This window comes from Polyergus mexicanus, unplaced genomic scaffold (assembly GCF_030449975.1).
Source record: "Polyergus mexicanus isolate NDT 795.1 unplaced genomic scaffold, iyPolMexi1.0 SCAF_19, whole genome shotgun sequence".
In the NCBI taxonomy this organism is placed as follows: Eukaryota; Metazoa; Arthropoda; class Insecta; order Hymenoptera; family Formicidae; genus Polyergus; species Polyergus mexicanus.
In genome coordinates, this window is record NW_027223339.1 from 3,833,082 (window position 1) to 3,905,170 (window position 72,089).

Sequence of the window (72,089 nt, forward strand, 5' to 3'; positions counted from 1 at the left end):
TTTCGACCTATGTTTACTAAAGCTTTTTACTTATTCTCAGTATGGTGTGTCCTATCTACCATGTAAATATAAAATGGTTTTTTTTAACACTCTGCATATACATACATAGGAGAAAGTAGGGTAAAATCGGGTAGACGGGTCAAACCGGGTCTGTTTCTTCGTGATAAATACTACTATCTTTAGCTAACTCGTGTTATTGATTGTAGATTGATGCCAACATTATTTTGAGATGAATCGTGCCCACGTGCACACGATATTTTTTTTTTGAGAGAAGTTCAAAATTTTCGGACCAAAAAAGATCGATATCGGGACAACAATTAAGTTATTATGGATTTTTTCTAGATAGAGCATCTGCTTCGGTAAATGCAACATTCTGTACATATTAGAGAATATATCTACACTAGTTTTGATCATCACTTTGTACACCTGAATATACAAACGCCGTATTTGTTACTTTCCTTGTATTGGGACAAAACCGGTTACTTACACATCTCATAACGAAAAGAGGAAAAACTGTTATCCTGACTTTGTCTCCCTACAAAAAGCAGTTGAAAACGAAAATTATCACTCAGAAAAAGAAATTACTAAAAAAAAAGAAATCACTAAAAAAAGAGAAAAAATCTTGTTATCCTTGGTAACCAAATTTTATTTTGCAGCAACTAGCCTCATTTTCTCATAGTTTAAGGTCCACTAAAGACTACTAATGCTCAGCAAAATTTTTATTCTCTGATTTTTTATAGAAAGACAAATCCAAAAAAGTACCCGGTTTTACCCTACTTTCCTCTATATGTATATATTTGCGTCTCTTTTTGGACTCTTTTTTAAATTTCAAAATTTAAAATTTTATTTATTTTTTAATTATAAACTTTAAATAAAGTACAAGAACATTATTACATTTGAATGTGTCTTATTGTCATTATCATATTTTAATATATCAAACATTTTTTAAACATTTTATTCTTATTATTGCATGTTTACTTTTTTTAAATTGTTTCCATATTGTATTGTATACACTATAAACACATGCGTATGAAAAACATTTAAAAAATCATATAAGTATAAACATACAAGATATATAAATTAATATATATTATAATAACAGCAATAAGCTCAAACTACTAACAATTAAATGGAAAAACTAGCAAATAAGAACTAAGGCGCAGGTATTTTGATGCGCAAACTTATCATTGTTAAATTTTTGTACTAAATGTGCATTTTGAAAATGTATCTTTTGGACCTTTGTCTTGTCATCTTCAGCATGGATAAAAATATATAGATTATATTGGAATTTTAAACTTGACATACACAACATTTGTTTTTGTAGTTAAATTTTAAATTGAAATAATCAGAAAGAGGAAGACTCATTAGAGCTCGCGTAGAATCTGTATAAAATAATGGACAACGTTTAAACGCCATCGCTACATGTATTATATATATTCATCAGTGGTAATACAGGGTAAAGATTAAGCTAACGCTCGTGAGCGAGTAGAACACAGTAAACTGAACAGTTCTATAACATTTTTTTCTATAACGCTTAATAAAAGAATTATTATTGAGTAAAGTCTGCCAATCAATGCCGATCTTTAGCCGCGCGTCTGGTAATATACGTGAGCGCTCCGTCGCTACGGCGTCGCAACTACCGGACGGGCGGTTCACCGACGTGCGTCTAAAAATTGGTGCTGATTGGTCAAACTTTACTTAATAATAACTCCTTTATTAAGCATTATAGAAAAAAATGGTACAGGACTTTTCTGTTCAGTTTACTGTGCTCTACTCGCTCACGTTGGCACAATCTTTACCGGACATCCTGTATAGTGATGACGTAAACATGATCAACCATTTTTTAAAAATACACATTTATTACAAAAATTTAACAATAATAAGTTCGCGCACCAATACTCGCGTTTTGGCTTTTATATTTGCCAGTTTTCCCACTTTATTAATATATTTATATATTATATTGTCACTATTGTGAAAGTAATATTTAATAAGTTTATTCCATATTTTCACATTTCATTATATTACTTTTCATTGAAAATACGATTTTTAATATATGTTTATATGCATTGCGAATGAAAATTACAACATATTTACATTGATTATAATACATAAATACATACGTATCATTTAAAAATGTGTGTGGATGTATGATATCATCGGTGACGTCATCCTTGGTGAAACAGCACGCAGCACTTCAGTCAATCGCTGACGGCCAGTGTATGACAACGTATCTTCTTCAGGTTAGTACATTGTGTTATTCCACATGGTGTACATCACTTTTTATATAATTTATAATAATTTCATATATGTATAAACATGCATTTTGGTTACTTGCTTATTTTGAGAGGGAGAGAGTGGGAGACAGGGAGGGGGAGAGAGAGAAAGAGAGAACCTTATTTTTTTAATATTTCGTAATATATCATTTCTTATATTAAAAATAATATTACAACTACTATTTGAAAATTATAATTTAATTTTTTATTATAACCGATAATTGCGCTATGCAAATGCTCCTGCAAATATATTGCAGCATTAATATCATAATAATATTTTTAAATGATCTTTATCCCAAGTGCAAGGTGACGTCAATAGACATTTTAATGACGTTTTATTAACGTTAGAAACGTCATTAAGACGTTATTAAAACGTCAATTGACGTCACCTTGCTACTTGGGATATTATCAAAGAAATTCAAAAAGCTTATTATTGCCGGTCATTATAATAATTTCTTTTTATAACTTTTGATTGTGAAGAAAAAAAACCACGTATAGTAATCAGATTTATTGAGATTATAATTAATATACGATATATTTAATATATTATTACCAATTAGATATTGCCGCGCGCATACTCTATCATTTTTATCTTATTCAATATTCCTCCTCCAATTCTACAAAATTATAATTAGTTTTTGCTTTTTTTATTATATATATAGTTTAAACTTAATTTCAGTATAACAAATTAAATATTTTAAGAAACATAAGAGAATTTATATAATGTAATAAGGTAAAAGTGTAAAAGTATAAATATACAATAATGAAATAAAAGGTTATATGTAAGCAAAAAATATTGTGTGCATACGTTATGATAAAATATTATCTACGGCGATTGTATAGAAGATAATTTGTGTAATCTTTGTGTAGGCGAGTGAACATTAAACGAGGAGTTAGGTGGTAGATACGATTCACTCTTAATCGAAATCGTTTTAATAAATTTTTTACTCACACCTTATACGTAATTTTCTCGTGTTTTGGATATTTAAAAATAACCTGTGACTACCAGTGACGCTTATTCACTCGTAGCGCTGCTTTCTCTGTCGATGTTTCGTTATATTTTCGCATTGCCAAACTTTCGTTGATTATCATTGATTTTAATATTTTTCAATAACGTAATCGCTATCTTTTATATGTATGTTGTATGTATTTATCTTTCTATCTCTGTTTTATTTTTATGAAATTGATAATTTTTTTTTTAAATGCACATGTAATTGAAACAATGTGCAAAGTGTTTTGTGTCTGATATAGTTCTTATCGCGAACATATCAATATTTTAATTTTTTGATCACAACAAATACTAATATGATACACATACACGAACATATTAATTAAAATCTTTTTCACAATAATTATAATATGGTAATAAAATCATATTTAATTAATTTTTTATTTCAATTAAGAAATTTTTAGCTATAACATCAATATAGTTATGCATAGAAAATTTAATACAACTCATAAGATCATTAATGCTGATTTTATCCTATATTTAAGGGGGCATACCCGTTTGAAACCTTGAAAAATGAATACATATTTTTAGATTTTTTTGCAGCGCAACGACTTGATGAAAATTTTTAATTTTTTTACAATATTAATACAATATTATTAACTACTTAAATAAAAATTTTCAAACTAATTTTTTTTTTTTTTTTTTTTTTTTGGAAGTTAGGCGAATATTTGCAACGATTTGTTTTCATGCACGATGTGGATTTTTTTTCAACAAAAACTTGGATTTTTGATTTTAGATATGATCTACGAACGTTTTCATGCACACTGTGCAGCCACTTAAAATTTGAAAGAGCTCCGTAAATATCCTAATAACCTAAAAAAAAAATTTTTTTTAAGTTAAAAATTTTTGTTTAAGTAATTATTAATTTTGTTTAAGTAATATCGTATTAACATCGTAAAAAAAAAATTTTTTTAGATCATGCTGCAAAAAACATCTAGAAAATGTACTCATTTTTTAATATTTCAAACGGATATGCCCTCTTAATCAATTCAATAAAATAAGGGTAAAATGTTACATCGATAAAATTTAATGAAAAGAAATTGACAAAAAAGTACAGAGGATTAAAGTATCTTCTCTAGTTAGTCTCATCACTTTTCCAATGAGAGAAAGTAAATTCAAAGGTCTCTACGCACTATCGATCGCCGAACGAACTTACAGGGTGTGTCAAGATGTTCCAAAGCCATTAGAGGATATTTTATAATAGAATGCTGTTGTGTTTGATTACTGTTTATTTGTAATATTTGTGGATTTGAAAAAAAACACGCAATTAAATATTGCATAAACTATAAATGCTTATACAATAATAATATTTTTGAAAAAATTCCAATCTCTCTCTCAATAATTACTTATTGAGAGATTGGAATTCTTTCAAAAAATATATATATATTATCTATTTATTTTTAATAATATTATTTATGTTATCTATGATATTTATTTATCTTTTACACACATTAGATTTCGTATGGTTCATCAGAAGAAAAGCGATATACAGGGCGGTATATCAGTGCACCCGTACGAGCCATTTTTTAGGAAAACTACGCATTTTCGAGAAAATAATTATTTTCAAGAAAAACTATGTAATTATTTACAAATATATTTGTTTTACAATTATTTGTTTTTTTTTTACACTAATTGTTTTGTCTTATTATTCTGTACATAAAAGTATTATTTTATTTTTTATATCAAAATATGTCAGAATATGTCAAAATATGTCTAAAATATAAAATAACTCGAAAAATACTTAATGAAAAAATACTTTATTATAGTGTTTTGAAAAGCTCTCGAGATAAGCTATAAGAATATGCAATAAAAAATGGGGTTTCCATTTAAAAATTTTAAGGTAATCTTTACATGATCTTAACAATACTCTTTAAGATCGTACTAATATTGCTTCGTAACGCGTTACTTAAAACTTCACAACTTTTGTTTAAAACAGTTTTCTCGAAAATACGTAGTTTTCCTAAAAAATGGTACGGGTACTTTGATACACCCTGTATAAAACTTTCAAAATATAAATGTAGAATTTGGAAAGGAAAGTGAAAGAAGGGGGGATAAAGAAAGAGAGAGAGAGAGAGAGAGAGAAAAAGTGTGTGCATACGTGCGTGTGCGCACGCGCGTGCTGAATAAAATCTCGATAAATTACGATAAATGTATAATACAATATATAGAAAAATTATCTTTAATTTTTTCAGAACTGAAAAAATAAGACAACAATGTCTCATTCCGTGACAATTAGAACACAAACAGTGACAGCTAGTTCGTCAACGATTATCATCAACACTGGCTATTTAAAAAGTTGGAGCGGTATTTTAAAGTTTCTACAATTGGTATGCGCCCTTACTGTTACATTCATTTATTCACTTCAATTATTATTTTTATTATGATATCTTTATCAAGTAAAGTATCTATTAATACATTTTAATATAAAATATTTGCTTTAATTAATTAATAATAATTAATTTTTTCCAACAATACTACAACAGTATAATATAATTTTGAACACAAATAATTTCAGAGTTTAACAATTTTTGTTTTGTTAATGACTTTAACACACAGGGTGTTCAAGAATTCACGGACACGGAATGCACAGCGTGATTATCTGTGCCAAAAGAAGTAACTTTTTTCTCTGGCGAAATTGCGTTTGAACACTACTTTTTAAATGAAAGCAACTTTAAGCTAACGAATGAATGCTTCAATCAGGAGCGGCGCGCGCATGGCGCGTGTGACGCGTGAGCGTGTATGTATACTATTTCACTATTTCGCTACAGATTTTATACATAATATCTTAATATCGTTATTTTGAATACAACTTCCTTAATAAGAGAACATTTTCTAATTGATACCATCGAAGCAATGGCTGAAAGTATAATAAGTATAGATTATGTTCATGGTCATTTCCAGGGCCACAAACATTTTTAGAACATTGGAACAATAATCTTGGATCAAAATTATTCGTGTGTTATCTAATCTACTTATTTTACTTTCAGTTGCTTCTGTGATATCATTTAAAAAATGTTTTCTTATTAAGTAAGTTGTATTCACAAAATAGCGATATTTAAATATCATGCATAGCATATCCCAGTCAGCCAGGTCTGTTCTAACAGATATTGCCAAGTGCTTGCTACAAATTATTGTCAGCAAAAAGGCTACAAATTTGGTACAAGAGTTGTTATTACCGATTAAGCTGGCAGATTGCCGGCAAGAATCAAGCAAAGCTTGCTAACATAACTACACAGCAAATTGGCGGCAGAAACCGAGCAAAGCTTGCTGACATGACTGACATCAAATTGTCGGCAAAAACTGAGCAGGATCTAGAGTGCGCAATCTGATGGCAAATTGGCAGCAAAAACCGAACAAAATCTGCAGCTTATTACAAAGTATTATAAAATAGTTCAGTCGCTTATCGCTATGCGGCGCGTTATTCATTATCTATACCTGTATTCAAATTCTTGTCATGAGTGTATATAAAGCCTACAAAATGCTAATAATATTATAATATATATATTTCTATCAGTTCAATTTTTGACACAATTCTTATACAGGAAATTCAGATATTGAATTGATTTTTTGCAAATCGGACAGAAATTGTTCGATTTTCACTTATTCAAACAATTTCTGTCCAAAAAGATCTTTAATTTTATAAATTAAGTTATTTGAATTTACCTATATGTTTTAACATATTAATATATGATTTTATATAATGTCTAATTATCTAATGGTCATTTTATGACCAAAACTTATCATCATTTTATTACTTAGGGTTAAGGCTTTAAATCTATTTAAATATATATTTTTATATGAATGGCCAAAAGCTGCAGAATTTGTTCGGTTTTTGCTGACAATCTGCTATCAGATTGTCTTGCGCAGATCTTGCTCGATTTTTGCCATCAATTTGACGTCAAATCATGTCAAGCTTTGCTCGGTTTTTGCCGTCAATTTGCTGTCAGGTTATGTCAACAAGCTTTGTCACCAAAACACAAGCTTAATGCGGACACAGATGGCACTGGATTTGTTACCAAGTTTTGAGCGAATTTGATGCCAATTTGGCAACAATTTGTTATCAAATTGCTTACTGGGATGTTATAAAATCTTTAACGAAATAATAGAATAGCATCACGTACGCCGTGCTAGCGCCGCCTGATTAATACGTAACCTAGAGCGTTTATTCGTTAGCTTAAAATTGCTCTCATTTAAAAAGTAGTGTTCAGACGCAATTTCGCCAGAGAAAAATGTTGTTTCTTTTGGCACGGACAATCACGTTGTGCATTCCGTATGCGCGAATTCTCGGACACCTTGTACATATATAATTGATATTTCCATTTTTTACCAACAGGCGCTGGGCATAGTTTGCGTAGGGATTATTGGTAACGAATTTAATACTTATCCTCTTTGGACTACGGCAGAGTGTTTCTTTCTTGTCATAACGATTACTTTTATGATTAACACTTTCATCCTTCTTCTCAGTTGTTTGATGTCTCTTTCTACTGCATCTATTATATCTAAAACGATCTATGTAAGTATTTTTAAACACATACACATATATTATGTATATGAAAAAATGTTATCATTCAATATGTTCGCCTTGTATTATATTTACATGAAGAATTACCTCCATTTTGCTTGTACCATAATTTATGATATATCTTGTACATATATATGCGTTTATCTATCAAGAGACACGGTAGTGACTCGCGCCAAGTCACGCACAGCAACAGCAAGGCACTCCGGGTATTTATACGCGAATCGGTCCGAGCAGAACAGAAAATCACAATAATACCCAGACAGCACAAGGATGTCCTTAGGACGTCCAAAGGGCATCCAGGACATACATGTAGGATATCCTCAGGATATCCCATTGTAATCCTCAGATCTTCTCTGGATGTCCTGAGGAAGAGCAATAGCCGTATATTAATCTCTGGAGAATCCAGGGAGATCCTGTGGAACATCCTAAGGATTTTTATAGGATATGTTAGGGATATTTTTCGTATGTTTCAAGGAGCAAATTTTAAAATTTAAATATAAATTAAAATTATGTTTTGTTATTTACTGCCAATATTAAAAATCTAATATTAAAAATAGTTCACCGTTCTTTAATATTTGAGGCTTTTGTGCTGTACATGATTATTTTAGGTTTGGCTCCCGGGTTTGAGTTGTAATATTGTCTAAACAATCCAATATCTGAATTATGTTGGGATTGCATCAGAAATTGAACTGATAGAAAATAATTACATTTGTAATTTTTTGTCAGTTGCTCTTTGCAAGCTTTATAATTCTCATGACCAAATCTCAAATACGAGTTCGCGTGTCGCATAGCGGTAAACAAATGAACTAGCGGTTGAATACTATTGTTTGTAAAGTTTTTGGAATGTTGCGAACAGTAACATTTCTCATGAAATATTAAATAAATAATAATTTTGGATATATGAAAATGTGCGCATCAAATTCAATTATTAATATTAAACGAAATTAACGTTAACAATTAATTGCACATGTATATGTCCTCTGGAAATCCAAAAGACATCCAATATAATAGACAAGGCAGATATATCCTACAGACATCCAGGGGTTATCCAGTGGACATTTATAGGACATTAATACTTATTATAATACTTAAGATTTCTAAATTATATTAAATAGCCGACACAACTAAAAATAATTATGTATGCATAATTAATTTTTATAAATATATTTATAATAATATCTTAAAATATCCTACAAATGTCCTGAACCGTCCTGGACATATTCAGGATAATCCTGAGGATGTTTTGTGCTGTCTGGGTATCAAATGACATCAAGATGACATCAAAATGACATCAAAATGACATCGAAATGACATCATAATGACTTTTGATAGTCGTTATGATGTCATTTGGATATTATTGTGATTTTCTGTTCTGCTTGGGGGCTAGTTGAGATACCTTAGATTTATTGGACCTCCATAACGGTTGAACTGATCGTATTTTTAATAGGCTTAATCGATACCTTGGGTTTAAATTATATAATAAAAGTATCTTTATCTTTTTTCTACATGTATCGTGAACAGAGGTATATGAATGCAAAGTCTCAATATGAAATTTTCTTTTAAGAAACGTCCATGTCATCATTCACACAAGTCCCCAATGCGCATGCGTGAATCTTGTACGATTGGAGCGGCTCCAATGGAGCCTTCGACATAAGATAGCGTTAGCGGCACTTCGTGATGTTACTGCTCGTATACCTGTTTTTGATAGGTATACATTAAATTTGCAATGCAAGAGTGCAGTGTTATATGCATACGCTTTCATTTATAAAAAGTTAAAACTGCAAAATTCTTCGTGATATTTGCGGATAAGTTGGATCAGGTATAAAACACACACACACACATATTTGATAGTAAACATATATAGAATATAATATAAACATCCTATCATAAATGTAAGAATATTTTCTTATTTTATTTATAGAGACAAATAAAATATTGCAAAAGTAATTTATGCTATGTGTAAAAACAAAACAAAACATCGCATTACATATAAAAATATTCTATATTTATGATAAGAAAGAGATATATGTATTTTATAATATGTTTATTATAAGATATGTGTATGTTTGTATTCTATATCTGATTCAACTATCCAAGTATCACGAAGAATTTTGCAGCTTCACCTTTTTATAAATGAAAGAGTGCTACGCTATATAATATTGCACTTTGGAAAATTTAACTTATACCTGTCAAAAGCCACTATGGATAACTGCGAGCAGTTATTGATATAGAAATATAGACATACACATTAATTAATATAGACACACACATCAAGAACAATACATATTTGAGTGCATTTGTCAAAGGAGCGTCATATATAGTTTGTCATATAGTTATTTGTTATGCATCATATACAGTTACAGATAAGTATAAATAATATTGGTGAAATGCAGTCTGTAAGGTTAAATTTCTATTTATCTTTTTAAATAATTTATAAATATACATCTATCTTTTAGTGGAACTAGAAGAATTTTCCAAGCTGTTGATAAGATTTTGACAAAGCCTGTAGTAACATGTTTATGTAAACCAACATATTGTAATCAATTCTTGTTTCAATGCTAATGCATCGCTTGAAATAGATGAAGCATGTTTTAGTATCATTAATGAATATAATCTGTTACATACTATTTTTTCATCTGTCAGAATGCTATTTGGTATATATATTTGGCAAATAAATTTTAGTATTAAAACTGACATTATCGATAATTTTGTTGTGTTTAGCATCGAGACAAAGATTGGTTACAATATGTTAGTTTGCAATAGACATGTTGCCGCAGGCTTTGTCAAAATTTTATCAATAGCTTGAAAAATTTTTCTAGTTCCTTTTCTAGTTTCATTAAAAATAAATAATGTATTTATAAATCTATTATAAAAATTTATAAATTATTAAAAAAATAAATAGAAATAGAAATAAAATATAAATAGAAATGTAGAAGATTTATACACATTAATCTTACAGACTATGTTTTATTAACGTTACTTATATCTGTAGCTGCATATGATGCATGACAAATAACTATATAATGACAATCATTTGACAAATACATTTGAATACACTATATTCCTTTTTACATCTTTTGCTTTTGATATATAATCAGGAAACAAGACAGATTAGTCAGATAATTTATAGCATAGCACAAACATATAGTAATATATTTTAATTTTGATTATAGTAATTTTTTTTAAAAAGAACAAACATTTATCACTTTTATAAAAGTACTTGATTTCTTTAATCTATCTCGTAAATATATAGCATACACATCATTTTTACATTAATCGCTTATGCTATGTATACCTGACTAGCCTGTTTCGTAGATATGTAGAATACATACATTAAAACTTTTATTATAATTTATATGTTATAACTCATATTATAACTTTATATATAATCAGCAAGGTTTATTCTAATCTTAAATATTTTAAAAAAAAGAAACGTCTATTACATCTATCATTTTCATATCAATAAAATTAAGATCTTAAATATTTAAAAAAAAACATAACATCTATCACTTTTTAATTTATATATTTAAGTTACAATATAAGTTATTATAATATAAGTTATAATATAATATAAATTATATATAAGTTATAATGTATGTATTCTATATATTTACGAGACAGATTAGTTAGGTAATTTATAGTATAGCACAAGCGTATGTATATATTTATATATTATATGTATCAATCAAAGAAATGAAAACGTTATAATTCAGAAATATAATATATATATTCATTTAATCTGATTGCACGTAAACAGAAATAAGATAATATATAACACATAGTAAAAATGAATGATATAATTGCTAAAAAATTACCTTTTTTTAAAACAAGTGAGAAAAAGGCGCCAAGTATGCACTTGGGCATGCGCCCACAAGCGCCTTTCGCTATAAAAAAAACTTATATATTATAAAATAGTGTTATTTTAATACAAAAACACTGTCATATTTAAATTAAAAAACTGTTTTACAAAATAGTTGTTTTAATTTTCTACAAAAATAGTGATATAAAAATATTGCGCCAATTAATAAAAATTTATATTACAAAATTCATTTATTATTATTTCTAATATTAAAAATTGCAATGTGATCAAAATAGTGGAATATACTTAAATGAAAAAAATTTTTAATTTAACAAATTAATTTAAGTATAAAATAACTTTTTAAATAGAGAAAAACTTGGCGCTGCTAAATTCAAAATATAAATACCACGTTAATTAGATTAGCATATATTCAATTTAGCAGCGTCAAGTTTTTTTCTAATTAAAAAGTTATTTTATATTTAAATTAATTTTTTTAATCAAAAATTTTTTTCGCTTAAATATATTCCACTAGTTTGATCACACTACAGTTTTTAATATCAGAAATAATAATAAATGAATTTTGTAATATAAATTTTTATTAATTGACGCAATATTTTTATACCACTATTTTTGTAGAAAATTAAAACAACTATTTTGTCAAACAGTTTTTTAGTTTGAATATGACAGTGTTTTTGTATTAAAATGACACTATTTTATATAAGTTTTTTTTATAGCGAAAGGCGCTTGTGGGCGTACAATTGGCGCCTTTTTTTACATATACTTATGTTACATATACTTGTTCAATTTATAGATTATTTGTATATTACTCAATAGATGAGAAACAATTGTTAATGAGAAAAATTGCATTAAAATTTGTTTAAATAACACCAAAAATATGAAATTTAAGAAAACAGTCGTTTCGATTAAAATTTATTATGTAACATTATGTTTATTGACATCAAAGATTTAAAACTTTCAGGAACTCCTTTATCATTCCATTGCATTTGGATTATTATTTGCGGCCTCATTGACGTTATTGGTGCACGTCAATAATTATAGACGTTATAACTACGAATTGTTGTTAGGCGCATCTGTAAGTACAATATCATATTCATAAAAGACAGAATTCTTAATTAAATCGTTTTTCTTAAAAACGAAGCCTCGTATAAAAAAAATGTTATTCTACATTTTTGACTTATTTTTTCATATAGAATCATCTCCTTCCCGCTTGTACCACCAATTCCGAGACACTCTATATATACACCACTCAAGAAAAAAATAGGGAACACTTTTCACATCCTAAAAATTGGGCTATTTTCGAACGACTGAAACTCGACGAAAAATCAACGTAGACAAAAAATTAGATAAGCTATCTGAACCTTGAAGTTTCAATTTTAACGCCGTATCGGTGGTTTTAAAAAATTTTATTTATCTTCCTTGTTCTGTGCCTTAAAAAAGGACACAATATTTTGTTTCTTAAAATTATGTATTTTTGACACTCTGCAATTTGATAAACAAATTTTTCTCGAAAAATTCAATTTAAATTCCATAAACTACAATATTATGCCTACAAAATGCTTTTTTTTTTTAATTTTCCTACAATTCTTTTTTACCAAGTTACACGATTTTGAAACTAAACTCGTATTTTCCAAAAATAAAAAAATAAAAAAAATTTCTTAAACTATCAATATCATGTTACAGTTGAGAAAATTCAAGCTTCAAAATGTTTTTTCAATTTTTTATCTGCAATGATTTTTCGCCGAGTATCAACATTATTACTAAAAATGCAGATTTAATTTTGAAATAGTATAACTCGGTCAGAAAAAATCGTAGGAAAATTTTTAAAAAAGCATTTTGTAGACAAAATGTTATTATTTATGAAACTTGTGTTGAATTTTTCAAGATAAATTTTTTTAAACTATGAGTATAGGCTCTCAAAATCAATACTATTTAACAATTATATTATTTAACAATACTATTTAACTATTTAATAATACTATTTTACAAATAGCAATTTAAAGCCAGCGCTGATTTCGAGGCGCATACTTTATATTAGTTATAAATTAGACATATGTCATATTTTAAAAAACGAAACGAACGTTTTGATTCCTCTTTTGGACTATCTTCAGCGTAATATCCCAGTAAACACAAAGCAACAGTAACATAACATTAATGTTATAATTTCCCATTCAACAATGTAATTGTTACGTACAAGGCATGTTATATTGCAGTTACATTATTGAGTGGGAAATTATAATATTGATGTTAGATTACTTTTGCTTTGTGTTTACTGGGATAAATATCGAATTATCAATGTCGCAAATTGTTGCGAGTTATGTAGTGAGTTATATAAATATAAAATATAAATATAAATATGAATATAAATTATAAAAATCTATATAAGCTGAATGCGTTGTCGATAATTATGTCGCACAAAAATACATTAAGTTAGACAAATTAAAATCGGATAAAAATACTCAAGTTTACGCAGAATTTATAACGTGGGTCTATCCTTCGGTGGTCTGTCTATATTAGGATGGAAGATGAACATCTTACTCCACTCATGCCTCAACGAAACGCACTTCTTCCTCGGATGACAAACTAGGAAGTGTTTGTATAAGTGTATATATGAGTGTTGGTATCTAAACTTCCTGGAATTGAGGTTGGAGTGAGAGCCGATCACAGAAAAATCACATTGGAATAATTAATTTAAATACCTTAAGAATAGATAAGGTGTAAACTGAGTCGTGTGCTTTTTGAAACTTCAACTTGTCCGGAGTGTTCCCCTAAGAGGGAATATTATCCGACGAGGACACGAGAGCGACTGATGGATTTTCAAGACAGTTCCGAATATAACAAATAAGCAAAATGTATCTTTATTTCAAAATAAGATTGACTCTCAAAGTTTCAGTAATTTTTCGATAACGGTCGCATAAATATCAGGGCGGCAATATGTATCTGTTTACAAATTAAGACTATTTTTTTGTCTTTACATCATTTGTCATATACATCCCCAGTAAGCAATTTGATAACAAATTGTTGCCAAATTGGCATCAAATTCGCTCAAAACTTGGTAACAAATCCAGTGCCATCTGTGTCCGCATTAAGCTTGTGTTTTGGTGACAAAGCTTGTTGACATAACCTGACAGCAAATTGACGGCAAAAACCGAGCAAAGCTTGACATGATTTGACGTCAAATTGATGGCAAAAATCGAGCAAGATCTGCGCAAGACAATCTGATAGCAGATTGTAAGCCTTAACCCTAAGTAACAAAATGATGTTAAGTTTTGGTCATAAAATGACCATTAGATAATTAGATATTATATAAAATCATATATTAATATGTTAAAACATATAGGTAAATTCAAATAACTTAATTTATAAAATTAAAGATCTTTTTGGACAGAAATTGTTTGAATAAGTGAAAATCAAACAATTATCTGTTCGATTTGCAAAAAATCAATTCAATATCTGAATTTCCTGTATAAGAATTGTGTCAAAAATTGAACTGATAGAAATATATATATTATAATATTATTAGCATTTTGTAGGCTTTATATACACTCATGACAAGAATTTGAATACGGGTATAGATAATGAATAACGCGCCGCATAGCGATAAGCAACTGAACTATTTTATAACACTTTGTAATAAGCTGCAGATTTTGTTCGGTTTTTGCTGCCAATTTGCCACCAGATTGCGCACTCTAGATCCTGCTCAGTGTTTGCCGACAATCTGATGTCAGTCATATCAGCAAGTTTTGCTCGGTTTCTGCCTCCAATTTGTTGTGTAGTTATGTTAGCAAGCTTTGCTTGATTCTTGCCGGCAATCTGCCAGCTTAATCGGTAATAACAACTCTTGTACCAAATTTGTTGCCTTTTTGCTGACAATAATTTGTAGCAAGCACTTGGCAATATCTGTTAGAACAGACCTGGCTGACTGGGTCATTTCAGAAATTAAGTTTTTGGAAAAATGGTTCTCTATCAAGGATTTCACTTCTGTCCCACTTAAATTCGTGATCAAACTCTAGTCTGTGGTCAGTTATGACCGATTGATTTGCTGTGTTCCGAAATTCTTGTAGATACATGTCTGCGAGTCTGTCCTACATATGATGCATCACAGTCATTGCAATTAATTTTATATACTACATTATTGACTTGGGATTTAGGTATGTTATCTTTGTGAGCTTTAATGTGTTTTCGCAATTTATTAAGACTACAATAGGCCAATTTAACATTAAAGTCTTTGGTGATGTTAATAAATTTTTTAGAAACCGAAGGAATGTATGATAACGTAAAATACGATACCGTTTTTTCTTTATCTTCCCTATTATCACTATTTACTTCATTCATATTAAAAACTATAAATTTATTAAATAATGTTTTAAGTCGTTGATGAAAAATTTGAAATATAAAAGTTAATGGATATGAGTTGCCGAGTATAATTTTTATGATGAAATCGATATTTTTGAAATGGAAAGACGGGTGTGATAATAAAAAGACTCTATCTATGAGTCCGATTACCGTGCCTCTTTTTTGGCAGAGTGGATGCTGAGAAAAGAAATTAAGGTATCTTCCAGAGAACGAGGCTTTATGAAACCAATACCATGAATTATATTCATATTCATATTTATATTTTATATTTATAGAATTCGCTATTGTTGCGACTGTGATAATTCGATATTTATATTACACTGAAGATGGTTCAAAAGAGGGATCGAAATGTTCGTTTCGTCTTTTAAAATATGACAAATGTCTAATTTATAATTAATATAAAGTATGCGCCTCGAAACCAGCGCTGGCTCTAAATTGCTATTTGTATGTTAATTAGTATAAATTTTTTTATCGAGCTGTAAGGTGTCAAAAATATATAATTTTAAGGAACAAAACAATGTATTCCTTTTTAAAGCAGAGAGCACAGAAGATAAAAAAATTTTTTTAAACCACCGATAGGGCGTTATAGTGAAATTTCAAGCTTCAAAATGCTTTTTTATATTTTTGTCTACAATGATTTTCCATCGAGTTTCGGTTTCATCGAGAACGGTTTAAAAATAGTCAAATTTTTAGGATATGAAAAGTGTTCTCTATTTTTGTTTGGCGGTATATGTATATAGTATATACAGGGTGTCCCATTTTATTTTTGTCAGTCAAATATCTCGATATTACGTAGTTTTAGAAGAAAATATTTTAGACAGAAATTGTATGGTTTCAAGGAGGACATAAGATGGTAGCAATGATTTGACCTTGGATAGTTATTTGAAGATCACCTTCTTAAATGGAACTCTCCATTTTTTATTAGATATTCTTGTAGCTTATCTCGAGAAATTTTTGAAACATTATAATAAAGTATTTTTTCATTAAGTACTTTCTGAGTTATTTTATATTTTATTCTGACATATTTTGATATAAAAAATAAAATATCTCGTAAAAATATTTAGTTTTGGATAATCTTACCGTAACACTTTTATGTACAGAATAAGGAGACAAATCGTGTAAAAAAAAAAAATTGTTTTCAAGGAAAAGTATGTAATTATTTATAATGTATTTTTTCAAACAATTATTTGTTTTTTTTTACACCAATTGATTTGTCTCATTATTCTGTACATAAAAGTATTACGGTAAGATTATCGAAAACTAAATATTTTACGAGATATTTTATTTTTTATATCAAAATATGTCAGATTTAAATATAAAATAACAATAAATACTTAATGAAAAAATTTTTTATTATAGTGTTTTGAAACGCTCTCGAGATAAGCTACAAGAATATGCAATAGAAAATGGGGGATTCCATTTAAGAAATTGAAAGTGACCTTCACATGATCTTCAAATGACTATCCAAGGTCAAATCATTGCCATCATCTTATGTCCCTCTTGAAACCATACAACTCCTATCTAAAATATTTTCTTCTAAAATTATATGATATCGAGATATTTGATTGACAAAAATAAAATGGGATACCCTGTATATATATATATATATATATGTGCGTGCGTGTGTGTATAGTATGTATGTATGTATATATGTATGTATGTATGTATGTATATATGTATGTATGTATGTATGTATGTATATATGTATGTATGTATGTATGTGTGTACTCAGATAGCCAAGTCTGTTCGAACAGATTTTGCCAAACGTCTGCTACAAATTTTTGTCAGCAGAAAGATTCCAGATTGTATACAAAGTCTATTATATCAGATAATGATAGCAGAATGTCAGCAGAAATGTTACAAAACCTGCTGACATAATTTGACAGCAGATCAGTAGCAGAAACCGAGCAGGATTTGCATAGAATTATTATAGCAGATAGCCAGCAGAAACCAAGCAGGATCTGCTCAACGCAATTTGATGTCAAATTGATAGCAGAAATCGAGCAGGATCTGCGCGCGCGCAATCTGACGGCAGATTGGTAGCAGAAATCGAGCAGGATCTGCTAACATGACTTGACATCAGATTGTCGGCAGAATTCGTGCAAGATCTGCGCGCGCGCAATCTGATGGCAAATCGGCAGTAGAAATCAAACAGAATCTGCAGCTTTTAGCATTCATATAATTTATTGAAATAGTATAGTTTATTCGCTTACAGCTATGCGGCGCACTATTCATTTTCTATATCCGTATTCAAGTTCTTGTCACGAGCGTATATAATGCCTGCAAAATACGGCTAATAACATCGTAATTATTTCTATCAATTTAATTTCTGATACGACTCCCGGACCGGAAATTCAGATATTGAACTGATTTTTAGAAAATCAGACAGATAAATATCCGATTTTCACTTATTTGGAAAGAAATTATCCAAATAAGTGAAAATCGTTCGTTATTATATCTATTTAAGATATAAAATAGAAATTAACTTCCATATAAATAAAATATTTTAATTTTGATTTAATTTTATAAATTACTTATTCAAATTTTCATATATATATTACATTAATATATATTATTAATATTATAAATTTATGTTATTAATACAAACGTCAGAAAATGACATCCCGTGAATGTGACATATCAACTATTGACGTCATTTTTTAATCTTATGAGACCTAACTTTAGGATTAACTCTAATTGGTTATTTTGTGACCAAAATTTACTGTCATTTTGCTACTTGGACTCGAAACCCTTTAAATGTTTAAATCCATTTAAATGTACCATTTTATATAAATGTCTAGAAATTGCTCGATTTCTGCTGTCAATCTGCCGTCAGATTGAGCGCAGGCTCTGCGTGATTTCTGCTGCCAATCTGCTCACATTGCCTGTCAGCAGGCTTTGTCGACAAAACCTGAGCTTAATGTGGTCACAGATGGCTATGGTTTTGGCATGGAATTTTGATTAAATTTGCTACCAATCTGCGCGCATGTTGCTAGCATTTTGCTATCTGGATATGTATATGTATATATATATATATATATATATATATATATATATATATATATATCTATATATATATAGGTATTTAGTAAAGATGTGCCAACGCTCGTGAACGGATAGAGCATAGTAAACTGAATAGAAAAGTTAACCATTTTGCGATTTTCGTAATAATGATTGAAAAATTAATTAAAAAAGATCGACCAATTCGTGTGACTACAAGCATGCGGCGAAAAAGAATGACCCAAAGATATCCCAAAAGTTTGCAGTTGCTAAGCGCGCGAGAAAGTTTTGGAAGGAGATCTCTACAAATGGCAACAGTTACGTACGAGCGGTATATAATGATGAATTCTCGCGTCCTAGCAACGACACATCAATGTCCCTTTTTATTGCGCGCTTATACTATGTTCTACTCGCTCACGAGCGTTGGCACAATCTTTACCAGACACCCTGTATATACAGGGTGGATTATTTTAATCAATCCATTGGAATATTTAAGAGCCCTTAAGTTTAAGACAAAAATGTTTCAGATAAAAGTTGTTTTATGTTAAGAGAGTCATCTGATGGTGATTTTTATTTGACCTTGGATTAAAGTTCAGAGGGTTATTTCAAGGTCAATCTTATTTTTTTAAATGGAACTTTTTATATTTTATTGCATATTCTTATAGCCCTTCTTGAGATCTTTTCAAAACATTATAATAAAGTATTTTTTCATTAAGTATTTTTCGAGTTATTTAATATGTTTATATGTTAATCTGACATATTTTGATATAAAAATAAAATATCTCATAAAATATTTAGTTTTCGATAATCTTACCGTAATATCAAGCGACGCGGTAGCGTTGCGATGCCAAGTATATAAAAAAAAATTTCGGCTTGTCAACGGTTTGGCTATGTTGTCTATCTACAGGGGCCGCGACGCTACCAAATAGCTTATCCGGAGTTTTACGTCTAGTAAACTTTCGATTAAAATTCCTGAGGAACCAAGCCGTTAATCAAAAATCTAACGGTACTTTCTTATATAGTGTGGATGCAAGCTTTCAATTGCGACCAGTTTGAATAAGATACAGTCAATCCTGAGGAATGATAATCATGTACCAGAAATGTGACATTTTTCGTTCTTTATCATAATAATCATCATAAGTTTCAGACTTTCACGTACGTACGCTCGCACGCACACACGTAAAGCGATTTTGTCCCTCAAGGCGCGTTCGCAGCGCTCATGTACGATTATTCGCTTGAATATGCAAATACGCCTTGAGAGACAATGTGTATGTGCGTGTATACGTATATGATATGTATCAAGCAACGCCGTACGCGGTAGCATCAAGATATAATAAGGTTAAGGTTATATTTGAATCTGTTGCAGAAAATATATTTGGTGCTATCGAGTAAGTAGATTGAAATTTCGTATATATATATATATATATATATATATATATATATATATATCTGCTTAGCCAGACAGCCAACAATGTTAAAATCACGTTTTGCCAAAGCTTTGCGACAAAGTGTGTTTTAATTTTGACAACAAATGTCTAACAAACATTTCTCTTGTTTTGGTTTGTCAAAAAGTTTGAAGCAAATTGACGGCAAAATTTTTCATCTCACGATGCTATAAATAATAGAAAAAAGCTTGCCCGTAAATTTTACGCATAGAAGAACACATATGATGCTATTCATGGTGTAACACAAACTTTACGTTAGTTAGTAGCAAATCTTGTTATATATAATAGCGAATTTATGACAAGAATAGAGCAAACCTTATTGTACACAATATGATAACGAAAAGAATAGAGCAAACTATACTCTGGCACAACAAGACGAAAAATTCACGCAAATAACAGAGCAAACCTTGCCATGCACGGCATGACAGCAAATTTACAACTTTACTTTATTACAAACTTTACAAAAATATAGTATTTAGCCCATAGTTCGTTTGTTCATCGTTATGCGACGCGCTATATGCATCCATCTCGTATTTGATTTTTAATCATGAAAAGTATATAAAGCTTGCAAAAAGCAACTGGCAGAAGATCAAAACTATAATTATTTTTATCAGTTTAATTACTGATACAATCCTAACATAGAATTCAGATATTGGACTGATTATTTCTCTTAGATCGGGCAGATAAATGTCTGAAAAAGTTTAAATCATCCGTTTATTATTTACTTAAAATGTAAATATATATATATAAAATTCATATATTCATCATATTATGAATTCATTTTCAATTATTCATATATTATCATCACCTCATAATTATAATAAATGTCACCTAAGACTTTTGTCTGCGCGGTCGCATATTCTTAAAAGACGCGTCAGAAAACATGATGGATTGCTTCACAAAAAATATTCCTCTCTACGAGATTTATTGTTCTTCAGAGTTTGTCGCAGAGGTTCTGAATCATTCTATACAGAAAATTACTACAAATTTTCTATCATACCGTGCACGGCAAGGTTCGTCCTATTATTGCCACAAATTTGCTGTCATCCCGATGCACGGTAAGGTTTGCTCTATTCTTGGCACAAATTTGCTATCATGCCGTGCACAGCAAGGTTTGCTCTATTCTTGGCACAAATTTGCTGTCATCCCATGCACAGTAAGGTTTGCTCTATTATTTGCGTAAGATGTGCATCACACTATTGCGACAAACCTTGCCAGCAAAAGATAAGCTTTTTGCGGACACACCTTGTCACAATTTTGCTGTAAAGACATGTTCGGGTTTGCTGCAAACTTTGTGCAAAGTTTGCATCATTTTGCTTGTTGGGATATATATGTTTATTTATTGTTTTATAAGTATAGTTCTTGATTATATCTGAATATTATCTAAATTATAGCACTTATTTGCACGATAAAGCAAAATCAATCCTTTCGAGAAGATCGGTATACTTTTATAGCTGGGATTTCTTCAGCTGGAATTGCATACGGTCTTATACTGTATGCAATCCCAGCTGAAGAATTTTGCTAAACAGCGTAACATATTGTGTTATAAAGATTTGGTAATAACAGATAGTAAGTACAATTAATTAATAAGTAAATACTATGTATGAATACTTTGGTTTTCTTTGCATATGTATAACTAATATTATAATAGCATGTTGTACAATGTGAGATATTTATAAGTTTTTCTTTTTTTTTATAAAATAATGTAACATAGTTATATGTATGCAAAGAACCAAAGTATTCATACATAGTATTTACTTATTATTCTTAAAGTGGATTTGACTGCAACAAAATGTTATTCGCTTTGTCAGTATACATACATAATATGTATACTTTGATTTTCTTTGCATACGTATAACTATATTACATTATTTTATTGAAAAAAAAAAAAAACTTCTTTGGCATATGTTAATTAACAAAAAGCAATGAGATCACGTAAAAAAAACCTCACAAAGGTAAAAAAAAATACGCCAAGTATATAAAAAAATCCCAACTTGTACGCAAAAAAGGTTTAATATCTATCCATAAAAAATAATATCTAAAAAAATGTTTCCTTAAAAAATAATTTTCATACAAAATAAAAAATTAAAAAATGATTTTCCTCTAAAAAAAATAAAAATCTTTAAAAAATAAAAAATAAAAACTAAATATGAAATCAAGTTATTTAGCCCAGTACATAGAAGCAGTTCAGTTTATGAGAGTTTGTAATTTGAAATATTGTAGTATTTGTTTGATAAAATCAATCTTGCATTTATAGAAATATTATAGATTCTCTCGAGAAAATTAAAATGCATTTTATTTTTATCACATTACGCTATTATGTCCCCCCCAAATAAATATTATATATAATATATAAAATAGCCATTATATTGCGGTTTTTATTACAAATAGTATATTATAAAACTATTGTATTTAATCCTTACTGCAATAATGTCGATCACATCGATCATCAATTTCGAGTTTAAAAGTGCCCGTGCCAAACTGATCGACTTGTTTTGAAATTAATCATAAGCTTTACCAGATAGACCTAGAACGAAAAGGATTAAAATTAAAGTGACATACAAATACTTGGCGTGCCCGTGTCGCATTATAAGTCATATATTTTTATTAATATATTAAATGATTTCTGATAATCCTTTGTAAATTTTTATTTCAGATTGGGCACGCCAAGTATTTGTATGTCACTTTAATTTTAATCCTTTTCGTTCCAGGTCTATCTGGTAAAACTTATGATTAATTTCAAAACAAGTCGATCAGTTTGGCACGGGGCACTTTTAAACTCGAAATTGATAATCGATGTGATCGACATTATTGCAGTAAGGGTTAAGTAGTTTTATAATGTACTATTTGTAATAAAATCCGTAATATAATTGCTATTTTATATATTATATATAATATTTAATTTTGGGGGGAGGGGACATAACAGCGTAATTTTATAAAAATAAAATGCATTTTAATTTTTTCGAGAATCTATAATATTTCTACAAATGCAAAATTGATTTGATCAAACAAATATTATTTCAAATTACAAACTCTCATAAACTGAACTGCTTCTATGTACTTGGCTAGTTAACTTGATTTCATATTTAATTCTGATTTTTTATTTTTTAAAGATTTTTATCTTTTAGAGGAAAATCATTTTTTAGTTTTTTATTTTGTATGAAAATTATTTTTCAAGGAAAAATTTTTTTAAATGTTTTTTTTTACGGATAGATATTAAACTTTTTTTGCGTACAAGTTGAGATTTTTTTATATACGTGGCGTATTTTTTTTATCTTTGTGAGGTTTTTTTTAGGTTCTTATGTACAGAATAATGAGATAAATCAATGGAGTATAAAGAAAATAATTGTTTTTAAGTAAATATGTAATTGTTCATAATTTTTTTAAAGCCATTATTTGTTTTTTTATATCAATTTGTTTCTTGTCTTATTTGTAACATGTTTCATCAATTGTCTCATACTCACGCGAATTGGTCAATTTTTTAAAATTAATTTTTCAATAATTACGAAAATCGCAAAATGATAAAGGATTTTTCTTCTTGATTTCATCTACTCTACCTGCACACGATGGATGGTGCGATTGATCCCGGATATCCTGTATATAGATCTTATATACAGTATATGTATATCTATGAGCAGTAAGAATATTTATGTAGCGCAATATCTATCCTGATCGTTTAAAACACGATTTACGGTAACATATATGTAAATACATTGTCAAAAATGGATTTAATGCAACAAATATTGCACACATACTATAGCAGCTATAATATTTTATACCGCAAAGGAACGTATTTGTATGAGATATTTAAATATTTTAAATTATTTTACATGTTTTAAGAATAATAATATATATTAATATCTGATAATAAATTATTAAAATAAAGCTATATAATTAATGTTGTAACAACCGGAGGAAACATCGGAAGGTCTCAAGAAGGACTACAAGAACAGGCAATAAAATATACGAGGTTCCATTAAAAAAAAATTAAGTTGACCTTGAAATAACCCTCTGGATTTTGATTCAAAGTCAAATAAGGATCATTATTAGATGACCCCCTCAACACCAAATAATTTTTATCTAAAACATTTTCGTTTTAAACTTAAGGGCTCTGAAATATTCCAATGGATTGATTAAAATGGCCCACTCTGTATATATATATGTATGTATGTGCGTGTGCGTGTGTATGTACGCGCATGTGTGTATACAGGATGGGCCATTGGAATATTTCAGAGCCTTTAAATTTAAGACAAAAATATATATATATTCTATGAAAATAATTTATTGATTTTTATTTAGATTTGCGGTCTGGTAAATGCCGGTTTGTATCTCTTCAGCACGATTCTTGCCCTTCGTACTTATAGAGGGTTCTAAGCGATTCAATTATACAGCAACGATTTTTTTTACATGAAAAAATGACTCTTATCACATTCGGTTTTTACAAACCAAATTTATATATTGTATAAGAATTTTATTTACTTAAATTAATATATGCAGGGTTGGAACGTTACTCTATAAAAGTAACGCGTTACTGTTACCGTTATTTTTTGTAAAAAGTAACTCATTGCCGTTACTCGTTTCTGATTTTAAAAAGTAACGCATTACCATTACCGTTACTTGGAAAGTAACGATTCGTTATTTTTTCGTTATGTTTTTATTTTTTGTAATGCTAAAATAAGCTATTAGATTATAAAATTATTTAATAATCAATATTAAATGTAACAATCTATGTAACAATTAAAAACTCTAAATTAGTCTCTATATAGCAAGCGTTTTTTATATTAAACTTATTTAATGATTCTAAATAATTTTTTATGTTAATATCTTTACTTTTTAATACACTTATCTTTATAGGAATTTAAATTGTAATTTACAAATTTCAATTTTGTCGAAAATTTTTATCAAACATTGTTTTTAAATATTAATAAGAGAAATATTGATATTATTAAGAGTGTATTCCAATATTTACTGTCAATATTGTAAAATCTATAATTTTCGTTACTATAGATTTTCAGTACTGGCAGTGATTATCAGAATGGAGCCTATGATAGAAGGCTACAAAATATTTTTCAAAAAATACATCTATTGAATAGATATAAGATAATAAAGAACCAAAAAATAACGATAAAAGTAACAGCTAATTTGTTACCGTTACTGTAAAAATGTAACGACATTACCGTTATCGTTACACACAAAAAAAGTAACGATCGTTACCGAAAAAAATTAACTGTAACGGTAACGACATTACAAATAACGCGTTACTTCCCAACCCTGAATATATGCATATATATATACATATAAGCTGCGTATATAATGTAATAAATTTTGACTTTGTCTAATATGTTAAATATGGATAATGATAAAATGATGAAGAATATATCTCGGTTTTATATGTTTCATAAATTTTCGAGACAGTATTCTTATTCATTTCCATTTTTTTACGATAATCATTGGTAGATAAAATTACAAAACTATAATGTTCGCTAGAAATGTCATGTAATTATTTATTTTAATTTTAAGTATATAAGAGAATTTTTATACTTAGAAAATTATTTTTCTTTTTCTTATAATATAAATAGCGGGTTTGGTTTTCTTTTCTCATAATATAAATAGCGAAAAATATATGATTTCTTTTTACGTTATTTAAAATTTCAATTTGTCTGAATTTCTTATACTCGTATATGTTTTACATTGAAATGCGCATGTATATTACATTCTTGATTTATATAACTCACTTTATATATTACGACGTGTGATTATGATTTTTACGATTAATATCTTTATGGAATACATACTTAATGTAGATATATTTATTTTATGCGTGTATATAATATTTATGTTTGTTAAGTGAATATTCGAATATGTAAACATGTATGATTTAATTTTTACTAGGATTTAAACAGAGAATCGAACAAATTTAACGTGGTTAATAAATCATAAATTGATCAACCAATTATAGATTCAGTTTATAAATCATTGTGTTATTTTTATTTTTTCTCTGTATGTCATTGAAAACGTTCAAAGTGACAATACAAAATTTTTTCAATCCTCATAGATAATAAGTTTTCTAAATTACTAGTTCCAAATTGTACTAGTTTTTTCCTGTTAGTACATTCTATGTATAATGGAAAATAAAACATATTTTGAAATATAACGTTGCTATTTAATAAAGCATGCTCATTATTCTATACACCTATTAGAATATATTAGAATATTTTTAAAATTGTCCGTAAATATTTAAAATTATAATAAATAACTTTATAAATTCTATTTGTGTGTGTAGAATTCATAGACTCGCTTGAGAGAGTAAACTTGGGACTTATATTACCAATAATTTTATTCATCTGTATCAATGTCAATTTTAAACAATTACTATTCTTGCTTTTCTTCTTAGATCGAGTCCATTCCACAAATTTAAAAAAAAATTTAGTAATTGTACAATTTTTTCGGAGCATCTTAGTATTTTTCAGATTATAAATGATTGAAAAAGGGAAAGGCTTTTCATAAATTAAATTTTATGCCGCGATAAAATATTAACAAAATTATATTTTTATATATAATTAATTTTAGATAAAATTTACTTTAATAAAAATTTAATTTGAGGTTTATCGTTAATAAAAGGTATATGATAGGAATCTTTCTATGATGATTTAAATCTTTCTTGATATTTTTGCTAAAGAAAAATTAATTCTAAATTAGCTAGAAAATTTGCTATTAAAAGAATATAATTTTGAGATATTATGTACACACACACATTATTATCTCTTCTTGTATAGTGAAAATTATACTAAAATTTTCCATACTACGATTTATATTGCAATAGCTTATTTCAATTTGGATATCTAAAATACACTAAAATGTTAATTCTTTTCCTGAAATTTACAATAAAAGAATTATGAAAACAAAAATTATAAACATGTAAATATATGTAAAGTTTTACGAAATGAGATTATTTATGTTCACTCATGTTGTAAAATAGAAGCAATTAAATAAAATAAAATTATAAAATCTTCAGACGAGTATGAGAGATATTATTTTATTTTTTTGAATTCTTTATATTTTCTCTTGCTGTAGATGTCGAGTCAACTGACAAAACATTCTGAATTTGTAGCATGTGCCAGAAATAGACAGTAATTTCCCTTGTGTCGAATGCTATACGTGGGGTTGTTCGAATACGTTCAAACTGCGTAGATGCCTACATCCTCAGTCTCTTTAAAACTATCATCGCGGTCGTGTTCTCCGTGTTTTTCTAAAAATTTCTGTCAGGGAGAATACAAAATCTACAATTAAATTTTAAAAATATTTAAGTCTTTAAGTACATATATTATTTTAAAATTGTTTTTTAAAATAATATATATCGAAAACTTTTCATTAATCGGCTTTTTATATTTTTAAATTTTATTAATCTCAAGATTTAATTTTTTTAAATTGTCTTTGTATTTAATAAAAATATATGCTTTATTATGTATGAAATTTATTGTGTGTGAAATACGGTTTAATATTTATAATAAAAATTATTTAAAAAAATTATTTTATAAATAAAAGTAAACAATTTTAACATTCTAGTGATAAATATTTTTTTTAAAAAGAGGAAGGAAAAGAGAAAAAGGAGAGAAAGAGAGAAAACATATAAATACTGAAAATGAGTAAAAGAAAAAATGCCGATTTATATAAACAAAATGGTTTAATGAGCGTTGCGATTTAAATACAGAAACGAACATTAAAATAATTGTTCGCAATATAGAATTATCGATATAAATAATACTAGACTGGTTATCTCTCCTCTCAGGATGTCATCTTCTGGTACGTACGGCGCGGGTGGTGTCAGTTGCTGCTATTTCAGATGTTGCACGTGCATACATATAGAATTTTTTAAATCATTACCGGGAATTGTAAAAATTATGGAAGCGGTAAGTAATAATGGCACATAATTATCTAATAAACTATAGAAAATTTGAGAAAAAGAAATATATATGTAAAAAAAGATGTTAAATATATATATATATATACATTCATATATATGGTAAAATATATGTGGTAAAATTTGGTAAAAATTGATTATTTAGGTCAGTGCTCGGATTTAGTTGCACATTTCGGCCCGATTCCGTGGCTCACGTCTGTTGCCCCCCACTCATCGTTCGTGCGTTAGCGACGCCAGATACGCGTAACTAAGGAGCGCGACGCTTTGTCTCACGAGCGTTCATATGTAAGAATGCCCAAATATAATAAATAAGACAATATCTTTTTAAATGCACCGCGAAAATTATCAAAATTCTAAAAGTTTTCTTCAATATTTTATATTTCATTGATATAAAATATTGAAGAAAAACTTTTAATTATAGAGAAGTATTGTTTTATTATTATATTTGGACATTCTTATATACGGACGCTCCTGAGACAAAGCGTCGCGGTTCTTAGTTACGCATATCTGGCGAGCTGGCGACTCGTCGCTAACGTACAAGCGGTGAGTGGGGGGCAATAGGCGTGAGCCACGGAATTGGGCCGAAATGTGCAACTAAATCCGAGCACTGATTTAGGTATATTAATTACACAGACCGATAAAAAAAATTTTTGCCCAGTAACTCTAATCAGAATAGATTTCTTATAAATTTTTGGCTAATTTTAAGATGAAAAATCGCTAATTTCTCATCTTAAAATTCAAAATAACTTTAAAACCTGACATAATGGAGCAATTTGGACAGCGACTTATTTTTTGTGGCCAAAAATCTATAAGAAACACTTACTCTGATTAGATTACTTGACAAAGAAATTTTTTATTAAATCTGTGTTATTATTTGATAAGAATTGATTATTTATTTTAAATTATTTCATCTCTCTTTCAGATCACTCAATCAGAAAAAAATATCGGTCATCATAAAATTTCTCACTAACATTTATATTTAATATAAATACAAATATAAATATAATATATATATATATATATATATATATATATATATATATAATATTTATATATATATATGTATGTACAGGATATTTGATATTGACTCTATCACTTCATCTCATACCCAAGTAAAACAAGTAAAACTAAGGAGAAAAGTCCTTTACTATTTTGCGATTTTTATAATAATTATTGAGAAATTAATTAAAAAAGATCCAAATCTGACCGCGCGAGTAAAAGCGCGCAGCAGAAAGAGACAATCCGAAAGTATGCAGTCGCTAAGCGCGCGACGAAGTTTTGGAAGGAACGCTCTACAAATGACAACAATTACATACGAGATACGAACGATACATAACAATGGATTCTCATGTCCTAGCAACCATATATCAATAGGTTGTCCCTTTTTACTGCGCGTTTATACTCATACTAATTGATTAATTATACTCATATTAATTAATTTTTCAATAATTATTACGAAAATCGCAAAATGATACTTTAAGAACTTTTCTCCTCGATTTCATCTGATCTATCTATACACGAGAGGTGATACGGTCAATATCAGACATATACATATATGTATATTAATTTAATGTAATTTAATCATTTATTTTAATTGCAGATGATCAGTGGATTAATACAGAGCTTGCTCATCAATTATGGTCTGAAATATAGCTCAGCTATTGGTTCGGCTTTTGAAGGATCATTGACCGCAGCATCTGCCTGTTTTCTAACTTCCGCTTTGTTACTTGCTTGTTACATAATTTCTGAAAAGACCTACAGATTAATTCGATCATCATTGTTTGTATGTATATATATATATATATATATATATATATATATATATATATATATATATATATATTTATCTATTTCAAATATATACAGAGTGTTCGGTAACAATTGTGCCAACGCTCGTCAGCGGGTAGACCGCAGTAAACTGAACAGAAATGTTCTGTGTAATATTTTTTTCTGTATTGCTTAATAAAGGAGTTATTATTGAGTAAAGTCTGGTCAATCAGCGCCGACTTTTAGCCGGACGCATGTCGGTGAGCCTTCCGCCTGGTAGTGTGCGCCGCCGTAGCGACGGAGCACTCATGCACAGGCACGTGGCTAAAGGTCGGCGCTGATTGACAGACTTTACTCAATAATAACTTTTTTATTAAGCGTTATAGGAAAAAATGTTACAGGACTTTTCTATTTAGTTTACTATGTTCTACCCGCTCATAAGCGTTGGCACAATCTTTACCGGACACCCTGTATATAAGCGATATAACATTATAACAAAAAAAAAGTATTACACTTGCATTATTTTAAATATTTTAATCTCTTTATTTTCTTATGTATGTGCATATCGCTCATGTGTGGAGTAAACATTATAATAAATATAAATAATGAATTGATTTTATTAATCCTTTAATTTGCTAAAAATTATGTATATTATATATATTTTTTTAATTAAAATAGGAGATGATGTTCAACTCTTTAGCCTGCTTCCTGTATTTAAGCTCAGCATCCTACTTAGCATTTGCTACAAAATTATATCTAATGCCTGAGTATTATCTGAGACCCGGTTTCGACGTTTATCCTGCTATGACAGCTGCTTATGTAAGTTGATTATTGCATTAACATGAATCAGCAAATCATGAATTCAACACTTTCACTGATGTGAGTCATTATTTTTGTTTTCACACATTACCCAGACAGCACAACAATGTCCTTAGGACGTCCAAAGGGCATCCAGGACATACATGTAGGATATCCTCAGGATAACCCATTGTAATCCTCAGATCTCCTCTGGATGTCCTGAGGAAGAATAAATGATAGCCATATATTAACCTCTGGAGAATCCAGGGAGATCCTGTGGAACATCCTAAGGATTTTTATAGGATATGTTAGGGATATTTTTCGTATGTTTCAAGGAGCAAATTTTAAAATTTCAATATAAATTAAAATTATGTTTTGTTATTTACTGCCAATATTAAAAATCTAATATTAAAAATAGTTCACCGTTCTTTAATATTTGAGGCTTTCGTGCTGTACATGAATATTTTAGGTTTGGCTCCCGGGTTTGAGTTGTGTAATATTTTCTAAACAATCCAATATCTGAATTCCGTGGGATTGGGATTGCATCAGAAATTGAACTGATAGAAAATAATTACATTTGTAATTTCCTGTCAGTTGCTCTTTGCAAGCTTTATATAATTCTCATGACCAAATCTCAAATACGAGTTCGCGTGTCGCATAGCGGTAAACAAACGAACTAGCGGTTGAATACTATTGTTTGTAAAGTTTTTGGAATGTTGCGAATAGTAACATTTCTCATGAAATATTAAATAAATAATAATTTTGGATATATGAAAATGTGCGCATCAAATTCAAGTATTAATATTAAACGAAATTAACGTTAACAATTAATTGTACATGTATATGTCCTCTGGAAATCCAAAAGAGCAGATATATCCTACAGACATCCAGGGATTATCCAGTAGACATTTATAGGACATTAATACTTATTATAATACTTAAGATTTCTAAATTATATTAAATAGCCGACACAACTAAAAATAATTATGTATGCATATTAAATTTTTATAAATATATTTATAATAATATATCTTAAAACATCCTATAAATCTCCTGAACGGTCCTGGACATATTCAGGATGATCCTGAGGATGTTTTGTGCTGTCTGGGTATGAAACAAGAAAAATTATTATAATTTTTGTTAAATAATCCTAAATATCTAATGTAGCATATATCTGTGCTGACTAATAAAGCAAAACTTACATTAATAAAAAAGGATTATAATGTTGATTCTATGGAACAAAAACATTTGATCACACTTCGTAGTATTTTATTCGAAGGAATATTAAAAATAAACAATTTATATTGCAGATCTTAAGTGGTATTGTGGGAGTATTGCACGGAGCAGATGCATATTTATCTTTTATACATTACAAAATTGGAAGATAAATCATGGTAATATGCCAATAGTATAATTTTGTGAGGAAAAGTGGCAATTGTATAAATATTAGACAACCCTAGACAAATATTCAGATAAACACAAGTCTTGTCGAAGAATAATAGAATGAAATAAGAATCGAAAAGATTTTGATTTTTTATGATATAATATAATTATTCTTTTTAATGATTAATGTAAATGAATACATTTAGATTAAATTACATAAGAAAATTTTTTCTCATAGAGATATGTCTATTAATAATAATTATTTTTTAATCATATTAATAAAAAATATAAAGAACAAATATTCAGTATAGTATTCTTTTAGTTATATTTTCGTTACACAAGTCACACCCTCAAATAGTGCTGCACACGTTGAGAGATAAGAGTAAAAAGAAATAGGAACTCTATATATTTAGCAGACAAATTTAATATCTTTTATTTTTTATTATTGCAATCTTGGGCAAATTTAAGAAGGTATTGTTGCGTCCCTGCGAATCGTCTCTGTGGCGGTTATTCCAGAATCTATTGTACCCGTCTCCGGGAGAATATCCCTAAACATGTTACTAAGGGTTGTTGTTAAACAACGGCGGATATCTTGAGAGAGATCGGTCATCTTGAAGTCTCGCGTCGGTGGTCATTCCGAGCGGACGGATTGACGGATTACGAGACTATCTGTTCTGTGTGTGTTCTGTGTTCTTAGCTGTTATTAAAATTCCTCTTGTTCTTTTTAATAAGTGTTCTTTATTTACGTCGCGGTACGCGAATGCCGGTTGCGTTGCGCGTGTTCGAGTAATATCGATTTCGATCCGTGGACGCAATAATATTCTCATAATTTAGGAAATAATAGTTTATTTATAATTAATGAAAATTAATTGAGCATATTTTTCACACATGGTGAAACTGCCCAGTAAACGCACATACAGGGTATCCCGCAACGTGATGTCCGCACTGACACTGTGTATTCTTTGTGTCATTCTAAGGCCGGTATTCATAGTCAATTCTTATTTCAAGACCGTCTTAAATAATGTCTTAAGATACTAATATGGCTCTGTGGTTTAGGGCATCTTAAGATTGTGCTTAAGGCAGTCTTAAATATAAGAATTGACTATGAATACCGGCCTAAGTCAAACAGTCTTAATACATATATGCCCTAAAGTCGCTTGTTTCGAAGTTATAGCGAAAAAATGCAAAAATTGTTATTTCTCACACTAATGCGAGAAAAGCACCTTTATGACTTACCTTACCGCACTAGTAGTGTGGAAATAACAGGCATTACAAAAAATATTGTATGTATGGGATGTGCAGAAGACAACGAACTACATCGCGCATGAAGTTGCCGCATTCGCTTCAGCTCATAGGGCAACTTCATACTCGACATAATTCATTGTTTTCCACACTTGTCACACAAGATAATATCAATAAATTAACTGTCGTTTTAAGCGAAAACATCGCATAAACATAGCTTAGAAATTTCTCTTACCTATCAATCATGAATACATTTTCCAATGAAGAATATGCCGATATTCATTTTATTTATGGTTTCTGTAATGGTAACGCACGTGTAACAGTAACAGAATATCACCGACGGTTTCCTAATCGCAAAGTACCAGATCGAAGAGTTTTTAGCAATGTCCATCAAAGTATTAAATTTACTTTAAGACATATGTGTATTAAGACTTTTTGACTTAGAATGACAAAAAGAATACACAGTTTAAGTGTGGATATCACGTTGCGGGACACCCTGTATACAGGATACAACAGAGCGCCCGTATCAGCAGTTTTTTGAGGGAACAACGCATTTTCGTGAAAAAAATTTCATGCAAAAGTTGTAGAGCTCTAAGTGGCGCATTATATAATAATATTAGTATTATTAGTCCTCCACTTAAAACAAAGGGCTCAGCATCTGACTCTTTTAACCTGAACAATAATGACGTGCAATCAGCTAACGACGAAGATAGATTCGACCTTATTGCGTCTTCTCTTCCCCCTTTTTGCCTCGAGTCTAGCGATACCATGGAGACTAAAATCGAATTTGTTAATGATGTTGTATCTAATTTTCAGTCCGATTTTTCTGTTTTGACCGGGACTCCTTTGCTCAAAGAAACCTGTGATACCTTAAATATTAAGTCGATTAAATCTAACCAACGTAAGAAAATGGAAGGGAATTCGCCAGCTTCGGCGCATATAAGAATATTTCTCTTGCAGAGGCCAGGGAATGCATTCGAGAATGTTCCTCTAATGCGAATCTTAATCCTGCTTATAACTACAAAAAATTCCCGCCTTTGAATCACCCTTCTTCCCCTCTCTCACTTCTCTACCCCCTCCCTTCCTCATTTCTCCCTCTCCAGTTCCCTCGTCCCTCCTCCAGTATCATATTCGCGCGCCTTGCATCCCAATGCCTCCTCCTTTAAGGAAAAACTCCGAACTGTAACTCCCCCCCTAATCCCATCCTCATACCTCCCCAATCAAAAACCTCTTACCAACAGTGATTTTTCTCTTTCTCGCCCCCAAATAGAAATATTTCTCATCGTGTCACCACCTCAGCCCTTAATCACAATTCTCTTCTCATATCTCCCAACGGAAGATCCTCATTCTTCTTCTGGTACCGGAAAAGCCTATCAACAGCCTAATTCATATTCTCCTCGTTCCCCCAGTTCTCTAATCTTAACCTCAACTCCGATCTAAAACTCAATGACCAACTTTTTAATCTTATTAACATATTAATGGAAAAGTTTGGACCGGCTCTCAATCTGCTGGGCTTGTACGACGTCGTCTCTAAGTTCTTGAGCTCTCTCCTCCACTTATTGAGTTCTCGCGGTTATGATTCTGACTCTCCGCCCTTAAATGCCTAGTTCTTCGAGGGACAATCTTTCTCGACTCTTGCTATACTGCAGTGGAATTGCCATTCTTTGTCGAATAAGATCGATCCTGTATATACCTTGTTCCGGGAATATGATGTGCTGGCTTTGTCGGAGACTTTGCTGAAACCCGATATCTATGTAAGCCTATCCGACCTTGACGTGTTTCGGTTGGACTCGATGCTCTGGAACTGCGAGGTCTGTTGCTGGTCATTCCCAGGTCTATTCCGTATACCCTTGTGGATAACTGTATCCTACCCAGTGATGGAATGGAATGCATGGCAGTTACTATCTATTTCGAGAGCCTTGATCTTACCATAATATCTATACAGAGTGTCCCAGACTACCTGTACACCCCTTTTAAGATGAAAATAAATGGATTTTATCAAAAATCGCGAACATTTTTTAAGTAAATCGGGTATGCTCTATCGAATGATGACCTTGAACTTGACCTTGATGGTCAATTGAAGGTCAACTTTGATTTTAAAAATAGAACCCCCCTTTTTTATTGTATATTCTTAGCTTATTTCGAAAGCTTTTCAAAATACTATAATAAAGTATTTTTCATTAAGTACTTTTTGAATTATTTTATTTCTTAATCTGACATATTTTGATATAAAAAGTAAAATATCTCGTAAATACTTAGTTTTCGATAATCTTGCCGTAATATTTTCATGTACAGAATAATGAGACAAATCAATTAGTATAAAAAAAAACAAATAGTTGTTTAAAAAAATACATTGTAAATAATTATACTTTTTCTTAAAAACAATTATTTTTTTTACACTAATTGATTAGTCTCATTATTCTGTACATAAAAGTATTACGTTAAGATTATCAAAAATTAAATATTTTACAAGATATTTTATTTTTTATATCAAAATATATCAGATTAAGATAACTCAAAAAGTATTTAATGAAAAAATACTTTATTATAATGTTTTGAAAAGCTCTCGAGATAAGCTACAAGAATATGCAATAAAAAGGGGGTTTCCATTTAAAAAATCAAATTGATCATCAATTGACTCTCAAGGTCAAGTTCAAGGTCACCATTCGATAGAGCGTACCTGATTTACTTAAAAAATGTTCGCAACTTTTGATAAAAGTCATTTATTTTCATTTTAAAAAGGACGTGCGGGTGGTCTGGGACACCCTGTACATAGACATCCGCACAGGTCTCTCTCTGTCCAGGAATACGACTTCTTCTTCGCTTTCTGCGATTCTTTTCCTTATGTGATTCTCCTGGAACCTAACCTAACCTGGAGGATTTTAATGCCCATCATCAGGAGTGGGGTTGCGACAGATCAAACTAGGAAGGGTCTCTCTCTCCTTTCTTTGGCCTTGAATTTCTCCTTTTCCTGCATAAATAACGGTTCCTTGATCTTTCTGACCCACCCGAATCAGGCTAAATCGGCTATAGATCTCCTTCGGCTTTTGTATCTTCTTCCATCATTGATTTGTGGGAGTGAAGCATACTGGACGACACCCATTTTAGCGATCATTTCCCTATAAATAAGATTCAATCAAATCATTAAAAGGAGAAAATTTTTCTCTCACAGAATAAGATTATCAACAGCGTGAAAAGAGCAATTCGCCGAGAATCCGAGCAGTAGTTTGAACGCCTTCAAGGAATCCATCAGTGATCCTGGATTAAATGCAGTAAATAGATATGAGATTTTTACCCGCCATTTGAGGAGTTGCCTCCCTTGAAAAGAGAGGGGGAGTTCTTCCGAAGAGTCCTTCAATCCATTTCATTCTCACAAAAGAAGATCCACTTTACCAGTCCCCTGGTGGAATAATTTCTGCCAGGAGGCCGTTGATCTCAGACGAAGATTTCTTTCAGCTTTCAAGAGATTTCCCCCATACTCTAATTTTCTCGCTTTTGAAAAACAGGAAGCAATATCGAGGCGTACTTTAAGATCCGAGAAAAGAAAGGAATGGAGGAATTTTTGCAGGAACCTCACTCCCAAAACCCCCGTTACCTACATCTGGAGGATAATCAAGCGTTTCAAAAATCGGCATTTGGGCTCCCTTCCTAACTCTAACTGCCGCATCTGAGATGAAATACAACGCTCTGTCAACTCCCTGTGCCCTCCATCCTCTCTACATAAAACTTATTTCTCTCTCGGCGACTTCTCTCCCGATTACACCTGCAGGATGTTTGAGAGTCCCTTCTCCTTTGGAGAACTTCTATCAGTTATCCAAAACGCAAGTACGCGTTTTTCACCGGGTCTTGATCAGATAGACTACGCCATGATTTCCGCTCTTTCGGAGGAACCTACGGACCTTTCTTGACATTTACAATGAGCTTTTAGACAGTCTGTTCCCGACATTGTGGCATCACTCCCTTGTTTTTCTAATCGCTAAACCTACCCCAGAGAAATATCGCCCCATTTCTTTTACCTTTTGCCTACTGAAGGTCCTGGAAAAGTTGATCCTGACCCGCCTGGACTGGTGGGTGAAATCCTCGGGAGTCCTTCTCCCCACTCAATTCGGATTCCGCAGGAGATCTTGCTTGGATAATTTCGGCATCCTGTATACGGATGTATATAGTGATTTTGTCTCTCGACAATCCATTGCATGTTTATTTCTCGACATTCAGGGGGAGTTTGATAACGTTATTCCAGACATTCTTATAAAAGATCTTCAGAGTTTGGGACTCCCCCTCAAAATTTGTTAGTTTGTTTATCAATTGGTTAGTTGCAGAAATATACAGTTTGTTATCAACGGCGAGATTTTCCACCATCTCGTGTCATACAGGGATGTACCGCAGGGCTCTGAGCCCTCTCCTCTTTAATATACCTCTAAATGCAACCTATGTCTCTCCAGGGATTGCCGAGTAATCCAATTCGCGGACGACATAGTCTTTTAAACGAGATCGTCGGATCTCGGTTCCTCTCTTAGATCACTGGAGAGTTCGGCTGGCAGACTCTCGCAGTTCTTTAGTACCAGAGGCCTATCCATTTCTCCGGCCAAATCAGCCCTTATGGTTTTTAGTAAAAAAAAAAAAACTAATCTCCTAAACCTTTCAATTAATCTGAGCGGCAGAACTATAAATCCCATCCAATCGTACAAATTTCTTGGAGTCTATCTGAACTCCACTCTCAGCGGCAAAAAACATACCCATTATGGTATTTGACAAACAAATGCGAAAAGCTTTCAAATATATTGAAATCACTGAGGGGGATTTGGTGGGGAGTGGACCCCGAAATCCTTATTTGCGTCTTCAAGGCTCTTGTCAAGGGTTCAATCGAATGTGGCTCCTTTGTGTTCCTCTCTCACAACTCTGGTTTAGTGGAGCTTTTAAAGAGAACTCAGCATAGGGCCCTTTGCCATTGTGTGGGCTTGAGACGGACAACCCCAATCAACATAGACTATGCGGAAACGGGTATCAGTCCTATTCGACATCGCTTTATATTTCTTGCATCGAAATTTATTCTGAAATCCTTTGCACTAAGAGATAATGTTCTTATTGAGAAGTTTTATGATCTGCAGGCAGCTATATTCAATAACAATGGTCTAATTTCCACCGAAGTCATCAATCCGATTCTGTTTCGGTGCGCATCGAATTTAACGTATTGTTTCCACTGGAAGTAGAATAGAAGCGAGGAAGATTGATATTTCAGTAAAGCCAACTTAACTTTTGCATGTGAATGTAAATAAACATAATTCTTGACAAATTTCTCGTTTATTTTCCATTTTGATAATTAATACGAACAAACAGTAACTGTTACGAACATCGACGTATAGACTACATATCGATTATATATTGATGGTTACCAAATAATGAAAAATAAAGGTTGGCACCATCTACTTTCAAACGTTTCCACCGTCTAAATTTCGCTGCCACTTCGACAAAGCTTGTAGATCAAAATGGGACTGAAATGAATGCAGTCAGTCATATTTTCATCGACTTAAATTTGGTTCTACGTCGCACTAGGTGCGAATTAATGCTTCGGTGGAAACTAGACTAGTGATAGATATAACCTATTCAACAGATTTCTCCTATATCGAGCCTTTTACATGATAAAAAAATAAATACAAAATCGCTTCTTTCTCTAAAATCCCTTCATACCTCTTTTCTTCCTACGAGACCTTATCCTTTTCCCCTTCTTCTGAAATCACCCTTTAATCGGTGATGGAGCGTATCAGTCGTGCCTATCTCATTTGACTGAAGGCAGACATCTCATTTTCACGGACGCCTCCAAGAAAAAATCTAGCGATTACATCGGAATTGGGTTTTTTTCACCGACCCTTCAGACTCAAAATATGTTTAGAATTGATAATAATTCCTATCTTCTCAGGAGAATGTATTGCCATCATCTATGCGGTGGAATGCGTCCTTGAAAATCATGTCGAGAGAGTTACTATTTTTTTTGGATTCCCGCAGTGTAATCGACATCATTTCTTCTAGTAGAATTTATAGAGATTTCAATTATTTAATCCTCGTTCTTAAAAACAAGCTGAGGTCGGCCTCCCTCCAAGGAATTGACATCATCTTAGTATGGATCCCTACTCACGTGGGGATCATGGGAAACAAGACAGCAGACCTTCTTGCCAAGAGAGCTGTGAGGGAGGGTGAGCCATCGGAATATCTTCCTTCTCACACGGACTTTTACGCACTGGCTCGGGAAAGATATTGTTGCGTCCGCGGATCGAAATCGATATAACTCGAATCCGCGTGACACAACCGACACTCGCGTACTACAAGTAAATAATTAACACTCCTTTGAAAGAACGAAAGGAACTTTAATATAATAACACAGAACACTATTATACAAGGAACACAGAACAATAACGGTTATCGTAATCTCGAATACGTCCGCCCGGAATGGCATCTGTCGCGAGACTCTAAGATGGCCGATCTCTCTCCAGATGAATCCCGTTGTTTAACCACAACCCTTAGCAACGTTCTCCCGGAGACGGGTACAGCAGATTCAGGAATAACGGTCACTGACGAACCGCAGGGACGCAACACTACTCCCCCTCTTCAAGATTGTCGTCCCGACAATCAATGGTAGAAGGGCTCTTCTAAATTAAATGGGTTGATCGTTGTCCTCTTCTTCCAAGGCGTTGACTCCAGGGTGCCTTAATGACTTCCTGCTCTACCCTGAGCTGCTGCTACAAGAATATACAGGATACTGCCATCGAACTCGCTTGACAAGAATATCCAATGTCGATTCCAGGGTACAAAAACGGTTTCCTGCCCTACCCTGAGCTGCTGCTGCAGGTTACCGAGCACCGTCAAAATCCAGAACCCAATCGACTTCGATAAATCTTGAAATTGCAGTAGCTGTCCCCTGTTCTTCGCCTGATTTCCGGAAATATCCAATGCTGCCGCATCTCCGCATCTCAACATAAGGGAGCGAATCTTCGGACAAGAAGGGGGTAACACCTGTGGACCCACCGTCCTTCTAAGAGGACACCTCAAGTCCCTGTCTCGGCATTCGCCCTTCGTCCCACGGGAAAACCACGGTCAAAAACCGGGGAGAGACAGTCTTCAATGATGGTCTTTGAAGAACAAATTTCGAAAGAAGATTCTATAAAACATCTTCTTCAATTCTTTAAGAAAAAAAAAACAGAAAGAAAATTAACAAATATCAAGTAACATAAACCATAAATCGGGTTTCGGATGTGATTTAAATCTGCCTTTAATCGAGATTTTCAATATTAACGACACACTCCAATACCGCACGCGCCTTTCCTCTAAGACATGATACGAGAGCGACGCTTTTCGCAGCGTCACTCCACCTATTTGCTCGCGCGATTAACTCGAATTGTGAGAAGAACTCCCTTAGCGGAACAGTCCCGTCAAAAATATCCGGCTTTAATTTAAAACCTAATTCCGTATTAATATGAATTGAATTACGCGCGTCTCTCTCAAAATTAGGCGTAACATTAGGCATAAAATTTCTGTTAATAGAGCGACTTAGCTGGTTGTTATCATCCAGCAGACGAATCCTCTGCTCCATTCCACGTAACGCTTCGTCGCGTTGGCGCAGTTGTGCCTCAAATATAGCTCGCTGCTCATCGTGTTGGCGCAATTGCGTCTCAAAATCGGCTCGCTGCTGCAATCGCTCCTCGCGTAGCTCACGGATCTCATGCATCGCTGACTGAAGCGTAACTGTTTCCAATGATGGTCCCGATGTTGTAGCCGCCGTTGAAGTCAGACGACTCCTCTTTCTCGTCGTAACTCCTGCCGTCTGCGAATTTTCCTGTTCCATCTCCATTTTTATAGACGAAAAAACACACAATTCTCCAGAAAATCGTCCACTCCGTTGTATCCCGGACGAGCCCCCAAAATGTTGCGTCCGCGGATCGAAATCGATATAACTCGAATCCGCGTGACACAACCGACACTCGCGTACCGCAAGTAAATAATTAACACTCCTTTGAAAGAACGAAAGGAACTTTAATATAATAACACAGAACACTATTATACAAGGAACACAGAACAATAACGGTTATCGTAATCTCGAATACGTCCGCTCGGAATGGCATCCGTCGCGAGACTCTAAGATGGCCGATCTCTCTCCAGATGAATCCCGTTGTTTAACAACAACCCTTAGCAACGTTCTCCGGGAGTACAGCAGATTCAGGAATAACGGTCACAGACGACCCGCAGGGACGCAACAATATATATCAAAACTACAGGAGATTACCTGCTTGTTTTGGCGGGACAGAGGAGTTCTCAATACTTCAACCTGGTATCCGTCCATTTCACCTGATCCGTGGTTCTCTAAATTTGACCTCGACCGTTATGAGGTGGCAACTGTTGCCCGAATTCGCTCTGACCATTACAATCTGAATTTCAGCCTATACAGGTGCAACATCGTAGACTCTCCGGCCTGCGACTGTGGTGCCCCACAGCAAGAAATCAATCATGTTCTTTGGGTTTGCCTAGTCTCTCTGCTCATCGCGGCTCGCTCCTCTATTTCCTGGAACAATGCTTGGGGTTTCCCCCTTCCTACGACATTCGCGTTCCTAAAACATTCTTCCTATAAGGTCATCTCGTTAGTCTCTTCCTTTTTACGTGCAAACGACATTTCTGTGTAAATTGATTGTTTTGAGTTTCGCTCTTGCATGCATGCGCTGACTTTCTTGCTTTGAAACCTATATCGTGATGGCTCAATCTGGCAGCATGAACGGGGAATAAATCTGTTCTTTGCCATTAAATAGAAGAAGAAGAAGAAGAAGTATCCAGCGTCGTCGCTGATCATCCAGGTACAATCAAAAATAGAAGTACGTAAAATATTAATTATTTTCAAGCAGTATCTTCAAGTAGTAATATTTTACAGATATACGCAGATAGCCAAGTTTGCCAGATCACGTATTGCAAATTATGCATTACATATTATATCGGTAGAACTTCGGCAGCAGCCGCGCATGATTTGCCGTTTCAATTAGTGTCGGCAGAAATGCAGCAGAAAACAAGCAATCTTTGCATTATTTTATGCTACAAAATTTAAGCAGAAGTTCTTGGCATAGAAACAGTAGATTTAAGGCTCCTGAGTAGTTGCCGCGGCTATATTGGAATGATGACGTCAAAAGCGAGAAATGACACGCTGAGAATTCTTGCGTGCCATTTTTAAATAAAAAGATATTTTAAAGAAACAAGACTGCAAATCGCTTTAGTATACTCCGAAAACTAAGCTTTTCCTTTGATAATTAATAAATAACTGTAAAATGAGTGTCAAAGTAAGCCTAGTCATACGGGAAAACATGTAGTTTGACAGCTGTCGAAAGAAGTGGAAAATGTTCTTTTTACATAATACTTAACTTGCTAAGCTTAGTTTTCGGACAATTTTATAAGTTTCACAAATACGTTACACATCACAGCATTAGCATAAAATGAATAATTACGAAATGGCACGCAAAAATAATTTGGGCTGCCAAAACGTCACTTTTCACGCCTCATAGTTCATCGATTTGCAACGTGAGGCGCTGTATAAAAATTCTGACATATGGGTAACACGCTGGTAACTTGTAGCTAACATGTAACATATATATAGTATATATCTTTTATATATCTATTATAGAGTGTAGTACTCTATTAGAAAAATACTTGAGCAAAGGAAGGGCGCAATGCTCAGCCATGTCCAAAAACATTTGATTTAATATTTAAATAATATATTTTCTTATATACAGCTCCGTTAGATCGATTATCGAGAAGGCGACGTAGCTCAGGCATTAAAGTGGGTGACTACTACGCATCAGACCCGGGTTTAATTCTTGTCCCTGGCACTTTTTTCCTCATTCTTTTTTATACAATCTAACAACGAATATTTATTCATGTAAAATAAAGTTAATTAAATTAATTTTTTTTTTAATTTGCACTTTCGGAAGGCAATTTTCTTTTAATTGATTCACGAAACTGGGCATAATTTTTGTTAAACTTACAATCTTATTATTTTATACATTCTATCCGATATAAATAAAACGCCACTATTTGAACATAATTATAATTTAATACAAAATTACAACAAGTAATTACGACAAGTATATCATCCGAATAATTGTAACCGATCTGTAGAGAATGTTGATGTTAATGATAATAAGGATGAATAAGTTTTGACACATTTGTTTGTAATTTTGTATTAAATTATAACTATGTTCAAATAGTGGCGTTTTATTTGCTTCATTTTATATCGAGTAGAATGCATAAAATAATAAGGTTGTAAGTTTAACAAAAATTATGCCCAGTTTCGTGAATAAATTAAAAGAAAATTAAAAAAAATTTAATTTAATTAACTTTATTTTACACGAATAAATATTCGTTGTTAGATTGTATGAAAAAAGAATGAGAAAAAGAGTGGCAGGGACAAGAATTGAACCCGGGTTGGATGTGTGATAGTCACGCGCTTAATGCCCGAGCTACACCGCCTTTTCGCTAATTGATATAACGGAGCCAGATATATGGAAAGTCATATTGTTTAAATCATTTTCTTGGAAATGGCTGAGCATTGCGCTCTATCCCTTTGCTCAAGTGTTCTTCTAATAGAGTACTACACTATAAAAGCCTTTTTCAATTCGGTGATCCTAAAGTTGCGTCCTCTCCTGCTAGTCGCAGGAACGTGCACATCATAAATATAATAACACAATACTTTAGTAGTAGAGGTTCTCATTAAAATTTTCTATTCAATATTTTATTTTGTATTAATAACAAAAATAATTATTATTCTATTATTAATTACGTATATATACGTTTTATAACAATTCAAAATATTTATGTTTTATAGTTATCAAAGTATTGTGCTATCACATTTGTGATACGCACGTTCTTGAGACTAAGTGATGCGTGAGCTAAAAAATCCAACCAAAAGTTACATATAAATCCCAGTTCACTTATATCAGTGCTGCTGGGATTTACTTGCACATTTCGGCCCGATTCCGTGGCTCACGCCTATTGCCCCCCACTCACCACTCGTGCGTTAGCAACGAGTCGCCAGATATGCGTAACTAAGGACAGCGACGCTTCGTCTCAGGACCGTTTAATGTAAGAATGCCCAAATATAATAATAAGACAATACTTTTCTAAATACAGCGCGAAAATTCTTAGAATTAAAAGTATTGTCTTATTATTATATTTGGGCATTCTTATATACGGACGCTCCTGAGACAAAGCGTCGCGTTCCTTAATTACGCGTATCTGGCGACTCGTTGCTAACGCACGAGCGATGAGTGGGGGACAATAGGCGTGAGTCACGAAATCGGGCCAAAATGTGCAAGTAAATCCCAGCACTGACTTATATGATAAGTCGTTGAACAGGGTTCTTATTCCTACCGCAGCATCTTTATTCCTATATCGCCACCGTCAACTCGGAGTTTCACGGTGACTACTCAGGAGCCTTAAAGTATTACATGTTGGCACAATATGTCAACAGAAGCTAAATAAACTGAACATAACATGACACATCATGCTATATCGGCAGAATATCGTTAGAAATCAAATTCATCTGCAAACTTGGCGTAACGGCAGAAATGCTGCAAAAATTAAGTATGCGCTCCCATTTCAAAAAATAACAGCAAAAACACAGCATGGTCTGTTGTCATAAAATAATGACAGAATCACATCAATATTAAGATATGTTATTATATATCAAGTTATAGTTCTTTCGTTTACCGCTATATGACATATCTATCTCGTATTCAAGTTTTTGTTACAGGCAAATATAAAGACTGCAAAGCATGGTCAACAAGATTAAAAATATGTAATGGTTCCTGCACACAGGACGCGGCAAGCGTTGCTATACCATATTTCAAATATCTATTAATAATCTTGGCATTGTAAATAATGACAAGCAAAGAACCCCGTACTAATCATATGGAAAATCTGTCCCGGTCAAATCAATTGGGTTTTACATATGTTGTAGCTTATGACCTACTGAACAAAAGATTCACAAATAATGTCACCAACTAACAGATTTTGTAAAACCCTACTATGTTTGTTTCAAACATTTTTCAAAAAAATCAATACCTTCCGAGATTTGACTATTCGGCAGTCCGAATTTTTCATGTTTGACTGTTTATAACTCGATAACTGTCCATTATTGAGCTTTGTGCCCATTACATCTTTTGTTCAGTAGGTCATAAGCTACAACATATGTAAAAACCAATTGATTTGACTGGGACAGATTTTCCATATGATTAGTGCAAGGTTCTTTAAACTACAAAGCATGCTTAAAATAAAATATATTCAGGAAAAAAAGAAATAAATTTGTGAGCAAGACTAGTAAGTCTCAATAATTAGAATTCGGATGTTAACAAGTAAATCTGAATGGCACATATGAGATATGTTATTTGTGTTCATTGCAAGAGAACAAAATTCATACCAGAATCCATACACTAGACATAAAAATTAAGCAGTATAATAATTTTTGCATTAACAATTTTTCCACTTACAATTTCATATTATAAAGCAAAACTGGCTACGAGAAAAATTTTCTCATCCAGTAGTATATTATAATACATTGGAATAAAATATCCAGTAATAGTCTGTAGCACTCTAATACAGGTATGCTGTATTATAGTGCTATAAAATATAGCTATTTTTATGATATTTAACTTTCCGATGCAATATCAACAGATGATTCATCAACATCTGAATCATGAAAAACATTCGTTAGCATTAATATAAAATATAAAAGCACTTTATATTACAGTTACTATACTAACGATTAAGGAAATGGAACCATTGGATATTCTACTGAAAGTCCATTTAATAAAATCTTTTCATTTTAGACAAGTGTGTATTTATAAAATAGTATCACATGCAATAATAGTCAATATTTTCGATTATTTTAAATCTAATCTTTTAAATAGATGACGTAATTAATAAATTAGATTAAATTAGAATATAATAAATTGTAGTTGATGTGCTTTTTTCCAGCAAACTTATTATTTGTGATATTTTTTTCAGAAAGAAAAGCCTGACGATTCTGGAAAAACTAGAAAAACTAGAAAAATATTTCTATGATAAAACGTCATATAGGTGCCATCTCTTTTACTTTGTAAACAGCACAGTATGGCTGTGTTCGAGAAGCACGGTTTCAGCGCTATGAGCGTGCTCTGTCTTTGTTATTTATTGAAAGTTGAACAAGAACAGAGTACGCTCATAGTGCTAAAAGCCGTGCTCCCCGAACGCACCCTGTGTAACAATATTTAAGTACAAATTTCTCTCAAGCATTTATGATTTTTCAAAACGCTGTGTAACAAGAACTTCCAATACTTAATTAAATTACGCGAATCGCTATACGAATGTATTAAAAAACAATGTTTTATATTGCAAAATATTTAATTGGGAGAATTAGTTTTAGTTAGAATAGAAGCATTCTCTTCTCATTCAGTCTTTTAATGCTTTAGAAACATTTGTATGACACCATTATTGGTATGCTTTTTGATGGCAAGATGTTAACAGTATAGTTAGCACTCTAAAAATAGTACTTTCTTTATAATTAAAGTTTCGACATTGGTATGTATATTTCACTATTTTATATTATATATATTTCTCTCTCTCTCTCTCTCTCTCTCTCTCTCTCTCTCTCTCTCTAATATGTTTATAATTAGAATATAAATTATATAAATTAGTATATATATCATTGTGTTCATCATTACACATGAATCCTTTGATATTGTCATACATTTTGGAATTATAATAAAATATCTCTCAATAAGTATAATATAATTTGAAAAAATCATTCTTACTATAAATTATCATCAGTATCATTCCCTGTGAAGTCCTAGGAAATGGCGTAATGTAATAGGCAATTCTTTACTGCAGATTCCGTATTTACAAACAGCCTGCGCGGCTTGACACTGAAGACTAGTATAATTAAGAAGATTCACGTTATTTTGTGGATTAGAGGATATTAGTCGTAATGGTGTATCTCCTGCTCTATTTGGTGTATCTAAGTGTGCGCCATAATCCAACAACAATTTTATCAGCTGTTTTAAACAAATTCTTAATGTGAGCTGTAATATTTGACTTGTAAAACTATAGAAAATATATAAAGAAAAGTATACTTACAGCATTGTGAAAGTTATATGCATTGCTTGCTATATGTAAAGGGGTTGACCTTAATGTATTTCTAGCATCGATGTATGCTCCACAATCCAAGAGCAATTTAACAACATCCAAACGTGGAAAAATTGTCTGGAAATATTCATCAAAATATTGCATATGTATTTCATTTACTGTCTAATGACGCAGCCGACTTTTCGGCTAATAAAACATATTCGCGAAGTAATAGTTTTTACTATTACAATTGAGAATGAAGAACTCTTCAGGTATTAAATTTTAAAGATGCAAATAGAATTTTACTTTATTCTTCATTTAATTTTAAGAATTATCAAATTTTATTTTGAACATACTAGATAATTTTAAGTTTATATTGAATATAATAGAGAAGTTGCTTTTATACTTATTTATGAAAATAATTAATATTGAAAATAAAAAGATTTACAAAAAGATGATCTACTGTAAAGCTTTAACTCTTTTGATACACATGAGTAAAAGTTCATACTTACATGTATATCATCGGCAGAAGTAAAATAACTAGAGTTAATTGTATTTGAACTAGAAACACAAAGATGAAGAAGTGTGTCGTCTATATAAACAGATCTGGGATTTTGTTTCACTAAACCATGGACTAACTGGTGCATTAAAGTTTTCTGCTCATCAGATTTTGCTTTTTCTACTAAAAGATAAATAAGATGTGTCACACACTTCAGAATACGATCATAATTGTCTCTCTGTCTCTTATGCACAGGACGTTTCTATAATATAATGTTAATATAATTAACATATGTGTACAACAATCTATCTCAACAGCATATATTATTACTTATAAATTATATAATATGCACAAGTCATACATACTTCCAATAACTGTCTAGCTTCCGTCAGCTGGCTAGAGAGTAATTTAAATATCGCTACTACATCGCAAAATCTCGGTTCTTGTCTTTCTCGATTACGATCTATTACTTCCAATGTTTTTTCATTCAAATCCACCATAAGCCTTACAAGAGCTTGTGCAGTGAAACAGGTATCTGCATATAAAATCTAAAAGACCGATAGAATTTATTTTTCACATATAGATGGAAAAATTGTATACGCATATAACTGCGCATCCGACATTTTTATGTTTTACATACCGAATCCTTTTCAATTCTAATTTCTAACACTCGATGCCACAAATCTATACATTGTTGATATCTAAAAAGAAGAAATATTACATGCATGTGATTACATGGAATTAAATACGTTTCAGAAAGATTGGACGAATACCTTAAAGAGTCTGCATATGATGCACCTCTAAACATCAGTCGAAAGAGAGTATCTTTGTGATGTGGGCCTAATATCCTTTCACATATCAATAAACTTTGTATTCTTATTGCATCTAAATCGAGCGAAATGGCGTTTAACTCTTCCACGGTTGAAAATTCCACGGTGTTTCTGTAAGTCTCGCGTTTTGGTAACACAGGTCTCTTTGGCAAAGGCACTCCATCATTCGAGTTGACTATTCTGAGGACCATCGCGGCCCTCCAATATTGTAATGCCATATGTGTATCGCTATGATCATCGAAGAATGTGGATCCTATTAGCTCGTTTGCATCTGCCAATCTATCCGTGGAATATGATACGTTTTCCACTAAATCATGAATGCCATACATCGTAATTTTAATCAATATAAATCTGTATCTTTTATCATAGGAAAGAAACGCTAATTGTTACAATATTGCATTGAATCATTCTTACCTAAGTATTCGAATATCTGAATGGCTCCTTTAAGGCAGGCAGTCTGGAGGGCATCATCGTTATATCGAGATCTGATATGAGGGTCCGCATTATGTTCTAAGAGCAATTTGGTAGTTCGAAATCTGTGTTCCTGAATGGCATAATGTAAGGCAGTTTTGTTCTGAATATCCGTGGCATTCACATCCGCGCCATGTTCCAAAAGAAAAGTGCACAACTCCACACTTTGTATAGAATTTATCAAACATGTTCCGCCATTATAGTTTGCTTTTAGTATATCAGCGCCATTTTCCACTAAATACAAGACAATGTCTGAAAAATAAATATATGATTTACATTCAAAATCATTCTTGTTAATTCAGATAACCATCTATACACAAAATAATCACTAATTAAATGTAAAGATTAAAATAAATATTTTAGAGAAAGAAAGAGAAAAAGATGAAAATTGTGCAAATTGGAAACTTGCACATTGCTTTATCATTTTATTTCACTCACAAAGCTTAAGCTCTTTAAAGCAAGCAGGTTTTTCAATTTTGGCTACCTCATAGAGGAAGGTCTCTCAAAATTTGCGAAAGTTACAGTATGTACAAACATTTCTCAAAGAATTCAAAATTTTATAAAAAATGAACCCTTTCATTGATACTCACCAAATTCAATACCAACCTTTCTTTAATAATATCTTATTCATGTAAAAAAAAAGTTAACCTGATATCTTTAAAGTTGCAGTAGTTATAGAGGTTGTACAATGTACATTCCATACAAACATACATACATACATACATACGTATATACATACATACATACATACATACATACATACATACGTATATACATACATACATACATACATACACACATACATACATACATACATACACACATACATACATACATACATACATACATACATACACACATACATACATACATACATACATACATATAGACATTTTAAAAAAATATGATTTTTCGACGTTTTGGAACATTCTAAACACATTAGTATAGAAAACCGGAAAAAAAATTTTGTCATGAAAATAAAACTTCCTTTATAAGGAAGCAAAAGAAAAGGAGTCTTATTGTTAGTAATTAAGGATTAATGTAATATCGTACCGCGATACCGAAATAAATAAGGCACTTTCCGTGTAAATCATTTGGAATACATTATGTGTGTGATAGTAAAAACAAAGATCAACAAACGATTAGATTCGCTGAAAATTAGATGCGTGATCTATACATTTTTATAATGTTGAATGAAATAAATATTAGACATTAAGTCTCACATTTTGCTTAAATTTCTTACATTGTTTTTTGTGATCTTTCTCTATCTGTCATATATTATTTCATTCCAAATGCAAAAACGAGATCTATTAAACATTACAACTAAACATTATAAAAAATAAATGAAAATAAATTAAATCTTTGCATGCTTAGATTTGACCTAGATCTGCATATGATTATATTTTTATATCAATTTGACAAAAATACATTCATTCAATTCTGAAATATTCACTTATTTTTTACAATTTGATTGCAAATATTATATATATTACTGCACTGTTTTTATTTAATATTACCTTTTTTCATTATATGTCTTTCTGCTGTTACTATAACATATTATTTTATCTTTTTTAATATGATATGTAATCGGATTATTTACAAAAATATTTAATTCAAATATAATGATATAGAAAAATACATAATGCTTCTTAAAAGAAATATGACATATTACCTCTTTGTTTACTTTGTTATTTTTTACAATTTGATTGCAAATATTATATATATTACTGCACTGTTTTTATTTAATATTACCTTTTTTCATTATATGTCTTTCTGCTGTTACTATAACATATTATTTTATCTTTTTTAATATGATATGTAATCGGATTATTTACAAAAATATTTAATTCAAATAATGATATAGAAAAATACATAATGCTTCTTAAAAGAAATATGACATATTACCTCTTTGTTTACTTGCCCTATCAATTATATTTTGCATAATTGATATATAATTTGTTACCCATATGTGTCATGAAGCATGCAGATCTAACAGGAGTAGATCCAGAATCAGAGACTGCATTCACATCAGCTCCATGGGATATAAGGCATTTTATAACTTCCAAATTCCCAGATACCGCGGCGCACCATAATGGCGTGACACAGTGAACTGATCCATCATCAGGTACTTCATACTTTCCTCTTTGTTCGATGTCGGCGTCGCATTTTCTTAAAAGATATTCGACAATCTCCACATGTCCCCTCTTGCAGGCAATGAACAATGGAGCACAGCCATCTTTCATATGAGATACAATTATTTTTCGCTCTTCTCTTTTGTATTTCTCTAAACGATTTCTCATAGCATAGGTCAATTGCGCTCCTGGTGCCAGATATTTACATTCGTCCATAAGCTCGAAAAATAATCGATCCATGGAAAAATTCCAACGATCACTATTACTAAACCACATTGCCCACTTTCCGAAACGATTTAGACGTTATGATGTTTCTTCCGATTCATAAAGCTGAAAAAAAATTTCATTTCTAGAAATGTATTTATAAAAATTCTCTAAAATACACTGTGAGAAAGCAATCAGAACAATTGTGAGCAAACTGATAGAGAAATGTTTATTATAAAATAACAAAATACTAGATATCACAATGGATCACCAGTTGTAATATCCACTCCATGGATATCACAACTTGTGATCCATTGTGATATCCACTCCATGGATATCACAACTTCAGTCAAGCATTTGTTTCAATTCATGCTACTTATTTAAATAATAGATACATTTTTGCGTGTGATATTATGAAGGAAAAGATTACTGACATAAAATTCGAGAGCAAGTAACAAAGTATCCTACGTATGTATGTGAATGTATTTGATACATATACAATCCCTTATTTTTTCAAGATAGCATCTTGGGCGCGTTCCATTTAACGACCGCAATGCTCGCAAGTACCATCTGTCTTTGTTTAACTTTCGGTGAACAAGGATAAAATGATATCGTGAGCGTTGCGATCGTTAAGTGGAACGCGCCCCTTGATGCAAAATATACAGAAAAAATAAAGTCAACAGCCGCTCATCGATTTTTTTCGAGACATTTATATCCGTAAGATTTAAGAAAACATTTAAAAATAAAAAAAGCTTTGCTACACACTTGTAAATGTCCAGACGCTAACATATTTGTATATACATTAGTAATAATCTATGCATTCCTATTAGCGTGTATGTATATACATACACGTAGCAAATAAAATATAACCTTATTCAAAGCTATGGGTGTTTATGTTCTTCTTCTTTTTCTTGTGAATAGCACCGGGCCTGAGATACACAGGCCCACACAGCCAAGTCGATATAAATAGTGCTAATGTTGTAGAGATCAAGTTGTGAGTTGGTATCAGAAATTTTATTTAGATGCGAGTTACTGATAGAACGCTACAGAAGGAATTCCTCTTTAAAAGAGGAGAGTAGAATTCAAAAATAAGGTCCAAAGAACACACGCGTTACGTGAACACGCCCGTACTCGACCAAGGCCGCAACGGAAATATGGTGTGTTTACGTTTAGTAATCGGATTAATCGCAGTTATATCAACCGACTAGGAAAAAAGTTCCCTAGACTAATCGGATTTGTAAATGTGTCTATGGAGCGATTGGATTAGCTCATTAATAAAGGACTGTAGAAAAGCACGAAAATTTCACTCGTACCACAGAATTTTAAAAAGAAATAGAAAAGTAGGTATATGTATGTACTTTTTGTTACTCTCATAATAATTAACTTTCATTCTCCTTCAAATGTATATTGAGCGATAGATGTATTAATGTTTTATTGATATATTTTAGAAAAACAAATAGACTATAACCTCATTTCACTCTGTTTTAATATCTTTAACATATTAATTTTTTAAAATAATATTTTTTTCAGAGGTAATTGCAAATGGATACAAACGAGGAAAACATGTTTGAGCAGAAACAGTTCGGTATGTATATCGTAAAACAAAGTTTTTATTTTAGTTGTTCTAGCTAAACTGATTATATTAATAAACTTTGCTTTGAAATATATTCCATGTCTTTGAAATAAGAAAATGTTTACTTTGCAAAAATATCTTTCATATTATACGGAAGACATTAATGTAATTATTTTACTAAGTTTCTTATTTTTTCACAGAAAACTATATATAGTTTTCAGCAAAGTTTATTAATATAATTAGTTTAGCTAGAACAACTAAAATAAAAACTTTGTTTTACGATATAAGTACCGAACTGTTCCTGCTCAAACACGTTTTCCTCGTTTGTATCCATTTGTAATTACATCTGAAAAAAATATTTTTAAAAACTAATATGTTAAAGATACTAAAACAGAGTGAGGGAAAGTTATAGCCTATTTGTTTCTTTAAAATATATCAGTAAAACATTAATACATCTATCGCTCAATATACATTTAAAGGAGAATGAAAATTAATTATTATGAGAATAACAAAAAGTACATACATACCTACTTTTCTATTTCTTCTCAAAATTCTGCAATACGAGTAAAATTTTCACGCTTTCCTACAGTCCCTTATTAATGAGCTAATCCGATCGCTTCATAGACACGTTTACAAATCCGATTAGTCTAGGGAACTTTTTTCCTAGTCGGTTGACTGCAATTAATCCGATTGCAAATCCAATTACTAAACGTAAACACCCTATATGTCAAATCTATAGACATATAAAGTATAAACCGCACGTTCCCTATCTTTCCTTTGTTTAGGTAGCATGAAACTTAAGTCTGCCGGATACGGTTGCTGAATCACTTACTTGAAACTGTGATCTGTGATGGCTTCTTCTTCTTCTTCTTCTTTTTCTATTTTATAGCAAGGAACAGAGTATATTTCTGTTCATGCTGCCAGAGAGCCATCTCAACTTAGTTCACGAGGACAAGAACACAGCGCATTCGCGCCAAAGCAAGGTTCCAATTCGTCAAGTCAAATCGAAATGTTATTCAAGCGCAGGAAGAAAACAATAGGAGCGACAATTTTATAGGATGGAAATTTTAAAAGCTCAAAAATATCATAGGGGGGAGGAACCCCAAGACCCCGCTCGACGGCAGCGAGGAGTAAGCCACGTTGTGCGGAGAGCAGCGGACAGGACCAAAGGATGTGACCAATATCCTGTTGAGGAGCCCCACAATCGCATGCGGGAGAGTCCACAATGTTGCACCTAAAAAGATTATAATTTAGATTTTAATGATTAGAGTGGGTTCGTGCGACAGTAACCATCCCAACGCGATCAAAAGAATGACTGTAAAACCACGCATTAGGCGAAAATATACAGTCCAAAGTATTGGGAGCCTTTCCGACCTGCCTGGGAAGCAAGAAAGTCCCCTGAAGTCTTAATATATCTATCTCGAGCTAGCGAGTAGAAGTCCGTATGAGGAGGGAGATACTCCGAAGCAGGGTTGGGCAATTTAGCGCTGCGAATGGTTTCCTACGATTCCTACGTATAGAAACATATAATACATATAAAACGTATAAAACGTATTATACATGGCAAAACTGTAAAGGCCGTATTACACTACGGTTTGCGGGCTCGGTTGCGGTTGAGGTTACCGTTGATGTTTGCGGATTGACCAATCAGAGTAAAGCAGCTTGTCGGCTGATTGGTCAATCCGCAACTGTCAACCGTAACTCCAACCGCAAACCACAACCAACCTCCTTAGTGAAATACAACCTTAAAAAGCGGGATTCTGACCTAATAAAGTAGTAAACAAAGAAAATAATCGAATACGGACGTGTCTAAAATATTGTTATTTATTAAAAAGTATCAAAAATAATGTAAGTAAAGAAAGTAAATTAAATGTTATTGTCTATCCAAATAAATTGTTAGATATTGACAATTTCTTTCTATTTCTCTAGATTTAAAAATGAAAGCAGCCAAAACAGAACAAGCCAAACGTGGGGTTAAACGTTCCCATCCTAATTCATATGAATTATTTAATTCAATTGATTTGGCTTTAGCAAAATTTTTCTTTGGTTGCAACATATCTTTTAATGTTGTTGAATCTAATTTATTTAAGGACTTTATAAAACTCCTAAATCTAAATTACAAAGTTCCATCCAGAAAAAAGCTTTCAAATCAATTGTTAGACAAGATTCACAATGAAATAACATCTAAAACCGTGAGAGACCATGAAATAGTGGGTGTACTGTTGATCGATGGTTGGAAAAATTCTGCTGCCAACACCAAACTGATTGTCTGTATAATACATACAGTAATGGACAAGAGTATGTATCTCAATTCATGGGACTTAACTGGCATAAAGGAAACAGGAGATGTATTAACAGAAATTGTGGGTGAAGCAACGGAGATCGCTAAGAACAAATTCAAAATCCGTATTTATGCCGTCGTATCGGACAATGCTTCTGCAATGATACTGATGGGTAAATCAGTTAATTTATGGCATTTGACTTGTGCAAGCCATAGCGGTAATTTATTAGCAAAGTGCTTGGTCAACGCAAGATTTGCTGAATCTGTGAATCGTTGAGAAAATTCAAGCAGCCAGGTCCAGAAAAAAAAGTCATAAAAGGTGGAAGACAATAAATTGTTCTTGCGTGCGAAACTCGATGATGCAGCTACAAGGATGCATTTCGTTGTTGCTTACATAATTTATCGATAATGCGTCAAATAATAAAAGATCAGAAGATTACTATTAGGACTGAGTGTTCGGAAATATTGATAAGCAAGGACTTTGAAACAATACTTCAAGACTATATATTAATTTTTGATCCTGTGTGTGAACTTATTAATAAATACCAACGGTCCGATAGCAACATCGCAGATGCTTGCAAAATGTGGTTCGAATTAACTGTACCAACAGTTAATGATAATATTACGTCCAAACTCAATGGAAGGAAGAGTCAGCGGGAGGGCGTAACCTATTTACCTCGAAACACACTCTCTCTCTTTTTCGAGACAAGTGTTTCCGAGTCGAACGAACCATACAGGGCCTTAGACAGGTCAACGACCGGAAGAGTCGCTCTACTCTATCGAAAGACCGTTCGATCGGTGGTCCCTTTTCGGTAAAGAAACTGAATCCTTATTACTCAGGATGGGACCCTGTGCGATTTCGGGTAACAGGAAGGAGGTCGGGTTAATAAATTTCTCGAATTTTAAAGTTTAACGTTACATTTATTCAAAAAAAAATAAATGAACGATTTTTTAAAGGATTTAAAAATTAATAAAGAACATTTAGTTCGGTTTATGAAAACTTATATGTAAAATACATCTTCTTAAATTCTAATGTGTAATTGTAAGTATTCGTGTGCGTGAGTGTAGGTAAAGGAAATTATGTTCTCGCGGGTGTTACAATAATAAATACGGAGGACATCAACCGGAATTAAACGGAGAGAGTAGAATTTAAATTCCGGTTGGAGATTTACAATATAAAGTCAAATAGTTATAAATTATAGAGGGAAAAGGAAAAATTAAAAGGCAGGGGGAGAAGGTGGAATGAGATTTTCCGACCATGGAGGGTGTTCAGGGAAGGTAGGCGATGGAGGACGCTCGGGGGAAGAGACGGGGGAATAAGAAGGGGGAGAATAATGAAAAGAGGAAGTTGGGAGATAAGGTGGTAAGTTGTGTATTTTGTGTGTTCGTTTTTGCTTGATATATATATTAATTAACCGATGCGTTCTTAAATCGAAGGAATGTTTATCTAAGTTAGGTTAGATTAAGTTAAATTTCTTATAGTCTATAGTATAATTAGGGTCCGCGCACGCCCGAGCCAATTCCTTTCTCAATTGTCGATTCCGACGGTTTCGTAACCCTTTGATGGTCGCGCACGAAGATTGATTTAATCTTTCCACTAAGGAAAGGGGACCGTGATGAGTAATAATAATAAATAAAAAAAAATCGAATGTAAAGAAATTCTTAATTCGTGAAACAATTCTTGGAAACTAAATTAACTGAATAATTCTAGATTTCAGATTCGGGTAAAGGTATATTTTTCTTTTTATATCTTTGTATGAAAATTTCCGGACGAACTGGGAGCAGAAAAGATGACAAATGTAATTGAAAGTCGGGCTGTAAAATACGGGTAACTCGGGGTGACTAATAGGAAGTCGAGAGTCGCACTATGAGATACAAGTAACTCGTGGTGACTAAGGAGAAGTCGAGAGTCGCACTATAAAATACAGGTAACTCGTGGTGACTAAGGAAAAGTCGAGAGTCGCACTATAAAATACAGGTAACTCGTGGTGACTAAGGAGAAGTCGAGAGTCGCACTATAAAATACAGGTAACTCGTGGTGACTAAGAAGTCGAGAGTCGCACTATAAAATACAGGTAACTCGTGGTGACTAAGGAGAAATCAAGAGTCGCATTATAAAATACAGGTAACTCGTGGTGACTAAGGAAAAGTCGAGAGTCGCACTATAAAATACAGGTAACTCATGGTGACTAAGGAGAAGTCGAGAGTCGCTCTATAAAGTACAGGTAACTCGTGGTGACTAAGGAAAAGTCGAGAGTTGCACTATAAAATACAGGTAACTCGTGGTGACTAAGGAGAGTCGAGAGTCGCGCTGTAAGATACAGGTAACTCGTGGTGACTAAGGAGAAGACGAGAGGGAGATTCGAGGTAATGTTTCGAGGGAAGAAGAATGAGGATTAAGAAAGAGACAGTTACACAAGAGACAATCAAGATCTAAGGACAAAGTATTGAAACGAGATATTGATTAAGAATTATTTCAGAATACGAGACGTAAAATAGTAATAATAATAAAGGGGAGGATAGAAATTGAAACTGTTGAACCCACTTACTACTTGAAGATGCGTTGATAATTGTAGTAGCTAATTAGTTGCGATTGTTGCTGCAGATCGGTATGGGCTCGGGAGTGATGGCTCAGAAACTCGGCCCTGTCGTGTTGCTGGATGACCACGGTAGTTGGCACTTAGCACTAAGTCCTTCACTTTTATTTAAACTTGGTCTCTGTACAATTCTGAGTCGCGAATATCTGGTTTCGGAGCTGATTATTAGCTATGTAGTGAATCGTTTGAAGAGTGAAGACGGAATGAATTTTTGAGAGGAGTTTTCGCATATCTTCGAATCTTAGCGTCTCCCCACGTATCCTCTCCATTAGGCAGTCAGAATTTCTTTTTTAACAAATCAAATCCTTACTATCTACCCCTCTCATGAGTAGGAGGTGTTGCCCTTCCAGAAGAAGGTTCAGAAGTTGCGCCCATTGGTGTAGGCTTTTGTTTTTAGAAATTAACCCCAGCCTCTTGGAGAGTTCGTTAGGATCGGCTAAGTTTGCACGGAATTGGGCCGTCCTGCGGACCATAGGGTGGGGGGACCGCGTTGCACCTCCCCCCCCCTAAGAAGAAGAAACCCGCCGCTGCGGAGCGCACGAGGCCCCCCGCACCGGCGGAAGAATCTCGGCCGGTTAAACTGGCCGAGATCACAGACGGCCGGCCATCCGACGCCCGCAAGAGGGGCGCGGACGAAGTGGGGACCTCCGAGGAGGCCCCCAAAGAAAAAAGGCCCCCGAGGGCCAGGCCGGAGGCCATCACTCCCCCCGCCACCATGGCGGAGGAGATGATGGCCGAACCTGAGGGCCGCTAAACATAGCGGCCCTCCGCCTGATACAGGCGAACCTCAACCACGCCCGCCGGGCGCAGGACCTCTTCCTGCACATCCTGGCGGAGCGTGGTTGCGGTTTAGGGATCGCGGCGGAGCCCTATCGAGTCCCGGTGGACAATCCATGTTGGATTGGCGACGGGGCGGGCTCCGTCGCGATCACGTGGCGCAACGACCCCCTACTCCCCCGCTGTACGCCCATTGAGGCGGGACGGGGAGTGGTGGCGGTGCGTTGGGGGCCCATCTCCGTTGTGGTATGTTACATCTCCCCGAATGTAGACCTCGCCCACTATGAGGCGTTCCTGGACGGGGTGGCGGCCGTTTATCGCCGCCAACTGCCCCGTCCGGTCATCGTGGCCGGGGACTTCAATGCGAAATCAACGCGTTGGGGTTCCCGGTTCACGGACGCCAGGGGCGGGGTCCTGCAGGACTGGGCGGCGGCACTCGGCCTGTGTCTTTTGAACACAGGGTCGAGGAGCACCTTCGTGCGGTGGCAGGGGGAGTCGGTCCCGGATTTATCCTGGGCCACCCCTGCTGCCGCGCGATTCGTTAGTAGCTGGCGGCAGTGTGACCAGAAACAGGTCCCGCGGCTCACGGCTCAGCAATGGAGGGGATAACGCACACAAGCGCGAACTGCGTACATGTGCGCTCTGCGCTTCGGTTAGTTTCGGAGAGTAGAGAAGAACAGACATATGTTTCCGTCTTCTTCTTACTTTCTACCGAGCTGGCAACGATGGTTGCGTTCCGATATTCACTGCCAGTACTGAAAATCTATAGTCCACGTCACGTGCACTATAGATTTTCAGTACTGGCAGTGAATATTGGAACGCAGCCGAAAGCAATGTTGATTGCTTGGCTTATTACATACGATAGCGTTAAATGTTTTTCTGACTCGTGAACTTTTTATTATGCATATATGTATATATATATATATATATATATATATATATATAAAATATTTTTTTGTTATGCTATATTAGTATAGCATTGGCTATAGTTTATAAGTTTTATTGTGATATAGTAAAAGTAATATATTTACATATAAGGACATATGCAATTTTTTAATTACTTTATATTACTTTAATAATTACTTTATTAATTATTTACACAAATATGTGTTTGTGTAAGATTATAAATATTACAATAATATAAGAACAAAGAGTGAATGGACTTCCATACCACCCATGAGGTTCCACTAATGGCGCGTTAGATTTTTTTATTACATGGATCTTTGCCTGGAGCCCTATTGTACCACATTTTATTCATGTCTTATATAGAAATAATATATTTTACATATCTACTTTATCTTATATCTTATGTGATATCTTTTACGGACAAAATACATGGATGATAAAATTCAAAAAATAAATCTTTCATCAATTAAAATAAATTTTTCCTTTAGACTACCGATATTATTTTTAATGATATTTACCTGAAATATTGTTCAATATGTTCATTGTTTTTCTCGAGCAGATTTCTGCTTGTGTTTACAAATAAACGCACAGCCTGTCGTGTCCGCTCGTCTCGATATGCCCAAATCAGCTGACAAAGTATTTTTTTCTTGTTATTGTCTCGGAACAATTTCGTTGTTTTTAAACATGTAGAATAGGCTCTCGTCTCTTTTCTCGCCGAAACGTCGACTAGATAAGTAGTACGCGGGCACAGAATCAATAAATTATATCAATTCAAATTTCATTTCAATAGATTATATCAATTCAAACTTATCTGGAATTCTTTACGCTGCTACCTTTCGTTTTAATAATTTTCTCTAAACAGTGCTCTTATATGAAATCTTAATGTTCAGAAAGTTTATTCATGTCCTTTATAGACATAATATATTTTACATATCTACTTTATCTTATACCTTATGTGATATCTTTTACGGACAAGATTCGCGGATGATAAAATTTATGGAACTATTCCAATTGTAAGTCTCAAATTTATTTATATTTTTATCTGTTATATTTATATATTTATATTACATTCTTTATTGTATTTATTCATTATATTTATTCATTATATTTATTCATTGTATTTATTCATTATATCTATATATATATATATATATATATATTTCATTCTTAGAATCTTTGTTGTTGACAATTCTATATAGAAATGTGTGATACATTAAAAAAGAAACCTAAGCGAAGCTTTTCAGAAGCTTGGCTTAGTGATGATCGATTTAAATTTTGGATACGCAAAGTATCATTTGACGATAGCCTTTTCCATTGTATTATATGTAATAAAAATTTTTCGTGCGGTTTATCGCACGTTATAAGACATGCGGATTCTGCGTGTCATAAAGAAAATGCATCATTATTAAATAATAACAATATAAGTTCAAATACAATAATACGAAAACGTTTTAAACAACAATGGTTAGAGATCGATTTGTTTAAGCCATGGCTACGCGAAGTATCAGATGACGTTAATTCATTTTTCTGCGCGTTTTGTAATATATCTGTTATTGGTGGTTTGTCTCAAATCTATCGTCACGCAGAATCCAAGCAACATACTATAAAATGTAAAGAAAATGAAACAAACAAATCCAGTGAAGATATGAATGTGAACGAATCACTTTTGTCATTTGAAGAGCGAAAGAAATCAGCAGAAATTCGCTATGCCGCGTTAATTGCTGATAAAAATATTTCGCATCGAACGGCAAAAGATATTCTTACTCTTTTTCAAGAAATAGGAAAAGATTTTAATGTTTTGAAAAATATGAGTATGGGCCAAACAAAATGTACAAGTATAATTTCAAATGTGTTATGTCCGATTGAGACGGATCGTATAGTTAACAGCATTCAAAACACTAAATTTTCAATTTTTATTGATGAAACATCTGATATTTCAAATGAAAAATGGATGACGTTTCTTGTTCGGTATGTTGATTCGAAAACATTAAACATTCGCTCGCAATTAGTAAAATTAATTAATATTGATGCGAGAGACTGCAGCGCAGAAAAATTGTTTAATGCTTTTAAAGCTGAAATGTGGAAATTGAATATTCCATTTTTAAATATTGTTGCTTTATCATGTGACAATGCATCCGTAATGACGGGAAAACATCTTTCATTTAAAAAAAAGCTGAAAGAGATGTGTAAAAATTTAATTACACTTCCATGTCCTTGTCATTCCACTGCATTAGTTGCGCATGCCGCATGCGCTAAAATACCGGATTATTGCGAGGAATTTTAAAAAAAAATCGTGAATTTTATTAACGGTAGTCCAAAACGTTCGGCAATTTATCAAGAGTTCTGTGAATGTTTTCAGGAAACAAACCTAAAAATTTTAAAGTTGTCTGATACACGGTGGCTTTCTCATCATTCATGTGTTGAAAGACTTCTTGAGTCTTGGGATACTATCAAGTTATTTCTGAATGAAATTACCATAAGCGAAAGAACAAAGTCTGGAACATATTTATTATCTATGATGCAAAATCTAGATATAAAAGCCTATTTCTTATTTTTACAGCATATTTTAAATTTTTTAAATTCACCCAGTCAGCCAGATCTGTTCTAACAGATATTGCCAAGTGCTTGCTACAAATTATTGTCAGCAAAAAGGCTACAAATTTGGTACAAGAGTTGTTATTACCGATTAAGCTGGCAGATTGCCGGCAAGAATCAAGCAAAGCTTGCTAACATAACTACACAGCAAATTGGCGGCAGAAACCGAGCAAAGCTTGCTGACATGACTGACATCAGATTGTCGGCAAAAACTGAGCAAGATCTGAAGTGCGCAATCTGATGGCAAATTGGCAGCAAAAACCGAACAAAATCTGCAGCTTATTACAAAGTATTATAAAATAGTTCAGTCGCTTATCGCTATGCGGCGCGTTATTCATTATCTATACCCGTATTCAAATTCTTGTCATGAGTGTATATAAAGCCTACAAAATGCTAATAATATTATAATATATATATTTCTATCAGTTCAATTTTTTACATAATTCTTATATAGGAAATTCAGATATTGAATTGATTTTTGGCAAATCGGACAGATAATTGTTCGGTTTTCACTTATTCAAAACAATTTCTGTCCAAAAAGATCTTTAATTTTATAAATTAAGTTATTTGAATTTACTTATATGTTTTAACATATTAATATATGATTTTATATAATGTCTAATTATCTAATGGTCATTTTATGACCAAAACTTATCATCATTTTGTTACTTAGGGTTAAGGCTTTAAATCTATTTAAATATATACTTTTATATGAATGGCCAAAAGCTGCAGAATTTGTTCGGTTTTTGCTGACAATCTGTTATCAGATTGTCTTGCGCAGATCTTGGTCGATTTTTGCCATCAATTTGACGTCAAATCATGTCAAGCTTTGCTCGGTTTTTGCCATCAATTTGCTGTCAGGTTATGTCAACAAGCTTTGTCACCAAAACACAAGCTTAATGCGGACACAGATGGCACTGGATTTGTTACCAAGTTTTGAGCGAATTTGATGCCAATTTGGCAACAATTTGTTATCAAATTGCTTACTGGGCATTTAATGCATTTTTCCAAGCTGTGGAAACTAGAATACATTTATTGCAGCCAAAGTCAGTAGAACTTTTAACCACAGTTTGCAAACATTTTTTAAAGTCAGAGCATTTGAATAATTTATGTGATAATATTAAATTTGATGAAAAGGAGAATCAAAAATTGTTAGAAGAAGTTTCTTTAGGATCTGAATGTGAAGACTATCTCGATGAATTAATGAAGGAAGGACATGCAGATATAGTTGCAAATGTTCGAAAGAATTGTTTGCAATTTTATGTAACTGCCGCCGAGGAAATTTATAAAAGATTACCAATTAATGATAAATTTTTATCAAAATTAAAAGTTTTCGAACATAACCTAGTATTATTAGATATTGATAGAGAAACATCATTCAATGATGTTTCTTTTATCGCTGAAACTCTTGGCGGGTTTGACGAAAATGGTTTGAAGAAAGAATGGCTTACTTTACATCTAGATTTTACAATAACAGAAAAGGAAAAGCTATTAAAATTAAGCTTTGATGATATGTGGAAACAAATTTTACAAAGTCAGTATTCCACTAATATTGATAAATATCCCAATCTCAAACGTCTTTTGAATGCTGTTAGATCACTTCCAAATTCGAATGCCGATCCAGAAAGAATGTTTTCTGTTTTAACAGATTTAAAAACAAAAAAACGAAATAAACTTTCGTCTTCCTCTATAAATGCTATTTGTGTTTTGAAATCAGCATTGAAAGCAAGAAAAGAAACCATTCTAAACATGGAGATTGATGAGAAGCATTTATCTCTCATGTCGTCGGACAAATTATATAACACTCCTCCTAAAAAACAAAAAAGCAGTCTTACATTATATGCTGCAGATGTTTGTGATATTGCTGGTCCCTCAACATCTACCGATATGCAATAATAATGTTCAGAAGATAATGACTTATATTTTATGACCATTATTATTCATATAATATAATATAATAAAAATAGTTGCTTTACTTATTTTCTTGTAAAAATATCATGTCGGTAATAGATATTATGTCTCCAAAAGACACCATATTTGTAAAAGGCGCGTCTAAAAATTTTCATGTCTGTAATAGACATTATGTTTGCAAAAGACATAATAAAGTAAATATGTAAAAAAATATTATGTTTACAAGAGACATCAATAAAATGTGGTACAATAGGGCTCCAGGCGAAGATCCACATAATAAAAAAATCTAACGCGCCATTAGTGGAACCTCATAGGTGGTGTGGAAGTCCATTCACTCTTTGTTCTTATATTATTGTAATATTTATAATTTTACACAAATATATATTTATGTAAATAATTAATAAAGTAATTATTAAAGTAAAGAAATAAGAAATCGCATATGTCCTTACACGTAAATATATCACTTTTACCATATCATAATAAATAATAAAACTTAATATAGCATAACGAAAAAATGTTTTATATAACTATGTATATATATACATATATATACATAATAAAAAGTTCACGAGTTGGAAAAGCATTTCACGCTGTCGTATGTAATAAGCCAAGCGCCAAGCGATCAACATTGCCTTCGTTGCCAGCTCGGTAGAAAGTGAGAAGAAGACGGAAAACATATGTCTGTTCTTCTCTACTCTCCGAAATTAACCGAAGCGCAGAGCGCACATGTACGCGGTTCGCGCTTGTGTGCGTTATCCCCTCCATTGCTGAGCCGTGAGCCGCGGGACCTGTTTCTGGTCACACTGCATAGAATATCATTAGCGCTATCCTTCTCTTACACATTGCGGACGCCTCGCGCTATCTCTCTCACACCTACTCGCGGCATCGTACCTTCGCGTTCCCTCTTTTCCGCGGACCCCTCGCCAATCAGTTTCGCGCGGTCTCCTTTCCCTTCTCCGCGGATTCCTCGCTTATCGGTTTCGCCGCAGTCCCCCCCCCCCCGCGTGACGTCATATCCCCGGCGCCGGTTTCCCCTCGCCCCTCGCCCCCCTCAGAGGACCATGGCTTAGAACTCTCCTAGATACACTACTAACTTCTTATTATCTTAATAAAAAACATTTTATAATCTTAATAACAGAAATAAAGATATCTTATCCTATTTTGTCATAAAAATAAAAATATCATTTTAAAATACTGATTTTTTTATCATAATAAAACTAAAGGTATTATCTTATCTTAATTTTCATTATAAAACTAAAAATGTTATCTTAGCTTATCTTATAAAATACTGAGATTTGATCATCACAGAAATAAAATTTGGTCATTACAGACTCCTGTTGCCTCCATCTTATCTAGTAACATATCACAGAAATGAAAAATGTATCATCACAGACTTCTGTTCCATAGGATATATCTCCATCTTACTATTAACAAAAACAAAATCAAAATCAGTCTAAAAATAAAAGAACTAAAGGTTAATAACTTAATCAAGAAAATATTACATACTTGCAGTTTATCAATAAACTTATTTAAAGCTTTTAATATTTCAGTCCGCTGATCCATTGTCTCCTGATGGCGTTTTAATTTGTTTTCTTCGATCATCTTTTGGCTTTTCATAATGACCTCTGCAACTTGAGAGGTGTTCTTTTTGCGAGAGTTTGAGAAACTAACAGAAGTATCACTGTCGGACGAAGACATATCACTATTTTCATTCTCTATTCGAGCTTGATTCGACGAGAAAGCTAAGGTAACTGGATTCATAAAAGGTTTCTCTCTTAACAAAGATTCCATCACTTCAATGTAAGGCCATGATTGTTTCCTGATTTAGCATTATGATCTTTGATGGATTTGAATGTTCTCTTCATCCTGTTAAACTTGCTTTGACACTGAGGGCCAGTAACATTATGTTCATGGCTACAAAGGACTTCACTGATGGAATTCCACACTCGCTTTTGCGATATTTTGCCTATAGAAAACATAAAATCTGTGAGAGAGCCGAGAATCATGCACAGATCATTAAAATGAATAACATATCATTGTCTTACCTGATATGATATCTTCTTCTCGCTTTCAATACTCCTCAATGAGGAGAACAGCCTGATGCGACCATTTAAAAATTGAATCTTGTTCTGATTCAGGAACGGCATCTAAAGTTGATGCCATTGAGACTATGGAGCTTGATGAACTTTGTTCCTCTGATGAACCTTGGGTTCTCTTCAATGCAGATAAAACTTCTGAAGCAAAAATCATATCTGAAAATAACATAAATAAATAATACAACACACAAACATAACCTCCCATTATTTACCGGTTTCTATTGTACTTTGCGCGCATCCTGTGGTGAGAGACGCATTGTATAAACCAGACCGGTATCGATGTCTTGTAAGGTTACCAGTACGCCATGATCCATTTTCAACAAATACTGAAAATAAATAGCCATATAATATACAGTGCACTTGTTCCAAATCAAGCGAGACGAAAGCAGAAAACATTCGCACAGCGTTCAGGGAGCACATTTTGGCACCATGAAAGCTATTAGCATGTCGTGCCTCACCATGAAATCCTGAGCACGAGTTAGCGCGAGTGATGACGTTGCAGTGCAAAAAATAGTGACGTCAACACCACTTTGTTGGTGCTACGAAGCGATTCCACGAATGGCCAGAGCGCGCTCATAGCACTAAAAATATGCTCTCCGAATGCACCCCTTGTATTCTTACATCATGGATAGAACTCTGGCAGCAGCCGCGCAGGGTTTGTTTCTGTTAGTGCCGGCAAAAATGCAGCAAAAAACATATATGTTACAAAGAATGCTGTAAAATTTAAGCAGAAGTTCTTAGCATAGAAACAGTTGATTTAAAGTATTGTGTGTTAATACGATATGTCAGAAGCTAAATAAAAACTGAACGTAACATGGCATCATGCTATATCGGCAGAATATCGTTAGAAATCGAGTATATCTATAAACACATAACGGCAGAAATGCTGCAAAAATTAAGCATGCGCTACTATTTCAAGAGATAACAGCAAAAACACTGCAGAAACACTGTATGGTCTATTGTCATAAAATAATGGTAGCATCATAGTAATATTAAGATATGTTATATCTAGTTATAATTCTTTTGTTTACCGCTATTTGACGTGTCTATCTTATATTTAAGTTTTTGTTACAGACAAATATAAAGACTGCAAAGTGCGGTTAACAAGATTAAAAATGATTCCTGCACACAGAACGCGGCAACGCTTGCCGCGTCGCCGCGTCCTATGTACCGAAGCCATAATATCTATTTCGATTAGCTTAATTTGTGAATTCTAATAAGGACTTTTCTAAGGATTCAGAATATTAAATTGACATTTTGAAAACCGAGTGGATCAATAGAAAATTGTCCATTTATTGACTGCTTGAAACAAAATAAGAGTTCGATTTCAATTTCTATACAAATCTTGAAATTCACGAATTATTAATAAATTGATCATTTATTTAAATGTATATATTAAATTAATTATTTATAACTATACCAATATTCAGTTTTACAGATGAACTTGATTTCTAATGATATTCTGTGTCATGTTATGTTCAGTTTTTATTTAGCTTCTGTTGACACATTGTACCAACACGCAATACTTTAAATCTACTGTTTCTACGCCAAGAACTTCTGCTTAAATGCATTCTGCTTGCAGCACTTTTTGTAGCATATAATGATGCAGAGATTGCTTGTTTTTTGCTGCATTTCTGCCAGCACTAACTGAAATGGCAAATCATGCGCGGCTGCTGCCAGAGTTCGATATAATATGTAATGTATAATTTGCAATACGTGATCTGGCAAACTGGGCTATCTGGGTAATTAATATCTTCCTCATTGCACCGAACATTGCAATGCCAACATTGCAAACCCAACAGTAAGATTATAGGAAGGTTACAAACTCACATATTTTAATGATCATATTATTCTGGTATATATACTACTAACCTTACAATAAAACCTTACCTTATAATATTGTATGTATGAAGATTAATGGAATCTTATTTCAATATTTCAGCAACCTTACTCAATCATTTCACTTTTCGTGTATGCTGAAAATATTACAAAAGTACGAAATATCGTTTAATATTCATAATTGAATTTGATGTGCACGTTTACATATATACAAAATTATTATTTATTTAATTTTTCATGAGAAATGTTACTGCGCGCAATATTTCGAAAACTTTACAAAAAAAAATAGTATTCAGCCGCTAGTTCGTTTGTTTAGTACCATGCAATGCGTTATGCGTCCATCTCGTATTTGATTTTTAGTCATGAGAATTATATAAAGCTTGCAAAGAACAACTGGCAGAAGATTAAAAATGTAATTATTTCTATTAATTTAATTTCTCACACAATCCCAACAAAGGAAATTCAGATATTGGATTCATTGTTTCTTAGAAATCGGGCAGAAAAATGTCCAAAAAAGTTAAAATCATTTGTTTATTGTCTACTTAAGATGTAAAATTATATATATATATATATATATATATATATATATATATATATATATATACGGGCTGTTTCAGAACAACCTTCCATCCTTAAAATGACGTATTCCTGATATGATTCTAAGACGATTTTTCCTTTATCAAAATTTGAATTAAAGCGTAAATTTTGAGTTAAAAGCAAAAATAGTTAATAAATCACGCGTCGAGTACAGAAGGCAGGCAGGAGCAGCGCAACGCGCCGCAGCTGACCGTCCGGCGCGTGATTACCACCACATGAGTCGCTAACTATTTTATCTTATAACATAAAATTATGCTTTAAATAAAATTTTGGTAAAGAAGAAACTGTCTTAGAATTACGTCAGGAATACGTAGTTCTTAAAATAACGTCACTTTAGCGAAAGTTGTTCCGGATTGCCGCTCGTCGGACGTTGCAATCAGCTGATTGCTACACGCGATGTGTGTATGGCGGAGTGTGTGCGTAAAAGAAAAAAAGAGAGATAGAGAGAGAGAGAGAGAGAGAGAGAGAGAGAGAGAGAGAGAGAGAGAGAGAGAGAGAAAGAGAGGATAAGGAAGGGAAGGAGGGAATGAGGGAGAGACGTTTATACACACGCACGCACGTGCGCATACACTTTTTTCTCGCTTTCTTTCTCTCTTTTACACAACACTCATACACTCTCTCGTTCGGTCACTCATTCACGCACTCACTCACTTACAGCATAGCGAATTTTCATGCTACGTATTGTCGTTAACTGCTGTACGATTATCATTTAGCGACGGACCGCGGAGACCGCGCGATCACATTGTTACGTTGCCTAGCGATGCGAGAAACGCGACATATACCGTATAAGTTGCGACGTGCGTGTGGCGCGTGATTGACGCGAGATAAGACGAACGATCTTCTAAAACCCTCGCATCACGAATGCGGTAGAAAATATGAAACGTATAATGACGTACTTAAAAAAATTACTAATTTATCATAATTAATAACTATTAATATTTCTAATTATAATAAATAATTATTATTTTAAAAAGCATGTATTATACGTTATTACGTTTTCGAAATTATTGCATTCACGATGCGAAAGTTTCAATCAATCGCAAGATCGCAAGAATAATGTAATTAATAAATTACACTTGGGAAAATTTATTTTTATTCTGCTCAAATCAGATGTTCCAACGTTAAAATGTATTGGTCGTATGTATTGGTGTATTGTATGATATGTATTAAAAGGCATGAGAGCTTGCATTAGAATGGATGGCGGGCATTTCGAGCATCTGCTCTAAAATTTTTTTTTAATCGATTCGCTCTTTTCAGAGCGACCAATACATTTTAACGTTGGAACTGATTTTAGCAGAATAAAAATAAATTTTTCCAAGTGTAATTTATTAATTACATTATTCTTGCGATCTTGCGATTGACTAAAACTTTTGCATCGTGAATGCAATAATTTCAAAAACGTAATAACATATAATACATGCTTTTTAAAATAATTATTTATTATAATTAGAAATAGTTATTAATTATGATAAATAATTAATTTTTTTAAGTACGTCATTATACGTTTCATGTTTTCTACCGTATTCGTAATGCGAAGGCTTTAGAACAGTGCTCGTATTTAGTTGCATATTTCGGCCCGATTCCGTGGCTCACGCCTATTGCCCCCACTCACCGCTCGTACGTTAGCGACGAGTCGCCAGATATGCGTAACTAAGGACCGCGACGCTTTGTCTCAGGAGCGTCCGTATATAAGAATGTCCAAATATAATAATAAGACAATACTTCTTTATAATTAAAAGTTTTTCTTCAATATTTTATATCAATGAAATATAAAATATTGAAGAAAACTTTTAGAATTTTGATAATTTTCGCGGTGCATTTAAAAAAATATTGTCTTTTATTATATTTGGGCATTCTTACATATGAACGCTCCTGAGACAAAGCGTCGCGCTCCTTAGTTACGCGTATCTGGCGTCTCGTCGCTAACGCATGAGCGGTGAATGGGGGGCAATAGGCTTGAGCCACGGAATCGGGCCGAAATGTGCAACTAAATCCGAGTACTGTTTTAGAATATCGTTCATCTTATCTCGCGTCAATCACGCGCCACGTGCCACACGCACGTCGCAACTTGCACGGTATATGTCGCGTTTCTCGCATCGCTAGGCAACGTAACAATGTGATCGCGCAGTCTCCGCGGTCCATCGCTAAATAATAATCGTGCAGCAGTTAACGACAATACGTAGCATATAAATTCGCTACGCTGTGAGTGAGTGAGTGCGTGAATGAGTGACTGAACGAGAGAGTATATGAGTGTTGTGTAAAAGAGAGAAAGAGAGCGAGAAAAAAGTGTATGCGTACGTGCGTGCATATGTATAAACGTCTCTCCCTCATTCTCTCCTTCCCTTCCACATCCTCTCTCTCTCTCTCTCTCTCTCTCTCTCTGTCTCTTTTTCTTTTACGCACACACTCCGCCATACACACATCGCGTGTAGCAATCAGCTGATTGCAGCGTCCGACGAGCGGCGATCCGGAACAACTTTCACTAAAGTGACGTTATTTTAAGAAATACGTATTCCTGACGTAATTCTAAGACATTTTCTTCTTTACCAAAATTTTATTTAAAGCATAATTTTATGTTATAAGATAAAATAGTTAGCGACTCATGCGGTGGTAATCACGCGTCGGACGGTCAGCTGCGGCACGTTGCGCCGCTCCTGCTTGCCTCCTGTACTCGACGCGTGATTGCTAACTATTTTTGCTTATAACTAAAAAATTACGCTTCAATTCAAATTTTGGTAAAGGAAAAATCGTCTTAGAATCGTATCAGGAATACGTCATTTTAAGGATGGAAGGTTGTTCTGAAACACCCTGTATATATACAGGGTGTCCTAGACCACCCGTACACCCTTTTTCTTTCAAAAACTTAGCATTTTAAAGAAAAACGTTTTGAACAAAAATTGTATAGTTTTGAGGGGAACATAAGATGTTGTCATTGGTTTGACCTTGGATGGCATCGTTAAGATCAAGTCAAGAACACATTTAATTTCTTAAATGGAACCCCCTATTTTTCATTACATGTTCTTGTAGATCTCGAGAGCTTTCCAAAACACTATAATAAAGTATTTTTTCATTAAGTACTTTTTGAGTTATTTTATATCTTAATCTGATATATTTTGATATA

At 32.7% G+C, this 72,089-nt stretch overlaps 2 protein-coding genes and 2 pseudogenes across 9 annotated transcripts; 2 read left to right on the plus strand and 2 right to left on the minus strand.

Annotated features, from left to right (window-relative positions):
• The first annotated feature begins 2,059 nt into the window (after positions 1-2,059).
• On the plus strand, positions 2,060-32,384 carry LOC138941432 (protein singles bar-like). Of its 4 annotated transcripts, none has more exons than XM_070311078.1 (5): positions 2,060-2,240; positions 5,475-5,609; positions 7,616-7,795; positions 12,583-12,696; positions 12,815-13,063. In XM_070311078.1, exons 2-5 carry the CDS (start codon positions 5,496-5,498, stop codon positions 12,953-12,955), a joined length of 549 nt encoding a protein of 182 aa, XP_070167179.1. In that variant the 5' UTR covers positions 2,060-2,240; positions 5,475-5,495; the 3' UTR covers positions 12,956-13,063. The 4 variants fall into 4 exon arrangements, with proteins under 4 accessions (XP_070167179.1, XP_070167182.1, XP_070167180.1 ...); XM_070311081.1 differs by lacking the exon at positions 12,815-13,063 and adding an exon at positions 24,722-26,570 and having other exon boundaries at positions 2,088-2,240; XM_070311079.1 differs by lacking the exons at positions 2,060-2,240; positions 5,475-5,609; positions 12,583-12,696; positions 12,815-13,063 and adding exons at positions 28,212-28,332; positions 29,944-30,126; positions 30,789-30,929; positions 32,219-32,384 and having other exon boundaries at positions 7,716-7,795.
• A 6,622-nt stretch (positions 32,385-39,006) lies between these two features.
• LOC138941431 (protein fem-1 homolog A-like) lies at positions 39,007-53,016 on the minus strand. 5 transcript variants are annotated; one of them, XM_070311074.1, is made up of 11 exons: positions 52,667-53,016; positions 51,424-51,922; positions 51,213-51,242; positions 49,404-49,712; positions 48,933-49,296; positions 48,800-48,860; positions 48,525-48,707; positions 48,173-48,421; positions 47,673-47,798; positions 47,351-47,590; positions 39,007-42,358 (listed from the first exon to the last, which is right to left on the minus strand). In XM_070311074.1, exons 2-10 carry the CDS (start codon positions 51,866-51,868, stop codon positions 47,369-47,371), a joined length of 1,989 nt encoding a protein of 662 aa, XP_070167175.1. In that variant the 5' UTR covers positions 51,869-51,922; positions 52,667-53,016; the 3' UTR covers positions 39,007-42,358; positions 47,351-47,368. The 5 variants fall into 5 exon arrangements, with proteins under 5 accessions (XP_070167175.1, XP_070167174.1, XP_070167176.1 ...); XM_070311073.1 differs by lacking the exon at positions 39,007-42,358 and having other exon boundaries at positions 46,382-47,590; XM_070311075.1 differs by lacking the exon at positions 39,007-42,358 and having other exon boundaries at positions 46,382-47,590; positions 52,646-53,016.
• A 12,708-nt stretch (positions 53,017-65,724) lies between these two features.
• On the minus strand, positions 65,725-66,952 carry LOC138941577 (uncharacterized; annotated as a pseudogene).
• A 204-nt stretch (positions 66,953-67,156) lies between these two features.
• LOC138941584 (uncharacterized) overlaps positions 67,157-72,089 on the plus strand; it is an 8,896-nt pseudogene continuing 3,963 nt past the window's right edge.

Bases quoted from the DNA above. Each gene is read 5' to 3' on its own strand.
- LOC138941431 (XM_070311074.1), bottom strand. From the start codon at position 51,868: ATGTGGTTTAGTAATAGTGATCGTTGGAATTTTTCCATGGATCGATTA. The intron at 49,297-49,403 runs GTAAGAATGATT...TTCATGATTTAG, and splicing joins TCAGATATTCGAATACTTAG to TGGAAAACGTATCATATTCC. The intron at 48,861-48,932 runs GTATTCGTCCAA...TCTTCTTTTTAG, and splicing joins TCATATGCAGACTCTTTAAG to ATATCAACAATGTATAGATT.
- LOC138941432 (XM_070311078.1), top strand. From the start codon at position 5,496: ATGTCTCATTCCGTGACAATTAGAACACAAACAGTGACAGCTAGTTCG. The intron at 7,796-12,582 runs GTAAGTATTTTT...TAAAACTTTCAG, and splicing joins TTATATCTAAAACGATCTAT to GAACTCCTTTATCATTCCAT. The intron at 12,697-12,814 runs GTAAGTACAATA...TTTTTCATATAG, and splicing joins AATTGTTGTTAGGCGCATCT to AATCATCTCCTTCCCGCTTG.